The 70,978-nt window shown below is 44.1% G+C and overlaps 3 protein-coding genes and 2 pseudogenes across 6 annotated transcripts in view; 1 reads left to right on the forward strand and 4 right to left on the reverse strand.

The window, feature by feature from the left end:
* nebl (nebulette) overlaps positions 1-14,691 on the reverse strand; it is a 112,936-nt gene extending 98,245 nt beyond the window's left edge. Inside the window, exons 1-2 of the mRNA XM_030756249.1 lie at positions 14,435-14,691; positions 10,887-10,981 (exon numbers count right to left, since the gene is read on the reverse strand). Of these exons, the coding sequence (XP_030612109.1) occupies positions 10,887-10,981; positions 14,435-14,503 (164 nt within the window). The 5' untranslated portion in view covers positions 14,504-14,691. The remainder of the gene's footprint in view (positions 1-10,886; positions 10,982-14,434) is intronic.
* Positions 14,692-33,085: 18,394 nt separating this feature from the next.
* On the reverse strand, positions 33,086-35,118 carry LOC115799199 (uncharacterized; annotated as a pseudogene).
* A 3,052-nt stretch (positions 35,119-38,170) lies between these two features.
* Positions 38,171-40,295, reverse strand: LOC115799200 (NACHT, LRR and PYD domains-containing protein 1b allele 3-like; annotated as a pseudogene).
* A 2,714-nt stretch (positions 40,296-43,009) lies between these two features.
* Positions 43,010-57,031, reverse strand: LOC115799068 (uncharacterized). Of its 4 annotated transcripts, XM_030756013.1 has the most exons (4): positions 56,830-57,031; positions 56,531-56,592; positions 54,208-54,536; positions 43,010-46,063 (listed from the first exon to the last, which is right to left on the reverse strand). In XM_030756013.1, the coding sequence occupies exon 4, from the start codon at positions 46,021-46,023 to the stop codon at positions 43,429-43,431; it is 2,595 nt and encodes an 864-aa protein (XP_030611873.1). In that variant the 5' UTR covers positions 46,024-46,063; positions 54,208-54,536; positions 56,531-56,592; positions 56,830-57,031; the 3' UTR covers positions 43,010-43,428. The 4 variants fall into 4 exon arrangements, 3 of the variants coding, with proteins under 3 accessions (XP_030611873.1, XP_030611874.1, XP_030611875.1); XM_030756014.1 differs by lacking the exon at positions 56,531-56,592 and having other exon boundaries at positions 56,830-56,845; XR_004021524.1 differs by lacking the exons at positions 43,010-46,063; positions 56,830-57,031 and adding an exon at positions 49,804-52,235.
* An 11,728-nt stretch (positions 57,032-68,759) lies between these two features.
* LOC115799201 (NACHT, LRR and PYD domains-containing protein 1b allele 3-like) overlaps positions 68,760-70,978 on the forward strand; it is a 2,918-nt gene continuing 699 nt past the window's right edge. Inside the window, exons 1-3 of the mRNA XM_030756222.1 lie at positions 68,760-68,835; positions 68,951-68,993; positions 70,516-70,978. The exon at positions 70,516-70,978 is cut by the window's right edge and continues 699 nt beyond it. Of these exons, the coding sequence (XP_030612082.1) occupies positions 68,760-68,835; positions 68,951-68,993; positions 70,516-70,978 (582 nt within the window). The remainder of the gene's footprint in view (positions 68,836-68,950; positions 68,994-70,515) is intronic.

Below are 70,978 nucleotides of genomic sequence, written 5' to 3' on the forward strand. Positions count from 1 at the left end.
CTATGTGCATCTTTTATTTACAGTCTGTGAGACTGACATTAGAAGGACTGCAGTATTTGTTCCTCTGCTGCTGTTTTATGATAAAGTATTCTGCTCATGTAAAAACTAAACTGGTGAGTTCTTTAATGAATTATCGTTTGCTAATACCTTCTTATATCTGAAGCCAAAGCTGCAGTTTGAGAGAGAGCACCAAGTTTGATTTCCATGCACATAAAACTCAGAATCTGTCATATGGTGTGTGTGAGAATTAAAGTGACACATTTAATCTGACAACGATGATTCTCCGTCACCGCCGAGCACGGGCAGGGTCCAACGCAGCAGAGCCCTGCTAATGAAACAGGTCAGAGGTCACACGGCATCCTGGTTCAGACACTACACATTAAAACTCAACCCATGACCTGCTGTGTGTGTGTGCGTGTGAGTCTGTGTGTGTGTTTCTGCTTGCATTAGTAACGTCAGCAGGCGTTGTGTGTTAGATTGTTGGCTCTCATGTGCCTCTGTAATCCTTGTCACTACCTGCCCCCCTTTTCCTCTCTGCCTCCCTTTGGGAGCTGCAGACCGGATTTTAGGAGCACGGGACCGAGCTCATTAGATCCAGAGACCTTTAAGTTCACTCTGAACTGAAAAAGAAGTCAATCAAGTCTGAAATAAAGACCAGAGATCATTAAGAAAGTCTCTTTATTTACACTGAGGATGAAAACTGTCTGTCACCACTTTAAAGTTAAGTCAACTTTACTCCGTCTCCTCCATTTAAATGACTTCAGTGCAGGATTGACTCACAATAATAATCAAAGCTGCTGGTTTACAAAGCACACCAAGAATAAAATAAAGGCCGTGTTGACTTCAGCCCAACAATGCTGAGGGAGCAGGAGTGTGACACATGCAGCCAAGACAAACATAGCTGCTGGGCTTTTGATAGCGGTTACATGCAGCGGCAGTGAAAACAGGCCGCGTCAGAGGGGGCGGAGCCTCACTCTGTAATTACAGGATGCTGGTTTGTACACTGAGCGCTACATGTAACAGGGAGCTACAAAAGCCAACCTCTCAGTGATGAGTAAGAAATCCCTGCAGGACGTCTGCAGCACAGAAACAGAGCTGACACAGTGACACAGGAGGCAGCAGGGCAGCAACTACACACCGAGGCAAAACCAGAAACACGGTTCCTTCATCGGCTTCACCAGCAACACTTTCTATTTTAGACCAAAGTTTATCAACGTTTGATTTTTACTGCATTCAAAAAACACAATTAATACAAAAGTTTGAGTTAGCAGATTTTAGAATGACGCATCGCGCTGAGACAGAAACTCTGCTTTATTACTCTGTAACAACAACCCTGAACACACACGCGCACGCGCACACACACACACACACGCACACACACACACACACAGACACACACACGCACACACACACACACATCTGGCTTTATCTTCTGAGTGCTCGCCTCCCCATCAACACACGTTACTTACACGAGTCAGTTTATGATTATTAGATCTGACAGCATCAAATGACACAGTTATAAAAATATTCTTTATCAACAGTTCCCAGATCGATTGATCCATCCATCCATCCATCCATCCATCCATCCATCCATCCATCCATCCATCCATCCATCCATCCATCCATTCACTTCAACTTATCCTGTTCATAGTCACGGGGGGGCTGGAGCCTATCCCAGCTGACACAGGGTGAGAGGCAGGGTACACCTGTACAGGTCACCAGCCTGTCGCAGGGCCAACACAGAGAGACAGACAATCATTCACACTTACATTTGCGGTCTCATTCACACCTATGGGTAATTTAGAGTGGCCACTTAACCCCAGTAACTGCATGTCTTTGGACAACATGCAAACTCCACAGAAAGAGAGAGAGGCCCGGGCCAAGGTGGTATCAGTTCCCAGATTATTTCTTCCAACATTATTGACCTTAAATAATATTTATTCAAAAAGAAAATACTGTTTGTGGTTCTACATGAAAATAAAATCCTCTTTTCTTTATAATAAACTTTCTGTCACTGCACAAAATCTGCCTTTGATCTCCATCTGTTCATGTGGATCTCATTTTTAATAAAAAACAGGATCATAGTTTACACTGTGTGATCTTGAGGTGAGGAGTGAGCCCTTCTAGCTTACTTTGGTCCCTCAGACAGGTCCATGTTTGAAAATGATGCCTTCAGTACTCCAAGCAGAGGTTCTTCCTTCTACTGCACATGGATTTTAACATGTCAGCAACAATGACGCAGCGATTTTTAAAACTTTGGAAAAGTTTTGGTGACCTTGACCCTTGACCTTGAACATGAAATCATTTGTTCTCGGGCCCTTGAGGAATATTTCCACAAAGTTTCATGAAATTTGGTTCAAAACTTTTCAAGATAGGAACAATAATCACACATCTGCAGCCTTTTAAAAATTCCTGGATCCAGATGGTGATCCGGATCATCAACCACCCCCCAAACAACTCCAGAAATTTTCATCAAAATCCGGTCGTAATTTTCCGAGTTATCCTGCTGACGGTCAGACTCCACCCATCAGTGGGCGAGGGTGAGCACCGCGGCCCTGTGACGGACTGGAAACCTGTGTGGGTGTAACACCCTGATGGATGGAAATAACAGCTCCACAGCAACAATTTCAATCGTGCCCTTTGAACTTCATCAAGTAAAAATAATGTAATTATACAGAGATCCAACCCTCAGTCCTACAGGCTGATCTATCCAATCAGAGCCACCATCAGAGACCACTAAACCCCAAAATATACTGTTCTAAATAAAGAAAATCAGTGTATTTGTTCAGTGATGAGACTCGGGCCCATGTAAAGTCTTCCCAGCCCCTGAGAGGTTGGAGGAGACCACACGGCTGTGAGTTCAGCTCCTTCTAATTAAGAAGCCAAATGTGGAACGCTAACGTGAAACCTCAGATTGTCATGTCCTGGGCCGTTGGCCCAGCGTTTTGTGTTAATAAGTTTATTTCCTGAGTTTGTCCTCCCTGTATGTTTGTCATGTTCCCAGTGTTGTGACTTGTCTGCGTGTTCCTTGGTTTATCACTTCCTGTTTTATTTTGCCAATGTGATTTCCTTGTGCTTTGTGTTTAGCTTTGCTTCCCCTGTGTATTAGTTTCATTTGCCTCACCTGTTGTTCCCTGCTGTTTCCTCTTGCCCTGATTACCCAGTGTGTATTTAAGCCCTCAGTTTTCATTTTTTCTCTGTCGCGTCGTTGATGTTTTGTGCCCGCATGTTCCTGTGTTCCCTGTGCCTGCCCTTCGTCTCCCTGTGCCTCCCTTCCAAGGTTTTTGTATTTGTGTCTCCCCGTTGAAATAAATCCCCTTTTTAGTTATGTTTGCTTCTGGAGTCCTTCATGTGAGTCCTTCCTCGTCCGTTTCCTCCCCGGCCATGACAGAACGACGCGACCATTACAAAACCCCTCCGGCTCCAATTTTTTCGACGGCACTCGTCTAGCGCTGGGGGGCCCGGCGTCTTTGAACAGTCCCCGTCATCGTCACTCACCTGCCTCCCCTTTCGCTGATCCCTCCCTTCCTCGGCAGCCGCGGAGGAGAGGGAGTTCCCGGCAGCAACGGCGGAAGGCACCCCGAGACCCGAGCGGTATAACGCCGCGGACCGCTTCACCACTTCACACCCAATCCTCCGTTTCCGTGAGTAACACTGGCTTCAACGCTACTATGCCTGCGGACAATTATTCCCGTCACCCCCCCTGCCTTTCCCCTCCCTGAGGTGGCAAAGCAGACCATTATCCGTTGGGTGGATTCACTGGTTATGGACCTTCTGGCTGACCCATGTGAGCAGGAACAGCAACAGCTCACGGCCCAGCTGCAAGGGCTAGTCGATGATTACCCTTGGTTATTTGGCTCTCTGCATGGGTTAGTGCAGGATTTCTTAACCTCCACCCTTCACCTACAGCAGTCCCCAGTGTCAGCTCATTCTCAGTCCCCAGTGTCAGCGCATTCTCAGTGCCCGGTGTCAGCTGTGTCTCAGTCTCCCCAGTCAGCTGTGCCTCAGGCTGCTTCCACGCAGTCAGCTCCTCTCCCTAGCTCGCAGTCAGTCTCCTCGCAGTCAGTCTCCTCGCAGTCAGTCTCCTCGCAGTCAGTCTCCTCGCAGTCAGTCTCCTCGCAGTCAGTCTCCTCGCAGTCAGTCTCCTCGCAGTCAGTCTCCTCGCAGTCAGCTCTAACGCCCTTAGCTCCTGCTCTCTCTAGCTCGCAGTCTGCTCTTTCTGTCTCCCGGCCTGCTTCCACGCGGCCAGTTTTGACGTACTCAGGCCCCTCTAGCCTTCAGTCGGTTTCCCTAATGTCTGTTCACCCTAGCACTCTGTCAGTTCCTCCAGTGTCAGTTCCTCCAGTGTCAGCTCCTCCTCAGTCGCAGTGTTCCCAGTCAGCTGTAGCTCCAGCTCCTCCTCAGTCGCAGTGTTCCCAGTCAGCTGTAGCTCCAGCTCCTCCTCAGTCGCAGTGTTCCCAGTCAGCTGTAGCTCCAGCTCCTCCTCAGTCGCAGTGTTCCCAGTCAGCTGTAGCTCCAGCTCCTCCTCAGTCGCAGTGTTCCCAGTCAGCTGTAGCTCCAGCTCCTCCTCAGTCGCAGTCTCAGACCCCTCAGTTAGCTCCAGCTCCTCCTCAGTCGCAGTCTCAGACCCCTCAGTTAGCTCCAGCTCCTCCTCAGTCGCAGTCTCAGACCCCTCAGTTAGCTCCAGCTCCCTCTGCTCACCCTGCTCCCGCTCCCTTGGCTCCAGCTCCCCCTGCACCCGTACCTGTTCCGCGGGTGGGGGCAGCCACGGACGGGCTGACCTCTGCACCCGTACCTGTTCCGCGGGTGGGGGCAGCCACGGACGGGCTGACCTCTGCACCCGTACCTGTTCCGCGGGTGGGGGCAGCCACGGACGGGCTGACCTCTGCACCCGTTCCTGTTCCGCGGGTGGGGGCAGCCACGGACGGGCTGACCTCTGCACCCGTTCCTGTTCCGCGGGTGGGGGCAACCAGGTCCAAGCCTTCGCATCGGTTTTCTGTGTTAGCTGCAGCAGCAGGGTCTCAGTCAGCTCTAGCTCCAGTCGCTCTCCCTCGCCTTCAGTCAGCTCCAGTAACTCTTCCTCGGTCCCCAGTGTCAGCTGTTTCAGTGCCCTCTCAGTCAGTTCCCTCAGCCCCTGTCTTAGTTCCTTCGGTTTTGGTCCCAGTTCCCTCAGCTCCTGCTCCTTCTGTAGCTCCAGTAGTGTCAGCTCCCTCTCAGGCCCCAGTGTCAGCGAGCTCTCGGTCTGTCTCCACGCAGCCAGATCTCCCTAGCTCTCGGTCTGTCTCCACGCAGCCAGATCTCCCTAGCTCTCGGTCTGTTTCCACGCAGCCAGATCTCCCTAGCTCTCGGTCTGTTTCCACGCAGCCAGATCTCCCTAGCTCTCGGTCTGTTTCCACGCAGCCAGATCTCCCTAGCTCTCGGTCTGTTTCCACGCAGCCAGATCTCCCTAGCTCTCGGTCTGTTTCCACGCAGCCAGATCTCTCTCGCTCTCGGTCTGTTTCCACGCAGCCAGATCTCTCTCGCTCTCGGTCTGTTTCCACGCAGCCAGATCTCTCTCGCTCGCGGTCTGTTTCCACGCAGCCAGATCTCCCTAGCTCACAGCCCGCTCTCTCTGGCTCCCGGCCTGCTTCCACGCAGCCAGTCGTCTCCCGGCCTGCTTCCACGCAGCCAGTCGTCTCCCGGCCTGCTTCCACGCAGCCAGTCGTCTCCCGGCCTGCTTCCACGCAGCCAGTCGTCTCCCGGCCTGCTTCCACGCAGCCAGTCGTCTCCCGGCCTGCTTCCACGCAGCCAGTCGTCTCCCGGCCTGCTTCCACGCAGCCAGTCGTCTCCCGGCCTGCTTCCACGCAGCCAGTCGTCTCCCGGCCTGCTTCCACGCAGCCCCCTGCACCTCGGCTATTACTCGAGCAGCCCCTGCTGCTCAATAAAGCAGCAGTGTGCCCTGTTCCGCGGTCCCAGCCTACGCATCCGGTGCCTCACTATGTAGGCCCCGTTCAGCCCATGGGCTCAGCTCACTCCAAGCCGATGGGGGTCTCCGCTCAGTCCGAGCCGATGGGGGTCTCCGCTCAGTCCGAGCCAGGGGGTCCCGCTCAGTCCGAGCCGATGGGGGTCTCCGCTCAGTCCGAGCGCTCCGCGCCAGAGGGTCCCGCTCAGTCCGAGCCGATGGGGGTCTCCGCTCAGTCCGAGAGCTCCGCGCCAGAGGGTCCCGCTCAGTCCGAGCGCTCCGCGCCAGAGGGTCCCGCTCAGTCCGAGCCGATGGGGGTCTCCGCTCAGTCCGAGCGCTCCGCGCCAGAGGGTCCCGCTCAGTCCGAGCCGATGGGGGTCTCCGCTCAGTCCGAGCGCTCCGCGCCAGAGGGTCCCGCTCAGTCCGAGCCGATGGGGGTCTCCGCTCAGTCCGAGCCAGGGGGTCCCGCTCAGTCCGAGCACTCCGCGCCAGAGGGTCCCGCTCAGTCCGAGCCGATGGGGGTCTCCGCTCAGTCCGAGCGCTCCGCGCACGAGGGTCCCGCTCAGTCCGAGCCGATGGGGATCTCCGCTCAGTCCGAGCGCTCCGAGCCAGGGGGTCCCGCTCAGTCCGAGCCGGTGGGGGTCTCTGCTCAGTCCGAGCGCTCCACGTCACCCGAGGGTTCCCACCAGAGCCCGGGTCGCCCTTCTCCGCCGCCGCATGCCCCGCGGTCGGCCTCCAGTGTCTGCTCCCCGTCGCCGCCGCCGCACGCCCCGCGGTCGGCCTCCAGTGACCCCTCCTCGTCGCCGCCACCGCTGGGAGCGCGGTCGGCCTCCAGTGACCCCTCGTCGTTGCCGCCGCCGCTGGGAGCGCGGTCGGCCTCCAGTGACTCCTCCTCGTCGTCGCCGCCGCCGCTGGGAGCGCGGTCGGCCTCCAGTGACTCCTCCTCGTCGTCGCCGCCGCCGCTGGGAGCGCGGTCGGCCTCCAGTGACTCCTCCTCGTCGTCGCCGCCGCCGCTGGAGCGCGGTCGGCCTCCAGTGACTCCTCCTCGTCGTCGCCGCCGCCGCTGGAGCGCGGTCGGCCTCCAGTGACTCCTCCTCGTCCTCGTCGCCGCCGCTGGGAGCGCGGTCGGCCTCCAGTGACTCCTCCTCGTCCTCGTCGCCGCCGCTGGGAGCGCGGTCGCCTCCAGTGACTCCTCCTCGTCCTCGTCGCCGCCGCTGGGAGCGCGGTCGGCCTCCAGTGACTCCTTCTCGTCCTCGTCGCCGCCGCCCGCTGGGAGCGCGGTCGGCCTCCAGTGATTCCTTCTCGTCCTCGTCGCCGCCGCCGCTGGGAGCGCGGTCGGCCTCCTGAACTGTGTGTTTTTTTTTTTGGATTTCCCACTGACTCCCCTGAACTGTGGACTGTTTTTTCCCCTGCTGTTTTTTGTTTTGTCATAGCTCCTGGACTGTTCCTTGTTTCGACCCCCTGTTTTGGACATTGGAGCTCTCCGGCCTTGTGCCGTCGCTTTTTGTTTCATCCGGTTGTTTTTTTTTTTTTGTTTTCTCATCCCCGTGTTTTTGCTCTGGTTTTTTGGACTGTATTCAGCTTGTGCCATTGCTTTTCTTTGTTCTGTTCCTTTGCTTATTGTTTTTTGCCCCTGTGCTCTACCCTTGCTCCAGTGCTTCCTTGTGTTTTTGGGTTTGTTCCTGACTTTGTTTGCTCCCTGTCTGTTTTTTGTTTCGGGCCCTCCTCCTGGTCCCCCGCCTCCCGCCCTTGTCTGGTTTTGTTTCTGGTTTTGGCCGTCGGGAGCCGGCCTTTGAGGGGGGGGTACTGTCATGTCCTGGGCCGTTGGCCCAGCGTTTTGTGTTAATAAGTTTATTTCCTGAGTTTGTCCTCCCTGTATGTTTGTCATGTTCCCAGTGTTGTGACTTGTCTGCGTGTTCCTTGGTTTATCACTTCCTGTTTTATTTTGCCAATGTGATTTCCTTGTGCTTTGTGTTTAGCTTTGCTTCCCCTGTGTATTAGTTTCATTTGCCTCACCTGTTGTTCCCTGCTGTTTCCTCTTGCCCTGATTACCCAGTGTGTATTTAAGCCCTCAGTTTTCATTTTTTCTCTGTTGCGTCGTTGATGTTTTGTGCCCGCATGTTCCTGTGTTCCCTGTGCCTGCCCTTCGTCTCCCCGTGCCTCCCTTCCAAGGTTTTTGTATTTGTGTCTCCCCGTTGAAATAAATCCCCTTTTTAGTTATGTTTGCTTCTGGAGTCCTTCATGTGAGTCCTTCCTCGTCCGTTTCCTCCCCGGCCATGACACAGATATCGGTTTAAAGCAGCCCTGGTAATGACTGACCTGCTGTCACATTCTTCAGCACAGAGCAAACACACTCTAATGGAGTTTCTGGGAAAAGTACACACTCCATTACTGAGCGTGTGAAAGTGAAGGCAGGGCTGACCTACATGGACCCACCGTGTTGTGTGTGCCGTTACTTATTTTCTATGTTCCATGACAGAAACTAAAACATGCTTCGAGGAAACAAGTGTGAGGAGTCCTCATTTAGCAGGTGACACAACATTAGTAACAGACGTGAGGTATCATGGTATTATAGTATATCAGGGTATTAAGGAAGGCTGTAATTTTCAGTGCTGTAATAAAATAAAGACGATGCCCGTCAGTGACACAGAGAACCTGAGCTGAAACCATTCACAGGTTCTGACTGTTAGAGGGCAACAACATTTCCTGACTCAAAGTGTGGCTGCAGCCCAGCAGCTGCCCAGGTGTGGACACCTGTCAATCAGACCAGTCATGCCCATAATTCAGTAAAACATCGGCCCAACTTAGAGTTGTTATGAGGGGGGGAAACGAGTCACAGAGGGCAAAGCCAGGCTGGAGGTAAGCATGCTGTTTTATAGTGCTGTAAAGTTTGGCTCTAACACAGGAGTCTGTGGGAACTGACTCCTTTCAGGAGCCTCAGGTGGCACCTGCAGAAACTGCAGCTTTCACACTTCTGCTTTGGCTCTGGACGTTTCCCGGATGAGTTTTTTATTTGACATCTGCATGTATGATACAGCTTTTCAGCAGCTGCAGCATCATCACAGTGAGGGGCCCCCTCAGGCTTTAAGTGCTGCTTCATCGCAGGAGGACAGGAGGTCTGTGAGAGGAAGCAAAGATGGCCGACACCAGGAAACACCTTTACAACCTCACACAGGTAACTCTTTTCTGTTACTCAGTGACCACATGGATGCAAAAAGTATCATTTCATAAATATTCAGGGAAAACTGTGGAGATTGAAACACACTGATTTACAGGAAAGTTTACGACAAGTTTGATGTGGACAGACGTCCAGTTTTTAATCATTCATTTGCACTTTCTGCTTCACTGCCTGCTGTTTTCTGCTGCGTGTAACCTGTTAACTGTGCAGCCACTCTATTTCAGTGATTCCCTCACACACCCAAAATGAATAAATGGTATATCTAAAACAATGTAAACACTACATATACACATAGACTAAAACACACAATCCTCCCAGTAGTCTGATACACAACTTACATTCAGAAGCACTACATACATCCTGCAGACGGGGCGTGGCCAGTCAAAAGGTTAATAGAAACAATAAAATTGCAGATATGTCCAGTCAGACTGGACGGCAACACCAGCAGTAATAGAGCCCAGAGAGCGAGATCATGTGATGTCACTGCCACGACCCGCTGAATCCATCAAACCTACAGTGGCGAGCAGAAGGAATCTCAGGTGTGGATACACTTTTCCAAACTAGACGCAGACACACACTCTGCAACATTTGTAATGCAAATTGCAAATCTGCTCATGGTAACATGTGAGGAAAGGCAGGAAATGCTTCTGAAGGCTGCAGAGTATCAAGTCTCATTCCTGCAGCTGACTTCCTGTTGCCAGCGTAAAAGAAGTTACAGACATGGATGATGATGATGAAGCTTTTAGTGAGACATCCAACAGCTCCACCCACATTGTTTTCAGGTTAATTAGGCAGCTGGGTAAGGTGTCAGAGAGACCAGGCTTTAACCTGAGTGTGTACGAACGGATTTAAGAGAAAACTTTGAATTTATTATTTCATAAGAGTGAAGTACTGGGAAAAGTACTGCTGGTTACATAAACTGGTATCAGCTCAAACATGAAGGTACCCAACCTGAGTGTGGACAGTTTTGTGGGTCCAGTTTGACACTATTAAACAAATCCAGGTACAATGACATTTGCACCACAATCATGACATATATTTAATAACAAATATTTAATAACAGCACCAAGCTCAGCACTGGTCTCATCACTTTAAGCTGCTCTGCAGTGTGTTCAGTGGGGAGCAGGAGGACAACAGAAAGGTGAATGAATGGAGCCTTTTTACAGTCCTGTTTTCTACAGCAGGGTCAGACCCTGAGCTCAGACACTGTCACATCAGCTGCATTATAACCAGCTAACAGCAACACGCTCAAAGGTCAAAGCCTCAACCGCCCAATAAGACACTGCAACAAGGTCTGCAGCACAGCTGTGATTGACTCCCACCATCCATCAGACAGATCCAAGTCTTGGATCCTTGAAGGGTTTTTTTAATCTCGTCTGTGAAGGTGATGCATGCTAAATATTCTCCACTATAAATGGCATCAAGCTGCATGAATAATAAGAAGCAGAGCATGCTAACAGAGCAGGAGGAGCAGCAGGGAATGAAGCTGGGCTGGGCTCGCAACCAAAACCACTGAAACCAACCAAAACCAAAACCAGCGCCGCTATAAAAACCCAGATATGCACACAGATATGAACCGCCCGCAGATAATAACACAGCAGCTACAGCCGGGCGATGCTGTTTATACTCTGAGACATCCCAGCAAGGTTCAATAAGCACTCTGCAAACAGCCATCATGCAGCACAAAATGTGGAGAGCATGTGGTGTTATTTATAAAGGACACAGGGAGAGAGAGACCAAAGAGATGTATCAAAGAGGAGGACTCACGCGTTGCAGTAGGGTTTCTTATCATAGCCTTTGTAGTTCTTCATGTTCAGCGTCATCTTGCAAACTTCACAGTGGAAACATCCTTTATGCCAGTTCTGAAAACACACACAGATTCACACACACATCAACAGGACTCTGAAACCAAAGTACACCTATAGTTCCTGTGCAGTGATACTGAACAGATCTCATCTTTAAAGATGCAAACTCATTTCCTGTGCATCCTTCACAGGAGCTGAGTGAACTGGAAGTTTATCAGCAGCTTTATGTTTTATGAAGTCCTGTTATGAGCTCAGCATTTTCCCTCTCTTGGTATGTTGAAACTGGATGTGAGGAGCTGGGAGTGGATCTGACTGAAACTGCATGTCTGAGCACGTTTGACCAAATGTATTAAATCTTAACATTTTATTCTCGAGGATGTGAAATGAGCGACTGAACCTGCTACAAAGGTCAGGGCAGAGGGCCATTTTCCCAGGAAGTCTTTTTGAAACCACAGCTATCAGCCCCCTGGTGGTCATTAAAAAGAATGCAGGTTTAAGGCATCGTCTACACCTCTAATAATTAGAGCCTGACCGATATATGATTTATGAAGACCAAGACGCATTTCCAACAGGAAAATTGAATTTATCTGCTGATATAAATATATTACTATCAAATAATATCGGACAATATATCAGCACTGCTATATCGGTTGGGCTCTACTAATATCTGTGAAGAAGCACATGGTGACCTCACCGGCTGCATTTGCTTACGTATATTTGCTTATTTAAATGAGGAAATGCAGCTTCAGCTTTCTGAAATCATTTCACCTGAGCCACCTCGTTAGGAGATTTATTATGTTTTTATATTTGCAAACTTTCTTTAAATAAACAGGTTTGAACTGAGCTGCCTGCACTGCTCCCTGATTATGGTTCGATAGTGAGAGAGCAGCTAGTGACCACAGATCTTTATAAAAGATAGATGCAGCTACTGTAATATCACCCAAACATGTGCAAAGTCCAGTTTTTAAAGCCTTAAGTTGAGCAGCAGCTCAGATTTGGACTTTAATACATAAAATAATACTATTATTTAATATACTATATTAAATAAACTTAAACCTGTCACCTGTCATAAAGTGTTGGAAAGTGTTGCTTTCTCAGTCACGTCTATACAACCAGACTTACAGCCCACTATGAAGAATGCAGGATTAAAGCACTGACATCACAGAATGATTATCTTTTACTTTGCTGAAATTTTGTCAAACAATGTTGCAAGTTTTGAAACAATGAAGCGCCTCCAGCCTGCTCAGTCCTTCAGCTTTCCCTGTTAATTCCAGATTAAGACCCTGAGCCTAAATGTTCAGGACAGCCTCATACTCAGGCACGAGAAGCATTAGATATGATGTAAACATATCCACTCACTCCAGGTCACGGACATCTGACCCCTGACAGGTGACCAGCTCAGACTTGTTGTTTCTGTGTCTGTTTCACCCGTGAAGCTCTCCCTGCAGCTCTTACACCACGTCTGAGCTGAGCCCTTTAAACCACCTGTTATCACCATCAATGCTTAGATCACAACCACAAACTGAGACGCTCCACCTTCTGTGGGTGCAAGGCTCAGATAAAAAAGATATTTCCCATCGACTTTAGACCATTTTAGACTCTCAGGAACTAAATATGCATGAAGTCTGAAGCTGACACGACTTCAGTGGCTCATTTAATATCCAGCACACATCATCCTCCATCTGTCCTGCTCTGAGATTATTCAGATCCTTAGAAAGTGACTAAAGTCTGTGTTGGACATGTCAGCATGGTCATATGACTTCTATATTAATCCTCATATTAATATCAGGCTGCTGATGCAGGTTGATATCAGACTGTATCATCAGACTGATATCAGACTGATATCAGACTGTATCCACCAATGCAGCATTTTACACATCAAAGAGTTGTTTTCAATTCAAAACTGTCCAACTGCAGGTCACTGCTGACAGGCATAAATATATTTTAGACTCTAAAATGATAAAATCATTTGATTATGACCTGTGTGTTTACATAAAGTGCACTAAAGTACCTGACAGCACTGACAGCCCCGCCTCTCTGTGACCTCAGTGAACACCTCCCTGATGGTTTCATGGTCTCAGTCTGCAGTTTTGAGTCCCAGAGAATAAAAAGGGTCATTATCAGAGCCACCATCACACTGTTTACTTTAACCTCTCATTGCATCATCATCTTCATTAATGTTGACTTCAGCAGTCTGAGAGCAGGGAAAGGAGGAGCTACAGGAAAGACTCCCACACTGAGCTTAAATGAGACTTTAAAATGCTTTGAAAATGTGAATTTTCTCTTTGTTTTGGTCCAACTGTCATTTATTATTTTCATCATTACTTGGACACATTTATTTGCTTTTATGTAACAAACTTATAAAGCAGAGTTTAACTGAGGCCTGCTGTTGCCTCACACTTAATGAGTGCTTCCAGTCTCTTCCTCACAGCTTATTCATTTAACGCTGGTCCTGGATCAGTGTTTGTGTTAGAAAATAGGCAAAGACGAAGTATCAGAGTCACACTGTAAAAACTGTGACAGCCTCTTCAGGCAGGAGCAGGGCCTGCTGCTCTGATCAAACAGCACACAGGCTTTATTTAAAACTTTTAAACATCTGCAGAAACAGGAAAATTTCCACTTCTTCAGTTTTTCTCAGACTTTGTAGCTAAAACATAAAGTGAGTGAAGGCTGCCTGTTGTAACCTCAGCCTGTGAGGCAGCATCTGTTTCTAAGCCTCCTCTCTAACTCTCCTCATTTCTGAGGTAAAAACATTTCTGCTTCCTCCACAATCAAAAACTGTTTCTTTGCTGCAGGTTTGTAAAACAACAGTTTGTTGTTAATGAGCTGATCTTACGAGCAGTGCTGCCTACGTGCTGTTGTGTCATCTGATGCCTCACAGCACAGACAGCAGCAGCATGCAGGCTGCTGAAGATATTTTAATAATTTATCACCATTATGCAAGCGACTATATTACAGAGGTGTTACCAGCAAACATGGAAATCAACACTGAGGCAACGATGGTCCAAAACATTCCTGTTACAGCCGTTATTCCAGACAGAATTCACTGGAATGCTGTTTGTCACAACATTCCTGGATCTGTAATGAGAGGTTTACATAAAGTATATTTTATAGGGCCACAAACACAGCTGAGGACTGAGGGAGACGTTAACGAATCAGTCAAATATATCAAATTAATATTTATATATCATTTTAATTAGCAGATGAAAGCAGATACATCTGTGGTAAATTAAGCATACTGTAACCCACAGCTTTGTCTCCAGAGTCAAATATTACATGATTTATAATATGAGCAAACACCGTCTCAGTGAGAAATCAAACTGGAATAAGTCGCAGCACTCGCTCTAAGGCAGATCCTCCTCTGAGGAGCTGAGAACCGTGTGAAAGGTGAGCTTTGCTCCCCTCACAGCCTCCTACAACCTGTGACCTCCTCCAGTTATTATGTTTTTGTTACCATAAATTTAACTGCGCTGCTTCCTGTCTGCTTTATCCCCAAAGCAAAGTTCCCACCTTGTCCAGGCAGCTGACTTTCTCCGTCGGGTACACGATCTTGCCACAGCGGGCACACGGCGGGTTCATCTCTGCTGCCTCTCCTCCGACGCTTCAGCTCCGCTTGTTTACGGTGTGAACGGAGCTCCCGAGGGCGGAACTTCTCCCTGCGAGGCTGAGGGCTCGGTACAGAGGCTGACGGAGGGACACGGCGGCTCCGCGCTTCCTCTCACAGGCGCACCGTCCGGACTGAGGCTGGATGCTGCGCCGGGACCGATCACTCCATCTGAGAGCGCAAGTCAGCCGCAGTTAGAGCGCAAACAGGAAGCGGCTCTGCGGCCCTTTCAAAGTCAAAGACTCCAAACATAGATGAAGGCGGAAGTGATCATCACGGTCCCTAAACCCAAAGCTCGGAGTAACCTCACAGTAAGCAGCGCTGCCTCGGTTCAACAAACTTTTAATTAAACAAAAACAATTATTTATTAAAACCTAATAATATTTAATGAGATCAAACAAACTGGGAGACTTGTGAAAACTAAAGAGGAAGAAGAGCATGAAGGACCCACACAGCAGGTTCAGGCTTCTCCCCCAAAACAGATATTATTAAACTTCATTAAACTTTGCACAAAAAGTTGGAGATTTGTGTTTGGTGGATTATTTCTGTGTTACTTCCTGGGAATAAATCTGATACTGTTTATCTCACTTACATGGAGCCACGTTTCTGTGCTAACAGTGACTGAGTGAAGCTGAAGGAGTGCTCTTTAAGACATTTGCTCTGTAATATTTTCTTTCATTAAACTATTTTCTACAGTCTGCTTTATCTCAGTGATTTTATTAGAGGTTGTGTTTCATCTGTTGGCTGCTGTCCAACTTTCATGATCAATAGTTTGATCATATATTAATAAAACAAGATAAAAAAAATATGTAAAGACACAAATGACTGATTTGGAAATTATAAGAACCTCTTTTTTGCACTTCCTCTCACATTTGTTGCCAGCTCACACACACTGACACTATTTTATGGAGAAACTCAGCCGTCCTCTTTGAACCCTCAAACTTTCATAAAAACATGAATGTAAATGTAAACACAGATTTAGTGGTTGTTCCTCTTTCGGTCTCCTGTGTTTGTGCACTGTTACACTGTTACACCACCTTTCACCTGCAGTCACACCAAAGAGTTCAACAACAGGAGCCCAATAACTCTGATCAAGCACATGGCTCCCCCTGCTGGCTGATGAAGGCATAGACTCAGTCTCAGAGTAAATGAATGTCATTTAAGGTGCAATAAAATTAATCCTGTCATTGCCAGGGAGGAATATTTGATACCTTTAAAGTTTAATTTAATTTAAAGCTGAAAATACCATTTCATTTTACATGCCAACTAATACATGGAAGACTATTATATCCACTCAGCCAAACTAGAAACTGAAAGAAAGAATCTCAGCAGAAATAACAGAAATAAAAAATAGAAACTAGAATTAAAAAGTAACTCATGATATTTGCATACTTACAAAACAAACCTGTCTTTAATGGATTGGTTTTATTAAAAGGCTTTTGTATTTATTATAGCTGATAGTGGGAAACTAATTAATTAATTACATTTGAATTTAATATAGCCTTTTCAGAATAATTATGTTTTATTCCACACAGTCACAGGACAATAAGAACACTCAAGTCAAAATTTCAGAGCAAAAAGTGAACGAAAAGCCTGAAATCATCGATTTAACTGTGAGCAGCATAAAAATACTGGAAACGTTACAGTATGACATCATAAGCTAGTAAGAGGTGGTCATGTGACGTCATGCTGTAGTAGCGCGAGACTTCAACGTGAATCTCAGCGGTACAAACGTTTGCTAGTTTTTTCCCACCTCTTTACTCAGAGAAAGCCTTAAAGGTAATAATAACACCTTTATTTTAACCTCGGCTCTCTGGAGGACGGTGACGGAGACCCGGACAGGTTACAGCTTCATACTGACGAGTGTTTGAACGAGTTTTCATGGACGAACCGGAGCTCCGTCCACCAGGAGGAGGAGGAGCCACCCCGAGGACTCCCCGGAGCCGGCGTCTCCGCCACAGTCACGCGGTGGACATTTTGGAGTCCGTGAATAAGAAACTGTTACCGAGCTCCAGGTCCGCGACATGAGGGAAAACCTGGTGTTTTCAGGAATACGGAGAAAACAGAAGACCCGGAAACCACGATGAGAGTTTTCACAGCCTCACCCGAAGCTCCTGGAGGACCATCACCGTCTGGGAGGGCCGCGACCGGAAACACGCAGACTCGGACCAGTTTGAACACTTTGGAGAAAAAGAGCTGGAGAAGAGGCGCGGAGGGCTGAGAGAGGCGGACTTCAACAAGTTTCCCAAAGAGGTCCTGGAGCCACGGAAGGTAGTGATGAGAAAATGAAGCTTTTGTGAACCAATTGTTTGGAAAATGGGTTCATTACTCGAAGCTCCAATTATAGCGCCCTCTCCTGGAGAAGTGCAACGCTTTTGATTACACACACACACACACACACACACACACACACACACGCACAAAACTGGGTGATCTTTGTATCTTTGCAGTGTTTGAGGCGCACACGTTATGACTGAATATCATGGCATCTGTGTTTACAAATAAAGATGGATGCATGTGTGTTATTGAGCAGAGTGCTGGGAAAACATGGCATTAACTGGCTGTGCTTGTGTAACTGTAGTGTCTGATCGATCTGTGTGTTAAATTGTGTGTTAAACTGCATTTATGTATAGGTTTTCTTCTTTAGGATTAAGGCCTTGAGTCAGGGCTGCTTTGATTAATGAATGGTATGAGAGTGTAACCTTTTGTTGCTTTCTCTCCAAAAAAGAGAATGACCTCACATACATGCAGGAAATAAGCTGTACCTGGTTATTCAGAAAATACTTTATGTAGTGTCTGTATTGTTCTGTTAAACTTTCTATGTGTATGCATATATGGTCTCTCTCCTTAAAGCCTTTATTGATTGTGCAGAAGGGTAACTTGAGATGCAGCACAAAGGAATGCACGAAGAGGCCCCCTCTTCTACCGCTCTGGCATGCCATATAAGGAATGACCATATGTTTAGCTGTAGGTTAGGAGGCTGAAGTTTGTTTTCTTAACCATGTATGGAAGGCAGGATGTGGGGGTTGCCAACACTACACTATATAACCTTTGTCTCTTCTTATGTTCTGGGAGCTAGGGCGATTAGAGACATACCCTCTCCCAGGTCGCAAAGGAAAGCGCCTGTTTTGACATTGTCTTTTTGTAAATAAACTCTATGTTATACATTAAGACTGTCGGCGAAGGATTTCTTCAACCACATCATGAAACTACAATTTTCACCACCATAAACTACATAACCACAGGAGGCATTTTCAGTGAAGTGCAGTGTTTGATCAGCTGTTTCACAGAGACCTGTAAGGGACGGAGGAGGATCAGGGCCACACTGAGGAAAAAAAAGTGTGCATTTGGAGAATAAAGTAAAAATTTAGAGAAAACAGTTGAAACGTGGAGGTTAAAGTTCAAAGTTTAAAGATTCAAGTCAAACAGCTACCACGTCTGCTGTACCCTCCAGGATGTCTTGTGTAGTTAGTGAAACTATACTTTAGGATCAGTTTTAGTAACAAGGTAATCATTTGTCCTTTAGTACATAAACACGATGCAGTGATGAGTATGAGGACGTTAAAGAGATGCTGCATCAGAAGGAAAAACAAACGCACAGACAGATGAAGGATGTCAGTGATTGCACCTCCGTGCAGCACAGAGGGGACATGTTGACTCACAAGCCAGCTGATCAAGCTGTTTCATCTACCTGAGGGTTACAGGGTTATGTTACCTGACGTCATCAGTGAATCTCTCCCACAGGTGGCTGTCCTCCATCACTGGGGTTACGCTGTTAGGAGAAGGGCGACGGGACAGCTGTGCGTGTGATCTCGGAAATCTTTTTGGATTGTATTTTGTATTTTTTAACGAGATGAAGCGTTACGGCCACAGAGGATCCCGGCTGCCATCGCAGTGGATAAACATCAGCGGATCGGAGCATCGCTGCATGGCTGTATCGATCCTCCAGCAGGTGATCGGCTCTGATTCTGTGCTTTTCCTCCTGGTTTAACAGGCAGTCTGCACAGAGCAGTTACTGCAGGTTTAACCAGTGCTGTGTGTTTCAGGTCACTTTAAAATGTTTTTTGGTGTTTTCACTGTTTTATTTCACTCCTGTCACTTTTCACAGCCTCTCTCTTTCAGCTCACCAACATGTTTGCTTCACCTTTAATGCTGCATTAGCTACACAAACAATACAAACCCACCAAAACTAAATGATGAGCCGGCTGCAGGCTTTTAAAGATAGGAAGCAGGTCGAGGGGAGCTGACTGGGAAGGATCATATAATTATAGATTTATTATCTGCCTTTGATAGGAAAGCTGCTAATGTAAGGACCTCAGCCTCAGAGAGCTTCACTGTCTTTATAAAATGAGTCTCCCAGAAAGTATCAAACTGTACTGGAGTTTCCTGGAAGTCTATAATCATCCTCTGACGTGGTTTCAGACTCCACGTTATTGTGTTTCATGATTTGTTCTCTGAGAAATTACAGTTTGTTGCCTCCCTGAGTCTGCTGTCAGAGGGGAAACTGGCTTCCTGTGGTGCTGTGCTAAAGAATACAAACACTGAGCTAACGTTAGCTTCACCACAGGAAGGCTTATTCTTCCTCTGTGCTCCAAAATCCTGCTGTATGACTGAACCAATACACACACAACTAAAAAACATACCCTGTTAAACAGTCAGCTGATTTCAACTCCTGTTGACTTTCCTGTTAAACAGAGATGGCCCAGCTCACCTTCCTTTTCCCTGGAGAGGATTTGTTCACCTGTGCCTGCCTTTGGAGCGCACACCTGTGCACCGTGAGCCTGCATCGAGTGCACGGAGTCTGTCGGTGAGACTGACTGAGGCATGGATGTCCGTCAGCGCTTCCCTGCTTCCTGTCACTGGTGAAGATGATTGATGACCAAACCCGACACGTCAAACCGTCCCTCAGATGTCCCGGGCTCCTGACGAGACCTCCGTCAGCCTGATTTTGTTGTTTTAACTAAACTGAAATCTAAAATGACATAAAAGGAAAAAAAGCCTTAAAGGCAGTTGTAGCACAGCGGGGAGAGCCGAGTGTCAGAGGAGGAAATCTTTACATGTATAAGCTGAACGATGCTGCTGTAGAAGACTCAGCTAACATCAGACCAGAGTTCAGGTTACAGCTGCTCCCTGCAGCCATGGATCTGCCATGTCAGGTTCATCAGTGTTGGAAATACATTTACAAAAGTGTGGCGCTGACGGGACAACTGAAGTTAAAAATATTTAATCAAGATGACGTTAGCACATTATCATAAATTGAATATGGTACTTTTTGTGGGGGCTTTTGTGTGAAGCTGTGTGTGCAGGAAGATGCTTTATGAGTTGTATTGAATTTGAACTGTGGGGGGCTCGGTTTATACACCTGTGGACGTGGAAGGGATTCAGGTTCACTTTATTGTCATTCAGACCCACATCAGGATGCAGTGCACAACAAAATTATGATGGATCAGGTTCACAGTGAAAACAAAAACACCAAATAAATAACAACATCGCGATCTATGGCATTACACTATATTGTAGTGTATTAAACTATAGGCTGCACTGTAGTTGTATACAAATATTGTACAGTAAGTAGTAGATGTTGTATATTCATGATTTTGCAGTGTTCAGCAGTCTGATGGTGGTTGGATAAAAGCTGTCAGGTCAGGCTGAGGTATGTCCTACCTGAGGGCAGGAGAGAGAAGAGTCTGTGAGACGGGTGGGGTCAGGGTGGGTGGGGTCCTTGGTGATTCTGGTTGCTCTTGTCTCAGTCTGACCCTCTGAAGTTGGTCACTGTGGGCTGTGCAAACACAAAGAGTTTCTGGTCTTTGCTGTTAAATTTAGAACATTCAACATCTTGGGTGCAAAATAGGGACAGGAAGTTTTCCCTCTTAGAGAAAAGTCTTCTCCACTTCAGAAAGTTGGTGTCTTCCTGTGTGGTGGAGAGATCTTTGGGAGAAAGGATGAAAGTGTCATTTTTGAAGCTTCACCCTCTCTTCTGTTGAATGTCATTTCAGTCAGTGCTACTCTTGTTAGTGCAGACCAGCTCTCCTCTGAAGGTTCTGCTAATGATCGTTTGTTCGGACATGTGTGGAGCTTCTGGACATCTTTGGTGAAAGGAAGCACTGTTGGGAAGTTCCCTTTTCCTTCTGAAGTATCCGTACTGCTGTAGCGGGCACCAACTCCTCCATCTCTGAGTGCGGACGCCTTCAAAATCTTTTGCCCTTTTTTCCAGTTGTGATGAGGATTTTTGTACTCATCAGTACTTTGATCATATCCACGTGTAATTTTTACAGCTTGTATAACCTCCGTATATTGTCTTGGATTCAGAGCCGTTGTTGAGGGCGGTTCTCCGTCATGCAGTGATCAGTAGTCTTACCAGTTCTCAAAGATTCTGTCTGGTGTGAGATTGCGATGATCCGATGTGTTCTCCGATTTTATTTATGTAACTGTCATTTTTTACAGCAGCTGTATTTGATGAGGGTGTGTAGCATGTAGCACAGCTGCTGAGTGACAGCTGGAGGTTCTGCAGATGCACAGCGAGCTCGGACCCTGTTTTTGCCACGTTTTGACTGACGTTCTTCAGCATGAAAATTTTAATGTGTCGTCACAGAAGCCTTCACATGAAAAGCACACTGCATGCATTAACTACATGTTTGGGCTGTCCCCCCTCTTTTCTTTTTTATGATGGCTGCATTATGTGAAAATTTCCCTGGTTCCTTAGATAATCCAGGTGAAGTTTCCTTTTCTTGGATCCTTTTGGAAACCTAAAGGCTTTGATGCACTTCCTTCTTAATGTTTTAATTGCAAATGTATTATTTTTACTGTACCAACAGGAGTGTCCTTTGTTGTACTCTTCTCATTACTCTTTCTGACAGTAGACACTTGAATTGAAGGCTTCACAGATGCTTGAGTTCTCAAAGACATCATCCTTGGTGCCTTCAGAGTGTCCTTCACTTTCTTTACTGATTGCTGTGCTTTTATTTCGGATGTAGTTCTGTTAAGTCACCAGAACCAGCCTCTGAATCCTCTTCACTCTCCTCTGAGGCTGGAACATAAACCTCTCCTCTGTCTGAGGAATCAGAAAGCTCCTCTGAATCATCAGGAATATTATCCTTCATCTGCAAAACAAATAAAGGAAACTTAAATAACATCTAAGGTGAACATTACTTTAAAGAGAGAATGTGTACAATCAGGGATAAAAATGTATTCTTAGACCCCTGAGCAACTGCTGACGCAAAAATCAATTCTGGAATTTCTGGCACTAAAAAAAAACTTCATACCTCTCCATCGTTTGGTAAAGTGTTCCCCAGTGGCCCAAAGTTTTCTTCAGCAGATGGTGTCTGGTGGCTGTTGGGTCATCTGGTTAGTGCGTGGACATGGTTAGTCTCCCCGCCTATGAACAGGGAAAAACAAAACACCTGTTCTGAAAAATACTGTCACTTATCTTCATCCTAAATGTTTGATTAAAGTCCTGCTAGCAGCTACTGTCAAAAAGAACATAATGAGAAAAATACAAAACAATAAAAAAATCAGATATCTGCAGGTTTTTTCTTCAGTCCAAACGCCTTCATCCAGTGAAGGAGGTCCTGTTTTCAGACCGAGGTATTGGCTTTACCCTTTGGTCCTTTCAGACAGTTGGTCAATCATCATTTCCTACAGTTGGAGCAGGGTTCTCGCCTGCAGCCCAACCCGACGTTCCTGTTCACGGTTGCTACAGAAAGCAAAATGGTGACAAGTATGAAAGAGAGCGGGAAGAAGAGGAAAAGGGGAACTCTGGGATAATTTCAGGCTTCTTATTAAACATAAAATCCCAGGAGCTGTGAGAGGCCTTTTCAGCATGACAAGGCGTCTATGAATGATACCGATAAACATTTTGTTGTCTTGTCTTTTTCTTCAGACCCATTAGTGGAAGGAAACGGTGCTCTGAGAAACACAAAGTATGAGTTTATATACAAAATGAATTATCACTCTTTTCGATATAATAAGGCCTGAATTAGAGTTCTGCATCAGTCCTACATACATAACTGAAAATCCCCTCTGAACTCTATGCTGTAACATACTAGGGCGGCAACGATTTGTCGACATAGTTGATGACGTCAACTACCAAAATTCGCTGACATGGAATTTTAATGTTTTAAAAACCACGTACATGATTTTGTAACTGCAATACACCACAGAAAGATATGGGGGCAGTCGTGCCTCCATTGTCTGCCAATAACAAAAACACTAATGAAGAAGAAGAAAGTAGCAGAACAACATAACGATGGTGGAGCAGAGAGGAGGGTGGAGAAAATAAACGAAAATGGAGACGGACTGTCGAAGGTGTGGGAGCGTTTGACAGAATAAAATAAAGCTGAATGCAGACGGAGCAGAGCAGCATCGCAGCTGTGACGTCAGCTCTACATGGGTACATTTTAGAGCACACGGGTCAAACTCGAGGCCTGCGAGATAATTTCATATGGCTGTAAATATCACAATGTTCATCTGGACTTTTTGTTTATTTGTACCAAAAAAAGGCCTGAAAATTTCCTCTAAGTGCTTTTGTCCCTTTTTCCAGAACACTTTGAATTTCCAATATCTGGTAGTTATTTACAATTTACTGCATGTTAAAAGAGTACGATAATTTTAAATGAAGAAAAATCAAAAAACGTAAATTGATTTTAGAGATTTCTTGAGGAAAACACACTGCAATTGAACAGAAACAGCTCGTAGAGATCTTGTGGTGAAGGCATTGTCATGGGTGGTGGGGACACTGACTGTCCCCTCCCTGTATGTTCCACACGCACCGTGTTGCTGTTTTAGATAGTGGAAGAGGAACGGGCTGGTGTAGAAACTGTCCACGGAGATGATATCCAGACCCCAGGTAGTCTTTCCGCACCAAACCAGTCAGGACATCAAAGGACAGCCCATGTCCTGAAGCCATTTTTGCCTTGCCCATGTAGAGCTTGAAGTCAGTTGTGTAACCATTTATGTCAGCAAGCACAAAAAAACTTCACGTTGTCGGCTTGGCCTTCATATATTGTTTGATGCTGAGCCTGGCCTCGGTCGCTACCATCCTCTCATCCACTGAAAGGTGCTGCCTTGGGTGGAAAATGGCTTCGCACCTCATGCAGATCATGTCCATGAGAGGTTTGACCTGGTGAAGAAGGTCATAGTCCTCAGTGCCCTTTTTCGCCTCATTTAGTTTGTCCTCCTCTGGGTCACTTGTGGATATTTGACAGTACTGCCATAAACCGATCACGGGGCATGATGGCAGCAGGGAATGGCACATGAAACGCAGTGCCTCTGGCCACTAGCGGAACAAATCAGAGCCGGGCCGGGGGCGGGGCAAATGACCGGGCCCTTTATACCGAAATAATAAAGCTCAAAAAACATAATTTTACAACGTATACATGCCCGCAACAGCGGGTCTTACAAGCTTAACAACTTAAACAACCATGTCATTTTGAAGTCCATCAAATGGACATGACATATAACACACCAAGAGAACAACAAAAACATTAGGCTACATGGTAACTAATGATAACACAAATTCAAAGCAGTTCAGCACCATGGATAGCGATGGGATTATTTTGACACCCACTTTATCTATTTCAACTCAGCCTGCATCAGCAGCTTTTAAGTTTGGTAAAACTGGCACAGTGGCCCACATGTTCACAAACACAGTTTCAATATAAAGTACATTAGGCCTACTCACTTCTATTTGAAAGGCATACGACGAGCCTTGCGCTCCGCGAACTCGTCCATGATGCTCTGTATGTCCATTTCCTTTGCTCTCTCATTCTCTATGGACAACATGGCAAGTCCACTCAGTCTCTCCTGTCCCACTGTGCTCCTCAAGTGGTTTTTAATGAGTTTTAACTTGGAGAATGAGCGCTCAGATGTTGCAACGGTGACGGGAAGAGTCAAAAATAAAAGGAGGGCGGTGCAAACCTCACTGAATGTAGAAGTTACTGCTGGGTGGTTGACAAGGAGCATTTTTGCCAGATCAGCAACAGATTTTTGCTTTGTTATCTGGGTCTGAAAAGAGGTTCTAAAACAAAGCAGCTGGCCAGGGAAGCTGGGGGCGATGTCCCGACTGTAGTGCTCACTAAGCCGCCGGGCAGCTTGGTGTAACTCCTCATCTCCTGCTTGCAGCAGTGTGTTGGTTTGAATTGCCTCAAACATTTTCACAGTTCTGTTTAAGCTGGTGAATCTTTGGGACAGTTGCTGGATGATAATATCAAGACAGGCATTGAAAACGTGAAAGTGGCTCTCTGCGTCAGTGAGGCGGCTGTCTTCAGAAAGTTCATCAAAGTGACGCTTAATTTTTCTGGCCCTGGTTGCTTCAAACTGCGTTTGACTTCGCCATTTTGTAGCTAGAGCAAGAGTGGCAGACTTAGCCTCAGCAAATTGCTACCTAAACTCCATCAAAACGCTGATGGCGTTTTGCAGAAGAGTAGATGCTTTCAGAATATCCGTGTCCTTAGCTTGCAGTAACTGTGAGGCAGCGTTTAGACACTCAAGAATCTTTGTTTGCATGTTGACCAAAAATATGAAAGAAAATTTGCTCATGGCATTCTTGAGCGCACTTGCTTCACCACGCTCCTCTTTTCTGTCACTGGTCAGGGATATTTTGATGAGGGCTTTTATAACGTCTCCATATCTGTGCCTTAACGCAAAAAGCGCATCGTGTCGAGATGACCAGCGAGTGGGACCGAGGCGTTTTATTGTGACAGTTCTGCTCTCTGGCATCATTAATTCACTGAGGAGCGCCCATCGTTTGATACTGTGACCAAAAAAGTTGTACAGGTTCTCTACAGTGTCATAGAACTGCTTCACTCCAGGGACATTTTTAACAGAGTCATTGAGAGCAAGGTTGAGGTTATGAGCAGCGCAATGAACATAACTGTCAAGGGGCTCCCTCTCCGTTATTCTTGCCTGTACGCCTGAATAGGCACCACTCATGTTCGCGGCCCCATCGTAGCCCTGTCCACGGCATTTTGACAGATCTATTCCATTTTTCTCTATAGAGCCCAGGATTTGGTTTTCAAGCTCTGACGCTGATGAGCCCACAGTCGCTTCAAAACCCAAAAACACTTCATTGATCTCTACATCTGTTGCAATATCCATGTCATTCTTAACAACAGTCACATAACGGTACACCTGGCTCAGCTGGTCTATCTTTGACACATCTTGCGTTGTGTCCATGATAATGGAATAAAACGGGGCTTGGTTTATTTCTCAACACACAGCTTTCACATGTTGAGACAGGATGTAAATAATCTCATCTTGAATCTGGTGACTTCGGTATTTCACTGACCCTTCTGGTCGGTTAATTAGCTCTTTCAAAACAGGGTCATAGCGAGCTAATAACTCGATTATTGACAAAAAGTTGACAGCATTTCCCTGACCTAGAACTTCCCTGTGCCCCCTGAATGCCAGGTTGCATGAAGCCAGAGTAAGAGTGACATTTACAATGCGCTCTAGGACCTTTCTCCAAAACAAGGCTGCATTGCGCACATTCCTCTCCATTTCAGCGTCTATTGTGCTGTTGAGTTTCCACTGCTCATAGACTATGAATGCACCAAGATGTATTTGCGTGGATTCATGCTTCTCAACTTTGGTAGAAAGATGTTTCCAGTCTCGTATTCCGTTTACCCATGCTGTAATACGCAACATTTCGGTTGGCAAAAAGCCAGCAAGGCTCACAGTAACAGCAGTCTAATTTGGGGGAATAGCACATCCAGCTGCGGGTAAGTTTCATCCCAACTTTAGTGGTAGAGGTGTAATAACTTTCCGAAAAACACCGATTGTCTTTATCAGTGGGAAATGGGCCTTTGGGTCTGCAGGGGCCCATCTTAAGGATATATCTTTTAATGTTGTCGTCATGGATGTTTTCAGCAAAATTGGCCCGATCAGTCGGAAAACATTCCATATGAGGGTTTTCATCATCCGTGGTCTGCGTGTCACCTGTAGCGGGAGGAGACCTGCTGCTGCTTTCATTTTCAGTGTCCAGCGCGTGTGAGGAGGAGGACTGCTGGTCAGGCACCAGGTCTGGCTCTACACTGGAGCAGCTAGCAACTGCTGAATCCCTGACATCAAAGCTATACCGCCGAGAGAGAAAAAAGTGGATTTACAGTCACTAACAGTCTACAACTAACTCACACATTGTGAATAGTGATTGTTAGAATGGTTACCTGTAATTAACCTGGCTCCCTGGCTGTGCTGGCAGTTTTGGCAGGCCTGAATCGCTGCCAACAAAAAAGTCGGGTTCATGTCCAGGACGATGAACAAGATATAAGTCCAGTTTTTGTAACTTGGCTTTTCCTTGCTCTCTTTTTTCCTTTTCTTTTCTCTTTGCTGCTCCACTTTTATGTTTATATGAAGTGCCACTCATGTTTTCTTAGTCCATAAAAATTCTCTGCTTAGTTTACAATCTGTTGCCAAGTGACTGATGATGACGTTGGTCGAGTTGGACGAGTTTTACCCACAATGCACTTGGAGAAAATATCGATACACTTGAAAATTTGTGTGTCATAAAGTTAAATGTGAGAGTGAAAATAAAGCCAGCACAACATTTTATTCAATATTTTACACCAACTACATCACTAAAGTCAGTTGGTCTTGTAAAGTTTTTAGCAACCATGACTCAGTCCTGACTGTGGCAACCTTTAAAAGCCCCATGTAAGACATGACTGATAGGTCATGTAAAATATACTGTCCCTGTGGCCACACACCATGCTCATTTGGATACAATCAGGAGAGGGCCCGCCTTCTCCAGCTCTCCTCGGACGTGATAGAGGCCTGGCTATCTGAACGCTGATTCTCTCTCCCATCCGGGCCCCCTATAGGCCCGGGCCGGGGGCGTGCCGCCCCCCCAGCCCCCCCAGTAGCTCCGCCCCTGCCTCTGGCCAAAAGTCACTCATTCTGGGGAGCTGGATGTCTGACATATATAATAGCATGCCAATGAATGTTTTTATGGAGGGTTCCCCATATTGAGGGGGTGTTGGACACCAGGCACCCTTTTGGGGATGAACCTCAGTGGTTGCTGACGTTGCAGGTAAACCCGTGTGTCTCTTCCCCATCTGTGATGTGTGGGGAAAAGAGCAGATTTGTGGGACGGATACGCAAGAAGATGCAGAGGGGGACCTGCACAGGTGAGCTGACAGTGCATCACTGAATCACACAGCAGGAAACGTTGCACAGCAAAGTCCTGAAGATTGAAGAAGACTGAAATAATCGTTGATTAATCAACTGATAAAATAATCAACAGATTAGTCGACTACCAGAATAATCTTTAGTTGCAGCCCTAAAACACATGATGTAACCTGACGTTCACCTTCTCGAGAAATGTAACTACATGTCCATGATGACTGTGATTACTGTGTTGGCTTCAGAGGTGATCTCTGGTTATGTACGTTGGCCCCGCAAAGACCCGAGGCAGAAGTCTGATTCAGGCCTAACTGTTCACCATCACTCAATTAGCATGCAGGCGCGACACTTAGCATTTGCTCAATGATTTCTCACTTATATAAATAAAATTTGTCTTCAGCAAAAATAAATACAGAATAAAGAAAGAAAGGGAAATAATAATGGAACTTTTTCATACCTGTTGTCACTGAGGGATGCAGGTTGGTCTTGCTCCTCACTTTCTTCAGCGTTTGGGTCTTTTTCAGCCACATTTACAGAGAGAAGGGGACACATGCTGAGCTGCTCTTCACAACAGGAAGGTTTATTCTTCCTCTGTGTCCCCAAAACTCCTCTATATCAACCAGCCTGATAAGCGCCCTCTAGTGTCTTTATATGGAATAATACTGTAATACTCAAAACTGCAAATGGCCCACAAAAATGCTTAAATAACAAACAAATTAACCAATACAAATAAAAAAATATATCTATCTATTTTGAGACCCTACTTCAATAGCTGATTTCAACTATCAATGCTGTTACCTGGACACAAATCTGCAACAAACAAGGTTATTTAGTGGAAGCAGGAAGGAGGCTAACCAGAGGCTATCCGGAGTCAGGCACTTCAGGCCCTGGTACTGTGCTCATATATGAACGTAATGTTATTGTATGTCTCGATGTATAATGACAATAAATTCTTCTTGATTGTGTTCTTATACTCCTCTGTTGTGAGTCAGTTCAAGCCCATCATCTGTAGATTGAACATTTACTGTTGTTTTGGCCCTTGCTCTTATATTCTTAGAAGGCTTGTGTGAATTGTAAGGGTTAGTGTTAAGCTCCCAAAGTGCACAAGGGTAGGAAAGCTGATGTTCAGGATAATGATGCAGATAATGTTGATGAAATATTGACTCTTTCCTTGGTTTAGTTCTTGCTGTTCCCAGTGGGATTGTATATACTGTAGTGGTCAGTGTTATGTGTGATGTAGGAACCTCCCAATGAGTAAGAACTGCAAGAAGTAAAACAAGTTTCCTGTTTTTTTCTGTTTCTTCTTGCTTGTATGTAACAGGAGGAAATAACTTAAAACCTTTCAATAGTTCATTTCTGCCTTCTCTTTGTTTTGTATTGTTTTAGAGCATCTCGTCTTAGCCAACAACCCCATGGTCTTAATCTTAGTTCAGTTCTTGCTGTTTCTTGTGGGTTTGTATGTTTTGTACTGCTCGGTGTGCATTGAGGTAGGAACATCCTAAGGTGCAGGTGTATTGAAGCACAAGCTCGCTGTCTTTGCTTTTTTGCTCATGTTGTTTATTACAGTAATCGTTATCTAAATGAGAATTGAACATTTGCCACTGCGCAATAATACAGTGAAGTTTTGTTGGAGGACATCCTCCAGGTGCCTAAATAATACAAGATAGAAAATAAGAAATATAAATAAAGACTGGGACGTGTGCTGTCCCTGATCATGACTGTGACCCACCTGATGCATCAGGTCCTGTATTTATCCTCTAGTCTGGGGAGCTGGGTGCAGATGATCCTCTCAGCAGTGTTGATGATGCACTGCAGAGCTTTCCTGTTGTCAGCAGTGCAGCCAGAGTCCCACACTGAGATACAGTAAATGAGGATGGACTCAATGGCTGACCTGTGGAAGCTCACCAGCAGAGAGAAGAAGAGGAAGGGGCTCAATACACAGCCCTGTGGTGCACCGGTGTTGAGGGTGATGCTGGAGGAGACCCCTCCCCAAAAAAAACAAATGTGGACAGTCTGTGGTCTTTGTCTTTAATGGAATATCAATTTGTCCTGTAAGGTTTGTCTTTTTCTCCTCTGTGTCCCTGAATGAAACATTTTGAATTATTCCTTCATTATAACCTTTTTGGCTCTTGGAGTTTTCCCTCCTGGAAAACAGAATTTAAAAAAAAATTCAACTCTGCTCAAAAAAGTCTGACAACTGAGTAATGCTTCAGTCTTATATGTGATCAGTCTGACTTTATGGCTTACTGGCTTTCAGTTAAAGTCAAAATTTCAAACTCCTCCTGTACGCATTCAAGGCCATCCACAGCCTCACCCCTCCTTATCTAGCCAAACGTCTTCACATCACCTCCTCCTCCCACACCCTCCATTCTTCCTCGTCCATCCTCCTTACTGTTCCCTCTGCCCGCCTCAGCACCACAGGAACAGAGATTTCTCCCACTCAGCTCCCCAGCTGTGGAACCCTCTCCTACCAGTATTGGTTCTCTTCATGTCTTCAAATCATGACTCAAAACTAACCTGTTCAAGATTTCATATTCACTTTAGTTCATTTGGTCATTTAGTATTCTATGATTTGTTTTGTTTTTACCACTGTAAAGTGTCCTTGGGTGTCACGAAAGGCGCTTACAAATTAAAAATTTATTATTATTTATTTATTTATTTGTTAGCTATGTACCAGAGGCTTTTAGGGTGACAGTAATTAAACCGCTACTTAAAAAGTCATCACCTGTCTTGGCTAATTATATAATTTTCTCTCAAAGACTCTTGAAAGAGTAGTTGTAAAACAGCTAACTGATCATCTGCAGAGGAACGGTTTATTTGAAGAGTTTCAGTCAGGTTTCAGAATTCATCACAGTACAGAAACAGCATTAGTGAAGGTTACAAATGATCTTCTTACAGCCTCTGACAGTGGACTCATCTCTGTTCTTGTCCTGTTGGACCTCAGTGCAGCTTTTGATACTGTTGACCATAACATTTTATTACAGAGATTAGAGCTTGCTATAGGTATTAAAGGTACTGCACTGCAGTGGTTTGAATCATATTTATCTCATAGACTCCAGTTTGTTCATGTAAATGGGGAGTCTTCTTCACACACTAAGGTTAATTATGGAGTTCCACAGGGTTCTGTGCTAGGACCAATTTTATTTACATTATACATGCTTCCCTTAGGCAGTATTATTAGAAAGCACTGCATCAATTTTCATTGTTATGCAGATGATACTCAGCTTTACCTATCAATGAAGCCAGATGACACACATCAATTAGTTAAACTGCAGGAATGTCTTAAAGACATTAAGGCCTGGATGACCTCTAATTTCCTGCTTCTAAATTCAGAAAACTGAAATTCTTGTTCTCGGCCCCACAAATCTTAGAAACATGGTGTCTAACCAGATACTTACTCTGGATGGCATTACTTTGGCCTCCAGTAACACTGAGAAATCTTGGAGTCATTTTTGACCAGGATATGTCCTTCAATGCACATATTAAACACATATGTAGGACCGCTTTTTTGCATTTGTGCAATATTTCTAAAATTAGAAACATCCTTTCTCAGAGTGATGCTGAAAAGCTAATTCATGCATTTATTACTTCTAGGCTGGATTATTGTAATTCATTATTATCAGGCTGTCCTAAAAGCTTTCTGAAAAGCCTTCAGCTGATCCAAAATGCTGCAGGTAGAGTACTGACAGGGACTAGAAAGAGAGAGCAGATTTCTCCCATATTGGCTTCTCTTCATTGGCTCCCTGTTAAATCTAGAATAGAATTTAAAATCCTTCTCCTCACCTACAAGGTCTTGAATAATCAGGCACCATCTTATCTCAAAGACCTCATAGTACCATATCACCCCAACAGAGCACTTCTCTCTCAGACTGCTGGCTTACTTTTGGTTCCTAGGATACTTAAGAGTAGAATGGGAGGCAGAGCCTTCAGCTTTCAGGCCCCTCTTCTGTGGAACCAGCTTCCAGCTTGGATTCAGGAGACAGACACCCTCTCTATTTTTAAGATTAGGCTTAAAACTTTCATTTATGATCAAGCTTATAGTTAGGGCTGGATCAGGTGACCCTGAACCCTCCCTTAGTTATGCTGCTATAGGCCTAGTCTGCTGGGGGGTTCCCATAATGCACTGTTTCTTTTCTTTCACCTGTTCTTACTGTTTATACCCCACTGCATTTAATCATTAGTTCTCTGGCTCTCTTCCACAGTTTGGTGTTTTATAAATAAAAATGAATTGATCTTTGTGACTCATACTTGCTCCTGTTTTCTGTTCTTCACTGATGTTTCAGGAACGTCTGCCTATAAACCCATTCATTGTTTTTCTGATGTGATTTGGTAAAGGTGAGAGAGAGAGAGAGAAAATTGTGTTACAGCACCCAGAAAAAATACAATCCACAGTAACTAAGCATCAAAGTGAGAGTGCCAATGATGAGTGCTAAACTACACATATAGAAACAAAAATATAAAGCTGGTGAGATGATGCCATGCAATAAGGAAATAAATATGAATACAAATGGAGGCTAAATCTCCTTTTGTTTAATAAATGAACATTGAAATAGAAGCATCAGAGAAAGCTGTAAAATCTGAGGATCACACTGAGAGCTGGATGCTTCTCCATCCTGAAGGTGACTGAATACCCAATTCTGGTAAAACAGCAACAAAAACATTGGAATACAGCAGGGTTCTAGCCAGAACAAATTTCAGCCCGGTAAGCTAACAAGCATTAGCTTGTTAATGCTAACAATAAATGCCATTCCAGCTTGCTAATTCAGTGACAGTGAACAGTTGGATAATATGTATGTGATATTCTGTGATAATGGTTGGTCCTACGGGTCAGTGAAGGCACCTGAATCTGATTGGACCATGTGACTAGATTTGTTATGACACTCTGAAAATAAGATGCATGTTTACCTGTAGCTATTGTTAATAAATAGCAACAATAAGTAATATGTCAGTATGTTATCCTTGCGAGTCTATGAAGACAAGAAACAAGACGAGCTCCTGAGATTTTATGTTTAATAGGAAGCCCAATATTTTCCTTTGAGCTCCTGTTTCCTCTCCGTCCCCCTCAGTTTCACGCTGGTCACTATTTTGCCCACAAAATCAAGTGTGAACAGGACCGTTGTGAGACTGTGTGTGCACATTGTAAACAAAAATGTTCGTGCCTGCAAATTGCAGTGAAATAATATTATAGTGCAGCGATATAGGAGGAGAAAAAATAAATCATTCTGGTATGGGCGACGGGGTGGCATGCGCGGGGTGCGTCCTCGCCTGCTAATTGCAGTGATGGAGCAGCTCTGATAGAGAACCAGTGAAATTCTCAGCCCGGCGCAAGATGACCTCAGCACGGGCGATCAGCCGCTGGCTAGATCCCTGGTATCTACTGATGTTTATTGATAATCTAACATCTGACTGTCTGCTCAGATTCAGCAACACTGACTGATGCTTCAGATCAGCCCAAGACGTTTGCAGAAGAAGGGGTCGAGCTCACTGAGACGCTCGATCATCTCTGAACTGGCAGCTTCACCTTTCCTCCTCACTGTGTCAATAACAAGACGAGCTCTGTCCCTCCTGTTTTGGGTCTCATCAGCTTCCTCCTTCTCAGCATCAGTTATCACTGTTTTCTCCAGCAGTTTGTCCATCAGGCTGCAGAGAACAGGTCCTGAAATCCCATCAATGAAGCAGATCCGTACATTTAACAGCCTCTCGTTTGGAGGGAGAGTCACAGTTCTCAGTCTGTTGGCAAACAGGCAAACCTCACTTTCCCAAACACAGCTGGAGCTGCTCTTGAGTCTCAGACTCAGGTGAATCTCTCCAATCAGTCTTTTTAAAACCACCTGGAATGATGTAACAGAGGTGTTGAGGTACTCATTATCAAACTCTGTTTCATTTGGCTGAATTTTGATCAGGTCGTCTTCAGGAGACGAGGACAGAGTGTAAACCTGGTTGGGATGCAGGTTGCATTTAGAGGGTACATCTAAGTACCTCTCCTCTCCGATTAATTTCCTCCTGGTGCGCTGTACATCACGGATAACAGCGTTCCTCGGCAGCAACAACACATTGAGGAAGGATGTGAGATCAGGATATTCTGGGGGTTTGTAGAAGAGCAGAACCAGAGCTTGGACCGGGTCAGGGGGAGAGTCTTCATCCTTGACGTTACCATAAGCAGAAAACCCTGAGATGTTTACAACAACATGAGTCTCTGTTACCTGGTGAGGGCTGATGAACTCGATGCCCTCATCACTGACATGAGCGACCTGCAAGGACCGACCTCCACCTGTGGAGATGATCTCACAGTGTGGGAGATGGAGCTGACACACAGACTGCTGCAGACACTTGATGTCAAACAGGGGTCCTGCAGGCTTCTTGTGGTGCTGGGCCAGCAGCCTCCTGTTCCAAGGGACGGTCCTGTAGGCCACGCCCCCTTCTCCCTTCATGTTAAACACCAGGCTGCTCACACTGCACTGGTACAGGCCCGGGCAGGAGCACTGGAAGCTGTAGGTTTCATCATCACAGTCATCAGCGCTGATGGCAGGTGTAAACTCCTTCAGCTTCATGTCAGGTAAACTTGCTGCTCGTCTGAAGTTGTTCTTTGGGATTTTGCTCAGTGACGGCGCGCTGTGAGAACGAGTCAAGCAGCAGAGGAGGAGACCTGGAGATGGGAGCTGGGTGGCAGGGTGTTGGTAGCTGACACATACTCAGCTCTGACAGGTGAGGCTGCTGCTACTGAGACATTCTGGTCTGCAGTGCTTTCTGCCTGCAACAAGAACACTCTGCTCTCTGCTTCTTCTACTCTTTCTTCATTGCTACATTCAGGAGGACCACTAACAGTTGGGATGCTGGACTGAGAGCAGGAAGGAAGTGCTGTAACAGAGGGTCTGCTATGGGATAGATTTGGCTCTGGGTCTGACTCCTCATTACTTCCTGGTGCCTTTATTTTTTCTTTTGTATTTGTTTTAAGTTAGATGCTGAAAAGGGTCATTAACATTTAAATGAGAAGACTCAGAAAGGAAACATGATGGAGATCCCAAACATGATTGAATGGAGGTCTGGGAAGTGACTCCTCGCCCAGCGGCTGACTGGTGACCTGTCCAGGATGTACCCTACCTCTCAGGCTGGGATCCACTTCAAGCCCCCCCATGACCCTGAAGTTGAAGACCACAAGAAAGGAAAGGGTTTTAAAACTGTGGGTGATGAGGGGTCATGTTTTCTTCTCCTTCCTTCAAGTTTACAGGCTGATAACTTTGCAGGCTCATCAAACACAACAACATGTCTGTGCTGTTGGTGGGAGTCAGTCATGGGAGGCAGTGGTAACAGTGTCATTTTGGGTAGAAGATACCAATATTTTCCTCTGGAGAAAAGTTCTGAGACCTTTGTTCATCTTGAATATCTTCAGTCCCCAGAGAACTCTGCACTGGTCTCCGGTCCTCTTCAGCGTCTGCTGTCTCTGCTGCTTCAGTTTGCTTTGTTTCTTTACCATGAAAACGGTCGTATGCTGAGGGAAGGTTTTGGTATATATACCTCGAGCCCGATGAGATCAGTGACCGATTCAGAACATCTGACAAAGACAATAACTCTGGTCTCGACTGTACTCGATGTGAAAGTGTGCTGTCACTGGTGGATGAAGCTGAGCTCTGTGAGTGACTGAGACTGTATTTTCTTTCCCTTATTACAGGTTTGTAGGCTGATAATTCAGCATCCTGTTGTGGGTTGGAGAAAGTCACAGTGGAAGGGGGCAGTGGTGAAGCAGCTGGGACACGGTTCCCCAAACTGTGAAGAGGAGAACAGCGAGCAAAGGAAGCCGAGGTGGAGACTGGAGTTTGTGGATGTAGACAAGTCCCGGTGCAACATGTGTTCCTGCTGCTGTTAAGACTAATACGTGGAAAGCCTGCAAAGGTAGTGTAGGTGGAGCTGAAGGCAAAAACCTTGCTGAAACATGTTGGTCTGTAAGGGCCGCACTGATAACAGGAAGATGGTGTGTAAAGGTGGCAGAGGTGGAGGCTGGAGTTTGGTCCCTATGTGGTGTGTTATCCGGTTGTGGCTCATCAACGCTTTGACCAAGATGGATTCGACTGCCTGACTCTCTCTTGCGAGATCGCATATATTGAATAACTTTAGCTCTGAAACTCTCCTGAATCCAATATAGGACGTGTCGGATGTCTCGTTTGTTCCTTCGTCTGTTTCTTGTTGTCTTTTCTGATCAGCTGATTCCTCTCCACCTTTCTCTTGTGGCTCTGCTGTTTTCTGGGGGCTGGTCTTTCTCTCCCCTCCAGGCTCCATCTTCTCCTTCCTGTTAATCCTGTTTAAAGTTGTTTCTTCAGCTTCTTCTCCTGGGTCTCCATGGTCTCCATCACTCAGTTGAAACTGGAATCAATGATAGGATGTAATCAATAAATAGATTATGGCTCCATTTCTGATTTGAAATGAAAGTTTTAATGAAAAAAAAAAACTCTCACATTTGACCTCGAAGGCTTTTTGTGCTTTTATTTATTCATGTATGTTAACCTGATAAAATAATGTTGTCACACAGTTTTCATTGTTTGTCTTTAAAAAGTAAAAAGACCTGCCTGGTGATTTTCACAATAAAAGTTTCAAGTAACACCACTTTTTATCCTAATACTGTATATACTGTAAATCAATCATTCCTTCCACTTGTTCTTTTCAGATAATGATGTAAGCATAGCTACAAGTATTCAGCATAAATGAGACATATTTACTTTGTTCAGCACTTGATATCATTGAAAAGTGTTTATAATAAATTGGCCACATAGGCTCTTCTCTTATTGTGTTACCTGCTGCTGAAGCTCTGCATGTCTGCGTTTTTCACATCATAAACTTGAACATAATTTAGAAGATGTGTAAGTTTGTGTTTCCTTATTAGAAAAGCAGCTCCTGATTTCATAAAGGATGGGATTCCTCAGAAAGTCAGTCAGGATCATTATTTGAATTGAAACAGAATTTAAGCCAAACTGAACTAACATGAATATCTTTATAGTATTTCTTCATGCAGAAATACTAAAGATGGAGGAACTTTCAACCTGATGAATACTACACTTACATGAAGATGAATCTGCTCTGTAGCCTTTTCACACTAAAGGAGAAATAAATAAATATGTGTAGAAGCTGTGGCTGAGCTCTGTGTGTCATATATAATCAGTGTTTGGATACTTTGGTTATTCAGCAAAGTGAGTCTGATTATTCTCAGCATCAGTCTGTGTGTTTTCTGTACATCCAGTCTGCCAATAATAAGGATTTCTATGGAAACATTTTGGATCTCATTAGAGCCACAAATTCAGTTTATCTGTGTGGTCTATATGTCCACTAGAGGGCAGTCATATATAAGGAAATACTGTAACTTGTAAAAGAGGAAATACAGCTTTATTGGCCATAAACTGCAGCAAACACTATCGTATAGATGTGTTAATACAAAACTCAATTAATTTAAAAGTTAGATTTAATGTAAAAGCAGAAATAGATCTTAGTGTGACTCCATAATAAACTGAAACCATCATAAAACACTCATCCAGGCTGTCCTCTTCTTTACTTACTGACTGCTGAAAGTCTGTGTGGCACATTCAGTCAGACGCTTCCTCTCTTGTGTGTGATCTCCGAGCTGCACCCGTCACCTTCACATCCTGCTGTAAAGGGAATAATTGGCTGCCATTAATTTACTACAACTTTGCTAATGACCCAAATACTATTTACTACTTGGAACATCCTTTATTAAGGCTTCTTGATTTATTGCCAACTCCAGTATGAAGTGAACTCAGCCACCACATCACTGCACTGCATCCTGTTTACAGTTTCACCTTCACCTCAATAACTTCCTCAGACATCATTCAAAGCCAGCTGAAAAAGCATTTTCAATGTGCTGTCTTCAATATTTTGTCTGCTTTAACACAGAAGTTTCCAAACAAGCTACAAGTACATGCAGATGAAGTGCTGACAGGCTAACTGTGTGAGTCCTGGTCCTGTCCTACAGCATCTCTGTGATCACATGACCCTGAGTAACATCCACTCTTAATCCAGAGTTTTAACATGATGTGGCCCCCAATCTGTAGCTATAACAGCTTCAGCTCTTTTGGGAAGTCTTTCCACAGGTTTAGGAGTGTTTATGGGAATTTCTGACCATTCTTCCAGAAGCACATCTGTGAGGTCAGACACTGATGTTGGAGAGAAGGCAGGTTCAAACTCCTTTAATGGTATTTTTCTGGTGCCCAGAATAATTCAGTTACTTACAGGTTTAACAGCGTATGCCATAAAAAGAGAACGATACAGAACCATCATATTACAGCATTTCAGTAAAAACTAAAATACAGATAATAACATCAGAAATGTGCAGTACAGTCATTAAAAAAAAAATCAACTTATAAAGTTATAAAAGTGTATTAAAAAGTAGAGCAATCTAAAATCACAATATCTGATAAACACTTTAAAGGAAAATGTTTAAATTTAGCATTTAAATGTATCTCCATGGTTACTGAGTATCAGATTCATCCAGACCTAAAGCATCCTTCAGATTACAGGAACATCTTCAGAGAGATGAACAGCTGAGTACAAATCTGAGGATGCTGTCTGCAGTGAGTGAGGACAGCGGCTGTTAGGAAGCCTTCTCTCCATTTTGCTTCAGCCCGAGGTGTTCACAGAGGAAGGGGTCCTCCTCACAGAGGAACTCCATCATCTCTGAACTGGCAGCTTCACCTTTATTGCTCACAGTGTCAAAAACAAAGCGAGCTCTGTCACTCCTGCTTTGCTTTGTGTCTGCTGCCTCCCTCTCAGCATCAGTTATCACCCTTTTCTCCAGCAGTTGGTCCAGCAGGCTGCTGAGAACAGGTCCTGATATTCTTCTGATGAAGCAGCTCCGCAGATCTGACGGTCTCTTTTTAGGACCAGTTTCCAAAGTTTTCACTCCGGAGGGTTAAAAGACAAACCTCTCTTTCCCAAACACAGCTGGAGCTGCTGCTGTCTCTCAGAGTGAGGTTAACATCTGTAAGGATTCTTTTTAAGACCACCTGGAAGGATGGGAAGTAGCTTTCATGGTACTCGTCATCAAACTCTGCTTCTTTTGGCTGAACTTTGATCAGGTCGTCTTCAGGAGACGTGGACAGAGCGTAAACCTGCTTTGGATGCAGTTTACAGTGAGGGGACGTCTCTAAGTACCTCTCATTTTTGTCTAACTTCCTCCGGTCACGCTGAATTTTGTGAAACACAATGTTCCTGGGTAACAACAGTACACTGAGGACAGATCTGAGATCAGGATCTTCAGGGGTTTGTAGAAGAGCAGAACCAGAGCTTGGACCGGGTCAGGGGGAGAGTCTTCATCCTTGACGTTACCATAAGCAGAAAACCCTGAGATGTTTACAACAACATGAGTCTCTGTTACCTGGTGAGGGCTGATGAACTCGATGCCCTCATCACTGACATGAGCGCCCTGCAAGGACCGACCTCCACCTGTGGAGATGATCTCACAGTGTGGGAGATGGAGCTGACACACAGACTGCTGCAGACACTTGATGTCAAACAGGGGTCCTGCAGGCTTCTTGTGGTGCTGGGCCAGCAGCCTCCTGTTCCAAGGGACGGTCCTGTAGGCCACGCCCCCTTCTCCCTTCATGTTAAACACCAGGCTGCTCACACTGCACTGGTACAGGCCCGGGCAGGAGCACTGGAAGCTGTAGGTTTCATCATCACAGTCATCAGCGCTGATGGCAGGTGTAAACTCCTTCAGCTTCATGTCAGGTAAACTTGCTGCTCGTCTGAAGTTGTTCTTTGGGATTTTGCTCAGTGACGGCGCGCTGTGAGAACGAGTCAAGCAGCAGGAGGAGGAGACCTGGAGATGGGAGCTGGGTGGCAGGGTGTTGGTAGCTGACACATACTCAGCTCTGACAGGTGAGGCTGCTGCTACTGAGACATTCTGGTCTGCAGTGCTTTCTGCCTGCAACAAGAACACTCTGCTCTCTGCTTCTTCTACTCTTTCTTCATTGCTACATTCAGGAGGACCACTAACAGTTGGGATGCTGGACTGAGAGCAGGAAGGAAGTGCTGTAACAGAGGGTCTGCTATGGGATAGATTTGGCTCTGGGTCTGACTCCTCATTACTTCCTGGTGCCTTTATTTTTTCTTTTGTAATTTGTTTTAAGTTTAGATGCTGAAAAGGGTCATTAACATTTAAATGAGAAGACTCAGAAAGGAAACATGATGGAGATCCCAACACATGATTGAATGGAGGTCTGGGAAGTGACTCCTCGCCCAGCGGCTGACTGGTGACCTGTCCAGGATGTACCCTACCTCTCAGGCTGGGATCCACTTCAAGCCCCCCATGACCCTGAAGTTGAAGACCACAAGAAAGGAAAGGGTTTAAAACTGTGGGTGATGAGGGGTCATGTTTTCTTCTCCTTCCTTCAAGTTTACAGGCTGATAACTTTGCAGGCTCATCAAACACAACAACATGTCTGTGCTGTTGGTGGGAGTCAGTCATGGGAGGCAGTGGTAACAGTGTCATTTTTGGGTAGAAGATACCAATATTTTCCTCTGGAGAAAAGTTCTGAGACCTTTGTTCATCTTGAATATCTTCAGTCCCCAGAGAACTCTGCACTGGTCTCCGGTCCTCTTCAGCGTCTGCTGTCTCTGCTGCTTCAGTTTGCTTTGTTTCTTTACCATGAAAACGGTCGTATGCTGAGGGAAGGTTTTGGTATATATACCTCGAGCCCGATGAGATCAGTGACCGATTCAGAACATCTGACAAAGACAATAACTCTGGTCTCGACTGTACTCGATGTGAAAGTGTGCTGTCACTGGTGGATGAAGCTGAGCTCTGTGAGTGACTGAGACTGTATTTTCTTTCCCTTATTACAGGTTTGTAGGCTGATAATTCAGCATCCTGTTGTGGGTTGGAGAAAGTCACAGTGGAAGGGGGCAGTGGTGAAGCAGCTGGGACACGGTTCCCCAAACTGTGAAGAGGAGAACAGCGAGCAAAGGAAGCCGAGGTGGAGACTGGAGTTTGTGATGTAGACAAAGTCCCCGGTGCAACATGTGTTCCTGCGCTGTTAAGACTAATACGTGGAAAGCCTGCAAAGGTAGTGTAGGTGGAGGCTGAAGGCAAAAACCTTGCTGAAACATGTTGGTCTGTAAGGGCCGCACTGATAACAGGAAGATGGTGTGTAAAGGTGGCAGAGGTGGAGGCTGGAGTTTGGTCCCTATGTGGTGTGTTATCCGGTTGTGGCTCATCAACGCTTTGACCAAGATGGATTCGACTGCCTGACTCTCTCTTGCGAGATCGCATATATTGAATAACTTTAGCTCTGAAACTCTCCTGAAATCCAATATAGGACGTGTCGGATGTCTCGTTTGTTCCTTCGTCTGTTTCTTGTTGTCTTTTCTGATCAGCTGATTCCTCTCCACCTTTCTCTTGTGGCTCTGCTGTTTTCTGGGGGCTGGTCTTTCTCTCCCCTCCAGGCTCCATCTTCTCCTTCCTGTTAAATCCTGTTTAAAGTTGTTTCTTCAGCTTCTTCTCCTGGTCTCCATGGTCTCCATCACTCAGTTGAAACTGGAAATCAATGATAGGATGTAATCAATAAATAGATTATGGCTCCATTTCTGATTTGAAATGAAAGTTTTAATGAAAAAAAAAAACTCTCACATTTGACCTCGAAGGCTTTTTTGTGCTTTTATTTATTCATGTATGTTAACCTGATAAAATAATGTTGTCACACAGTTTTCATTGTTTGTCTTTAAAAAGTAAAAGACCTGCCTGGTGATTTTCACAATAAAAGTTTCAAGTAACACCACTTTTTATCCTAATACTGTATATACTGTAAATCAATCATTCCTTCCACTTGTTCTTTTCAGATAATGATGTAAGCATAGCTACAAGTATTCAGCATAAATGAGACATATTTACTTTGTTCAGCACTTTGATATCATTGAAAAGTGTTTATAATAAATTGGCCACATAGGCTCTTCTCTTATTTGTGTTACCTGCTGCTGAAGCTCTGCATGTCTGCGTTTTTCACATCATAAACTTGAACATAATTTAGAAGATGTGTAAGTTTGTGTTTCCTTATTAGAAAGCAGCTCCTGATTTCATAAAGGATGGGATTCCTCAGAAAGTCAGTCAGGATCATTATTTGAATTGAAACAGAATTTAAGCCAAACTGAACTAACATGAATATCTTTATAGTATTTCTTCATGCAGAAATACTAAAGATGGAGGAACTTTCAAACCTGATGAATACTACACTTACATGAAGATGAATCTGCTCTGTAGCCTTTTCACACTAAAGGAGAAATAAATAAATATGTGTATGAAGCTGTGGCTGAGCTCTGTGTGTGTCATATATAATCAGTGTTTGGATACTTTGGTTATTCAGCAAAGTGAAGTCTGATTATTCTCAGCATCAGTCTGTGTGTTTCTGTACATCCAGTCTGCCAATAATAAGGATTTCTATGGAAAACATTTTGGATCTCATTAGAGCCACAAATTCAGTTTATCTGTGTGGTCTATATGTCCACTAGAGGGCAGTCATATATAAGGAAATACTGTAACTTGTAAAAGAGGAAATACAGCTTTATTGGCCATAAACTGCAGCAAACACTATCGTATAGATGTGTTAATACAAAACTCAATTAATTTAAAAAGTTAGATTTAATGTAAAAGCAGAAATAGATCTTAGTGTGACTCCATAATAAACTGAAACCATCATAAAACACTCATCCAGGCTGTCCTCTTCTTTTACTTACTGACTGCTGAAAGTCTGTGTGGCACATTCAGTCAGACGCTTCCTCTTTGTGTGTGATCTCCGAGCTGCACCCGTCACCTTCACATCCTGCTGTAAAGGGAATAATTGGCTGCCATTAATTTACTACAACTTTGCTAATGACCCAAATACTATTTACTACTTGGAACATCCTTTATTAAGGCTTCTTGATTTATTGCCAACTCCAGTATGAAGTGAACTCAGCCACCACATCACTGCACTGCATCCTGTTTACAGTTTCACCTTCACCTCAATAACTTCCTCAGACATCATTCAAAGCCAGCTGAAAAAGCATTTTCAATGTGCTGTCTTCAATATTTTGTCTGCTTTAACACAGAAGTTTCCAAACAAGCTACAAGTACATGCAGATGAAGTGCTGACAGGCTAACTGTGTGAGTCCTGGTCCTGTCCTACAGCATCTCTGTGATCACATGACCCTGAGTAACATCCACTCTTAATCCAGAGGTTTTAACATGATGTGGGCCCCCCAATCTGTAGCTATAACAGCTTCAGCTCTTTTGGGAAGTCTTTCCACAGGTTTAGGAGTGTTTATGGGAATTTCTGACCATTCTTCCAGAAGCACATCTGTGAGGTCAGACACTGATGTTGGAGAGAAGGCAGGTTCAAACTCCTTTAATGGTATTTTTCTGGTGCCCAGAATAATTCAGTTACTTACAGGTTTAACAGCGTATGCCATAAAAAGAGAACGATACAGAACCATCATATTACAGCATTTCAGTAAAAACTAAAATACAGATAATAACATCAGAAATGTGCAGTACAGTCATTAAAAAAAAAAATCAACTTATAAAGTTATAAAAGTGTATTAAAAAGTAGAGCAATCTAAAATCACAATATCTGATAAACACTTTAAAGGAAAATGTTTAAATTTAGCATTTAAATGTATCTCCATGGTTACTGAGTATCAGATCATCCAGACCTAAAGCATCCTTCAGATTACAGGAACATCTTCAGAGAGATGAACAGCTGAGTACAAATCTGAGGATGCTGTCTGCAGTGAGTGAGGACAGCGGCTGTTAGGAAGCCTTCTCTCCATTTTGCTTCAGCCCGAGGTGTTCACAGAGGAAGGGGTCCTCCTCACAGAGGAACTCCATCATCTCTGAACTGGCAGCTTCACCTTTATTGCTCACAGTGTCAAAAACAAAGCGAGCTCTGTCACTCCTGCTTTGCTTTGTGTCTGCTGCCTCCCTCTCAGCATCAGTTATCACCCTTTTCTCCAGCAGTTGGTCCAGCAGGCTGCTGAGAACAGGTCCTGATATTCTTCTGATGAAGCAGCTCCGCAGATCTGACGGTCTCTTTTTAGGACCAGTTTCCAAAGTTTTCACTCCGGAGGGTAAAAGACAAACCTCTCTTTCCCAAACACAGCTGGAGCTGCTGCTGTCTCTCAGAGTGAGGTTAACATCTGTAAGGATTCTTTTTAAGACCACCTGGAAGGATGGGAAGTAGCTTTCATGGTACTCGTCATCAAACTCTGCTTCTTTTGGCTGAACTTTGATCAGGTCGTCTTCAGGAGACGTGGACAGAGCGTAAACCTGCTTTGGATGCAGTTTACAGTGAGGGGACGTCTCTAAGTACCTCTCATTTTTGTCTAACTTCCTCCGGTCACGCTGAATTTTGTGAAACACAATGTTCCTGGGTAACAACAGTACACTGAGGACAGATCTGAGATCAGGATCTTCAGGGGGTTTGTAGAAGAGCAGAACCAGAGCTTGGACCGGGTCAGGGGGAGAGTCTTCATCCTTGACGTTACCATAAGCAGAAAACCCTGAGATGTTTACAACAACATGAGTCTCTGTTACCTGGTGAGGGCTGATGAACTCGATGCCCTCATCACTGACATGAGCGACCTGCAAGGACCGACCTCCACCTGTGGAGATGATCTCACAGTGTGGGAGATGGAGCTGACACACAGACTGCTGCAGACACTTGATGTCAAACAGGGGTCCTGCAGGCTTCTTGTGGTGCTGGGCCAGCAGCCTCCTGTTCCAAGGGACGGTCCTGTAGGCCACGCCCCCTTCTCCCTTCATGTTAAACACCAGGCTGCTCACACTGCACTGGTACAGGCCCGGGCAGGAGCACTGGAAGCTGTAGGTTTCATCATCACAGTCATCAGCGCTGATGGCAGGTGTAAACTCCTTCAGCTTCATGTCAGGTAAACTTGCTGCTCGTCTGAAGTTGTTCTTTGGGATTTTGCTCAGTGACGGCGCGCTGTGAGAACGAGTCAAGCAGCAGGAGGAGGAGACCTGGAGATGGGAGCTGGGTGGCAGGGTGTTGGTAGCTGACACATACTCAGCTCTCACAGGTGAGGCTGCTGCTCCGTCTATATTGTCAGCAGCTGGACTGCATTCTGCTCCCCAAAGGAAACCTCCAGCAGCTTCTTCTTCTAGCTTTTCTTCATCGCTGCATTCAGGAGAATAAACAAGAGGTGGGACGCTGGACTGAGGGCAGGGATCAGGGATGGGAATGAGTGGATTACTGTGGGATCTCCTGCCATAGTATACTGTTTTAGGTTCAGAGGCTGGAAAATGTAAAACCTCTGTAACCTCTGGCATATAATAATCCAGCTGTTCTGATCTCTCATTAGTTTCTGCTGATGAGTCGCTGCTTTGTTCCTCTTTAGTCTGAGAGACTTCAGAGTTTAATGGAGGAGAAAAGCCTGGTTGATATGAAAACATACTCTGAGGTAAAGTTCTGAGGAATGACCCCTCTGGTTGTCCCACATGTACATGTTCATTTGACCATGTGGGTAAGAGGTCTAACAATGACGTACTTCTCTTTCTTAATAGTTCACACGCATTAACATCCTCAGGTTGTGGGGGTGATGAACCTCTGCCAGAACTGAAGGTAGGTCCACGTGAACTGAAGGAGGCTGAATTAGACTGATACCTGACTTGAACACGATACGGAGAAACAGGCAGTAGATCTGATATTTCAGTTGGTTTTAACATTATTGATCTTTGATCAGTTTGCTTTGATTGTTGATCTTGAAAAACATAAGAACCAAAACAAGTAGCACAATTAAATGATGGCTGATCTTGATGATCCAATTTGTTTACATCGACATCGGATAGTGGCTCATGTTCAGCAAGAGATTCAAATTGCCTCGTCCCGGATATGAGTTGTGAACCTGAAGCAGACGAGTGAAAGGCGGAAGAAGCAGAGTCCACTAAGTCATAGAGACTGTCACACAGTGATGAAGGTTTGATTCCCTGCTCCTTGGTTACACTGCTTGGTTTTTCTAAATTGAACTGTGGGGAAGTCTCCTGAAAGCTATGATGAACAAAGGGTGGAGCGACAGCAGAGGATGGTGGAGTATGTTCTGTTATACTTGATAAAGGTGTCATGGGTAGAGGTGGCATCACACCCAATTTCTCTGATCTCTGGTATTTCCTGTACTTCGGGATCCGCCGTAATCTTAATCTAATATTACGTCTTTCAGGTGTGTCATTTGTGTCTCCTTCTTCTTCTGCTACTACCATGTATTCTTCTTTTGGGTCTTCTTGACTTTTGGGATCAGATGGTTCTTGTCTGTCCTTAAGCAACTCTTCCTCGTCCTCCTGTGACTCTGCTTTTTCTTTGAAGGTGTTCTTTGTTTTGTGTCGATGCTTCATCTTCTCTGTAGGGTCCACTGCTGTCTATCAGTCACTGAACCTGGAAGAAGAGAATGTGATCAGAGATTATTCCAGATTTGATATGGTTCACTCACCCTAACACTGCTGATCAGGATAAACAGACACATGAAGCTGGTTATGAGGTCGAATTAAACAAAGGGTTTCCCCCACGCATGAACCTGGCTGACTGTTTCACTACTTCAATCGTAACAAGATGAGGCGGGAATGAAGCGGTTGCTGCTTCAGATGTCACATGTCACGTGATTCTTTTTCATCCCGAAGCTTTGAAGCAGTGGTTCTATGGACTCATGAGCCCAGGGTTCGAAGCACCTTCAGTTTCACACTCTCATCACTACCTTATGCCACCTGCACCAGAGACATTACCAAATGGTGATTAACTCTGATGAACAAATGAAACATTTTTTCCTCAGATAAAATAAACAGCATCAGTCATGAGACATACAATCATTTCTATATGTAACAAAGAACTGTTTCCTTCCTTCTTCAGAGTAATTTGTATTCTTATTTGGGTATTAAACGTCTGAGCACATTAAGAAACAGACTCACATGAGAACTCTTATATATTTATTGATTATTTATTGAGTATTTGAATGATTTGTGTGGTTCTGTCTTCCAGGTACTTGAGCAGCTACTCAGTCTAAAGAGCCAGTGTTAGCCACAAATGTAACTGATTAGCACGTAGCTAAGAAAAGTGTGGTGTGACGCCAAGATGACCATGAGCGGCAGGGCTTTAAATCATTGCAGGCAGACTTTGTTTTCTATACCACATTTTTCCATTTTATCTCTCAAAGCTCAATATAAACAATTAACTCAGTTGCCTTGTGAAGCAGGTGTGACCTTTTCATAAGGATGGGAAGCTCGACACAGAAGTTTCGACACTGTTTCGAGCTTCCGAAGCGCAGGTGTTTCGAAACACTGCTCCGAAACCTGGTTCAAAACACCTACGTCACGTGACCGTGGCTAAGCGGGGCTTCGGTGCGTTTCACTCCTGCTGTTTCCAGGCGGCTGAGGCGCCAGGATTCATTTGTTTTTCTTCTTCTTCTTTTTTTTTTTTTGAGCTAGGCCTTGTAATTGCCGAATTATTATTATGTTTTAACCTATGCTTCTATTTTATAAAAGCAGACACACGCACGTGTAACTCATTATTGTTTCTGTGGACTGTGAAGAACGATATAGGAGATCCTTTTTCAAACCGCAGAAACATTTCTTTCGGTGTAAAAATGGATCAACGAACTCGTGCTGGAACAGCTGGCTGTGAGCGCTGAAAATCCTCCATTTGTTTCTGTATGTGCTGAATGACCTCTATTTATTTTCAGACATTAGAGGAAGTTCCCCCAGTCTGACCTGCATCCACCCTCTGCTCAGTGTCCTCCTCAGTCATGTTGGTCACCACGATCGCTGCAGAAGCGACGAGCCAGATAATTAAACTGAGATCGCACTGCAATAATTTACTGGTGACTATTGTGTATGAGATTGGATCCCATAAAACACTTTTCAAGCAGACAACTGGAAGTATCACACGGCAACCATTTTTATTGTTTCTCTACCCCGCAGTTCTCCACACAAGCGCCCCCCAGTGGCGACTGGTTATTTTTCTTTCATCTACAACTTAATAATACAACCAACCTCCACCACACAGGAGCACCGTCACTACAACATTAACTCTAAACCCCCTTTACTCTATGGGTTCAATGCTTCTGTGTCTGGAACACCACAGTGACATCGGTATTTAAATTTCTCATTACCATATTGTATGAACTTGTATAAATTATTTATAGTTGAAATGTATCAGTAGAATTCAGCTGAGGGGTCTCAGTGACTTGACTGGACGGGCCTGGACCTCTGAAACCGCCCATAACGCTGATGCTGCGACCTGCGACCCGCACACTGCACAGCAGGAGGTTCCTGCTGAAAATTTTTTTAAATTTGTGTCCAATTTAAATTTGCTTTTAAATTTTTTTAAAATCAAGAAAAACTATGTCCAGGCGATCTATTTATTAACAATTCTCATGACAAATGAGTTTTTTTCTTTTTGATCCCCACTGCGGCTTCTGGTATAAATATCTCACAGGACAGTGTTTGTATTGGTCAGCGTGAAGATGTGAAAAGGACTGTTGAGACTGGCCAGAATGAGCCCATGAAAACTTAATTTTAACTTTTATTTTAAAGAAGGAAAAGATTTTGTTTTTCTTTAGCATTTATTTTTGAATGAATATAAAATAAAGCCAAAAGCTGCACCAGCTTCTAGCTTTTTTTTTTTTAAGAGGGTGAAAACCTGATGACACAAACTCCCAGAAAGCTTAAAAGTCAACCAAAAACATCCAAACTTTTATTTATTTATTTTTTCCAGCACTAATAAGAAACAAAGCTGACTGAGGCTAAAGACAGCTGTGTGGTTACCACAATAAACACAGCATCTTTTCTCAGTATTTTATAAATTGGTTTATTGTGTGTTCCACTGAATTACTGAGCAGCTGAAACAGCCTCACGAATGTTAACAGAGAGAAAACAGTGTTTGACACTTTGGAAGCGCTCTGTTCACTGCAGCTCAATGTCTTTAACAGTCTCCTTGTTCCTCCAAAACATGTGCTGATCATAATTATTGATACTCAGGTATAATCAGGAGCTTTGTTTGGACTTGTGCAGGGCGCGTCTGTGTTGTTGTTTCATTGAACAGCAGATGTGGCGATAACAAAATTGTCCAGCAGGTGTCACTGTGCAGATGGTTTCAGATTGTTTCGAAGCTTCGATACAATTCCAGCACAAATGCTTCAAACGCTTCAGTGTTTCACAAAGCCTCGCTTTGCCCATCACTACTGACTGGGCAATTAGCAGCCCCTTTTATACCCCGCTGCTGATGAGCCACACCTTGCTACACAGTTTGCAGGAGTATCACACATTTTACCAACAACAATAAAAATATACAAACAAACAACAACATTTACAATTAAAACCATCACCATAACCCAATATCTACAATAAAACCAAGTACCCCTACAAAACACCTAAAAAATCCCAAGCAACTCCCCAACCCAATTTCCTCCTTGGTCTCTCCCGGAACCTTTAAATAGTGTTCAGACCCTCTGGGACACATATGCCTGAACACACCCTGGAAGGACCAAAGAAGAAACAGGTGAGTGATTGCTACACCACAAACCCACTTGCACTATATCTGCACCTATATTGGCAGCCACTGCATAAGTTAAATACCAACACTTGTCTTAACCACAGGTCAATTACATTTGTGGCTAACACTAGTTCTTTATTTTACAGCATCTGCCTGCCACACACCGAGTAACTGCTCACATGCCTGGAAGACAGAACTATACTAATTAAAATACTCAATAAAGAATCAATAAATATTTAAGAGTCCTCATTTTTGAGTGTATGTCAAAAAGTGCTGAGTGCTAATAAAGTGCAAATGTGTCCCAACATTTAATACCCAAACATACAAATGAATATAAACAAGTAATGAAAAACCTCTTCGTTACATGTGCTTAATGAACTTATGTAGTTATTGTGAATATGGAAGCTGATGTAGTGGGTTTGTAGTGTAGCGATCAGCAGTGATGGCAGTGCGACTGAAGCTTCAATCCCAGGATTACAGCCCCGAAGAACCTTTGAAGCTTTGGGGTGAAAACAATCATATGACATCCGAACCAGCAACTACTTCATTCCTGAAATGAATCACCTGACCTGTTCACAGTCCAGTCAGGTGATTCGCTGACACCTCAGTACGAGGGAAAAAGAAACCGATTCAATCCAAAAATTACAGAGACCTACAAACGTTTTTAATTCAAGGCTGCGCTTCAGCGTCCATCCTGATACAGTGGAGTCTGTCAGCATGATGAAAGCATGGGCAAGAGAGAAGCAGCAAAAATGTCTTTGATTCATAATTCAGTGGTTACTGAATTATGACACACACACACACACAGAGTGAGATGATGCCAAACGATATGGAAATAAATCTGAATACAAATGTCGGCCAATAGAAGCATGAAAGAAAGCTGTAAAATCTGAGGATCCCACAGGGAGCTGGATGCTTCTCCATCCTGAAGGTGACTTAACAACAAATTTTGGTAAAAGAACAAAATCACTGGAATACAGAGAACAGTAGAATATCGACACAGATGTAGAGAACACAAAATAAGAACCCCAAACCACAAAAAACATGAATTACATTGTTCAAGTAAAGTGATGTCATAATTTTAAATGTAAGAAATATATCATAAGTTATACTTGTGGATATTTCAGAGGCAACAGCAACACATAGTTTGATCCCCACGGGATCCTTTTTATGGAAAACAAAAACATCGACATCCAGCCCGATCAGTCTGTAACACAATGATGAAGAAAGTACAGAGAAGGCTCAGAACAACCCACTGCTGTTTATTGATGATCTAACATAAGACTGTCTGCTCAGATTCAGCAGCACTGACTGATGCTTCAGATCAGCCCAAGATGTTTGCAGAAGAAGCGGTCGAGCTCACTGAGACGCTCGATCATCTCTGAACTGGCAGCTTCACCTTTCCTTCTCACTGTGTCAATAAGATGAGCTTTTTCCCTTCCCTTCTTTCCATCAGCTTCCTCCCTCTCAGCATCAGTTATCACTGTTTTCTCCAGCAGTTTGTCCATCAGGCTGCTGAGAACAGGTCCTGAAATCCCATCAATGAAGGAACACTGTACATTTAACAGCCTATCCTTTGGAGGGAGAGTCACAGTTCTCATTCTGTTGGCAAAAAGGCAGGAGGAGGAGACCTGGAGATGGGAGCTGGGTGGCAGGGTGTTGGTAGCTGACACATACTCAGCTCTCACAGGTGAGGCTGCTGCTCTGTCTATATTGTCAGCAGCTGGACTGCATTCTGCTCCCCAAAGGAAACCTCCAGCAGCTTCTTCTTCTAGCTTTTCTTCATCGCTGCATTCAGGAGAATAAACAAGAGGGGGGCTGTTGGACTGAGGGCAGGGATCAGGGATGGGAATAAATGGATTACTTTGGCATCTCCAGCCATAGTATACTGTTTTAGGTTTAGAGGCTGATAAATATAAAGTCTTTGACCTCTTGAAAATGATCAGTCAGCTGTTCTGATCTCTCATTAGTTTCTGCTGATGAATCCCTGCTTTGATCCATTTCATACTGAGAAACTTCAAACAACGTTGGAGTAAGAGGACAAGAGTCAGAATGAAATGATGGTGGACTTGGATTAAAGATTCCTGGGAGTGATCCCTCTGGTTGTCCCACCACTACATGTTTATTTGACCATGTAGGCCAGAGCTCTAAGTCACTGTGCTTGGACAATGACGTACTTCTTTTTCTTAAAGGTTCACACAGATTAGCATCCTCGTGTTGTGGGGGTGCTGAAATCACAGCAGAACTGAAGGTAGAAGGTCCATCCCAGCAGGAGAGATAACTGCCTTCAGCACACTGTAGAGAAACAGGCAGTAGATCTGACATTTTAGTTGTTTTTGACGCCATTGATCTTTGATCAGTTTGCTTTGATTGTTGACCTTGAAAATCATCAACACTAAAACATCCACTGTAATTAAATGATGGCTGACCTCGATGACACAATATGTTTGGTGGAAAATAGGAGAATGGCTCATATTCAGCATTAGAATATCTGGTCACAGATCTGGGATGTGAACTCTCTGGTGACCATCGTTTATCTAAAACAGTCGTGTGCCTGGAGTCCACTGAGGACAAGAGACTGCTGTCCAGTGATAAAGGTTTGATTCCCTGCTCCTTGGTTAGACTGTCTGGTTTTGTTACGTTGAATTGTGGGGACATCTCATAAAAGCTATGATGAACAAAGGGTGGAGCGACAGCAGAAGATGGTGGAGTACGTTCTGTTAAACTTGATACAAGTTTCAGGGGTAGAGGTCGCATCAGACCCATTTGCTGTTGAGAAAATGGTACATGGTTTTTCTTGTATGTTGGGATCAGCTGAAATCCTGATCTAATATCACCTGTTTCAGGTGTGTCATTTGTGTCTTCCTCTTCTTCTTCTTCTGCTATGACTGCGTCTTCTTCTGCTGGGTCTTCTTGACTTTTGGGATCAGATGGTTCTCATCTGTCTTTAAGCAGCTCTTGCTCGTCCTCCTGTGACTCTGCTGTTTCTTTGACGGTGTTTTTTGTTTTATATCGATGCTTCATCTTCTCTGTAGGGTCCACTGCTATGGGTCAGTCACTGAAACTGGAAGCCAAGAAGAGAATGTGCTCAGAGATTATATTATTCTGCTCCCAGTGAAGTCGATTATCTCGTCAATAGTTTTACATCCTCACTGCGTACGACTTTGGATACTGTGTATCCTCTTAAAAGGAAAGCTTCAAATCAGAAGTGCCTGACTCCGTGGTATAATTCACAAACGCACAGCTTAAAGCAGATAACCTGTAAGCTGGAGAGGGAATGGCGTCTCACTAAATTAGAAGATGCTCATTTAGCCTGGAAAAAGAGTTTGTTGCTCTATAAAAAAAGCCCTCCGTAAAGCTAGGACATCTTACTACTCATCATTAATTGAAGAAAATAAGAACAACTGAATCTCAACCAGGGCAGCATGGTGGCGCAGTGGTTAGCACTGCTGCCTCACACTTAGAATAACATCGGGGGGGGGCACGATTCTACAAGGACCAGAGAAAAACTGAGGGCTTAAATACTGATTGAACTAACTCTGATCAACTGTTCTGGAACAGGAAACTCAGAGTTTGCTGAACATGCTTCTTGGAATATGGCCCAGGGCAAGTGGAAACCACAGCTGAAACAAATGAAACTAATAACAGGGGAAGCAAAAGTAAACACAAAGGGAACACAAGACTGTCAAAATAAAACAGGAAGTGACCCAACACAGTACAGACAGACTGGACACCACAGAGGACTGGCACACAGGGAACTAAACGGGTCAAGACACGAGAAGACCTGAACACAGAGAAATCAGAACAACAAAAAAATAACTTTAACCAAAAAGACACAAAACTACAACAAACTGAGAAGATAAACCATAAGAAAAAGTAACAAACACAACCAGAAAATACAACAAAAACAGAACTTCACAACAAGAAGTCAAAACACTGCTCCACCGACCCAGGACCGTGACAAATACTGGGTTACATCTTGATGAAGTGAATTGTGTAACTCCACAGAGAGCAGTAAACCTCAGAGCAGCTGCAGCACACGCCACAGCCTGTACACAAAGAAAATCTAATGGCGCTCACAATAAAAAGTTGTGATCCTTCTCCCCACACAGTCACTACAGCTAAACTTAGGGTTCCTCCACCTGCTGAATCCCACTGTAAGCCCTGATTACATTAATTTGTGTGTTTAGGTGTGGAGTCAGAGTCACCCTCCACAATGTAGGCAACAGAAAATAGAGCTTGTGTCCAACATAACAGGTTCATACAGTTTGTATTCTCGTGTAATAATACTGCTTTATTATTTTGTGTGACCCACGGAACGTGATGGACACCGAGCCGGAGGAGCGGGGGCACACACATGCCCACCTTACCATCATTCACACAAAAATAGCTGGTAAAGTCCTCCAGAGAGCTACTTTTACTTTCTTACTGAGTACATTTCAGAGCCTGTACTTTTGTACTTTTACTTGAATAAAGAAGTTGAACCATCTTTTATTACAGTATTTTTTAACACAAGTATCTGTACTTCTACTTCAGTACAGAATGTCGGTACTTTTGCCACCTCTGGTGTTTCCAGCAGCGTCACAGAGACTCAGTAGCAATCATCACCGAATCAAAACGCGCGCATTCCTGTGACGCACAGTTTGCGCTTCATTCTGAGGTTTTAGTCAACAAGCTGCACATATAAACATATTCTCCCCGCAGAGGATCTCCATCACTCTGACAACACGCTGAAAGTGAAAGTGAACAGAAGCTGCTGCCGATAGTTTCCCTTTTTATCCTCTCAGCTGCTGTTTGAGGTTTCAGATCTGACCTGAGATCAGCAGGTACAGTGGAGGTGTCCTGTTTAGGCTCATATTTTAATATTACAGAACAATAAAAGAGGAAAATAAATCAAGAATAAAGTTAAAGTGTCAGAATCTGTATTGATGCTCATCAGACCCTCCTGCTCTCCCCGCGGAGCCCTGACGGACCCTCCGGGGATGGGGACGCTGTTCTCGGGAGAAATGAGCGGTAAGCAGGCGGTGATGTCATACCTGTTGATCAGCATGAGGCGGTGATGGAGCCGGTAAGAAGCGCTCCACCTTCGTAGTACAGAAAACCGAGTGAAGCCCGAAGTGAGCTGATCCAGAATCTGCTCCGTGTTCCGCCCCTGCTCTGCTTTCCCTGATCCGCTGTCACAGATTTCCGGTTCCAGAGAGTGACGTCACTTCAAACAGGTCATCAGGTCAAACCTGAGCTCTTTAGGCTCTCTGATCGAAGCGTGATTGAAGCTCCTTTGGTAACCGGGCTGTTAGCTGCTGCTGAAGCTCCACATTCAGTCCTGCTTCTCCGCCCTTGGCTCCTCTCAGAGCTCCACCTTCAGCTGAACATTAAAAACAATACCTGCACATAAATGTCTCCTCCTCTGTCATGATTACAACTCAGGGAAAAACGTAGGAAAAAAACCTGGTTTACATGATCAAAGCTCAGAAGAACAGCCCCGCCCCCTCCTTGGGTTTCCACTTTCTTCATCAGAAACTTTAAAGATCATTTAGAAGATGTGTGAGACTCCATTTCCTTATTACAGTAACTCCAGACCTCATAAAGAACTGAAGAAAGTTAATGAGGATAATGTTTGATTTAAATCACGCAGTTTTTTATTTCTGTGTTTGCAGATTTGGACATTTTGAGCTTTTCTCTCTGAGGAGGATTAAATGTGCTGATGCAGCAGTTTGTGTTTGTGTGCTTCTTTCAGCTGACTCAGCAAAAAAACGCTGCTGAAAAAGGAAGCATCAGGAAGCATTGGTCATTTTAAGATGTTTGAACATATGGGAGAATGATGAAGGGCTGTCACGTGACTTACGGTTAAAGAACGCTTCGCAAATGTAACAACAGGGGGCGCTGTTAAGTCTAATCACGGTGATAATGGCGAAAAGACAAACTATGATTTATTTCAGTTTGACGAGGTTTCATTGAGTTTATTAAATTCAGTCATAAATCAAAGCTGTAGGAACCGACACAGCCTGATGGATGTTACTGATGATGGGACTGCTGTGCAGACAAATCCAGGAAGTCTGGATTCATCTTCTGTATATTCTATAGTATATTCAATTCATACCAGCAATAATACACTGTGTGTGTGTGTGTGTGTGTGTGTGTGTGTGTGTGTGTGTGTATATTAGGGGTGGGACTCGATTAAAAAAATTAATCTATGGATCCAGTTTGAAGTGTCGGCGTTCTGATGTGCTCCAGCAACAGGAAGTAGGCGCACTCACGGATATGTTCCTGTGGAAGGAAAGGTGTACGCGTATGCTCGCCGCTCCGCCCCGTTCACGTGAACGCACACGGGAAACTTTGCGAATTAATAACCAGCTTCGTGCCCGTTTTTCCCGATCACCCGGTAACGGAACAATGTTCTGGGTATGTTAAACTGGAAATCTGAGCCTCGGGATGCGCCGCTGGAAGACCGAGCTGAGGGAGGAAATGCAGGATGGAATTTAAAATGGGAACTTCAGCAGCGGGTAAAGGAAGAGAACGGCGCCTCTGTTCATCGATACACTTTGAAATGACATCACAGGTTTGAAGAAAGTGTCTAAATCGGTCCTTTTACACTGACTGCAGATACGCTGACCTCATGATTTCAAGCTCCACCACTGCAGTGGGAGACATGAGAAATGGGGGTAGTGTGTGATGGGGGGGGGGTCTGAGATTTCTGTGTCACTAAAGCGGCTCTCTTTTACCTGCTACATCACCATGGTAACTGATGCTGCTCACATCACCTGATCGGGAGGAGGTGATGTTCAGAGTTTCATGTTTGACTCTTTATTCACAGCAGGTTTTATAATATAGAATCTAGAGGAATGTGTTTTATATGCGTATGTAACCGGCGCCACACTGCCTCTGCACTCCAGGCTGCGGCAACCCCTCTGCGTTGTGTTGGCAATAAAGAATTAAAGGAGTCGTCTGTTTCTTTGCCGACTGAGGCAGGTTTATTCTCCCACATCTGTGTGAATATAAACGCAATTTTAGTACAGCGACCTCATGGAGCTTCTGCATGCACGCCCTCTCCTCTCATCAGCGCCTCTTGCCGACTGACGAGGTGTGCGCTATGATAGCACATCTTATAAAACACATAAAAACTTGGAAATACATAAACAAAAATACACAGTTTTGTGATCATATAGTAATAATTTAACAAAACAATTCTTAGGGACAACCTATACCTGACACAACAGTGGCAACTGTTTATATGAACTTTTTCCAGAACAATGAATAAACAGCAAACAAGAACATAAATAATTATACAGTAAGTTCAAAAGAGTAAAAAGATGAACAAAAACAAATATACATGTTATAAATAAAAGGGAGCTCACATACCTGTGTGAATATAAACGCAATTTTAGTACAGCGACCTCATGGAGCTTCTGCATGCACGCCCTCTAGAGAACAAACCGGCAAACACATGAGAAGCTGCCTGTATGCTCTTGCAGCCTAGCTTAATACTAGCTTGTTGCAATCGAGTGCTGTACTCACAAAAAAAAGGGGATTCACACTAAAAACAATCAACAATGTCTCAACACTTAATTTATGAGCACAACAAGCAAGGTTTGAGCCGTATTTTAACACTTCTAACACATTAAATCACTCCATAACCAGAAGGACGAACGTAACCTCACCTCCTCTCATCAGCGCCTCTTGCCGACTGAGGAGAGGGAGGCCCGAAACCACCGGAAGTGACATGGAAGGGAAGTCGAAGTGACATAACAAAATAAAAGCTCCCAAAACATAACATAGAAAACAAATACATACATATATATGAAAAATAACAACAAAACCAAATAACAGGGGATGGATTCTTGGTGGAATATAAAAAAATATCTTAACATTTTAAATACACCCGCTACACGTATGTATTGTTCAGCCGCACATTACAAACACAATGAAGCACAAACTGTGTCGCATCGTCACGGGAATATCTAAGTACTGCTGACTTTAAGAGCTTTCTGTGAGCTAACCTTTGCTTCCAGTTTACACTAATATTCAGTCAAAACTTTCAGAGTTCGGTTTTTCCCCAAAAGTTGCTGTGATGCAGAATAATCTCAGATCAGAGGTGGCAAAAGTACTGACATTCTGTACTTAAGTAGAAGTACAAGTACTTGTGTTAAAAACTACTCTGGTAACAGTTGAAGTACTGGTTCAACTTCTTTACTCAAGTAAAAGTAAAAAAGTACAGGCTCTGAAATGTATTCAAAGTAAGAAAGTAAATGTAGTTCTTTGGAGGACGTTTCTACCTGCTATTGTTCTGTAAAGCTAACTGAACCTCATTATATATTATTGTAATCAGATAAAATAATACAGGAGAACACAAATGTTATTAAAATCTAAATTTTAATTCTAATGAATGCACTCAGCTTGAATCTGTTATGTAGGACACAAACTGTTAAAGGGAATTTAAACACAGCTCTGTTCTCTGTGTCCTCCATAGTAGAGGGTGACTGTGCCTCCACCTAAACACAAAGAACAGACCATTACAGCCATGAGTAATGGCACAAAAATCACTGAACAATGATAACAGCACATAACGGAAACTGAAGCTTGTGATTGAGGATGTTCATACAGGGTGTGTGTGTGTGTGTGTGTGTGTGTGTGTGTGTGTGTGTGTGTGTGTGTGTGTGTGTGTGTGTAAGTGAGTGTGTGAGTAAGTGTAGTTTTTAACCATCTCAAAGATTATTCTTCATGTTCGGCTGCTTTCAGCACTGCTGGTATTTGTTTAGACTCTTTGGCTACAGTTGATCTTTCAGAGTTAACTTCAATAGTTACTTCCTCCAAACCAGCAACATGTTTATTAGATCCCATTCCTACTAGACTGTTCAAAGAAGTCTTTCCATTTATTGATGCTTCTATCTTAAAAATGATCAATCAGTCTTTATTAGTTGGCTATGTTGTTGAAGAGCATCTGTTTACAAACATCTCCAGGAGGCGATTTAGACAGACAGCATCCAAGGCCATCTGGGAGCCAAACTCCAAATAGTGCAATTGTTTAGGTTCAGGCCGTCATAACTATTTGCTGACAGACTTACAGTTTTCTGGTTACCTCTCAGAAGTCCAATAATCCGAATTTGGTTCTACTCCACCATTCAGAACAGAGACTCCAACACTCCTCCAGATGTAATCAACTTCAATTCAGCTCTACTGAGTCTGATTGAGTTCGTACTGTTTCTGCATCCCTCATAGGCAGCCTTACTAGGGCCTGAACAGCTGCTCGGATACCAGGTATCCCCAGGTCCAATTTGGGAAAAAAAAATCCTGGTATCAATATATATGCCACGTCCACACAGTGCAGCCAGGAACGTTATCTTCTATCCCCACGGGAATCCATAACATAGCCAGCCGGGTGTGTAGTGGGACCAGAGGAAAGAGGGTTCCCCTGCTTCCAATCTCCTCGTGATGAGAATTTGGCCATCAATAGTGTTGAGAGACCAGCTGACCAGATCCATAGTTTAAATTCCAGTTCGGGGATGTGTGAAGAGACGCTCTAAGCAGCGAAGCAGAAAAAGCAGGGGTAGATAGGGAAGGCTGGGGAGAAGAGAAAAATGCATCCGTCTCCACCGAGAGCAGGAAGGAAAAATGGGAACTTCAGCAGTGGGTAAAGGAAGAGAACGGTCTCTCTGTTTATGATGACTTTAAAATGACTTCAAAATGACATCACAGGTTTGAAGAATGTGTCTAAATCGGTCCTTTTACACTGACTGCAGATATGCTGACCTCATGATTTAAAGCTGTGGTCATGTTTATTCTGAGCATCCAGAAAGATGCTTTTTAATGCTGTAACCTGTCGTGACTGTAATAATATATCATAGAAGCAACACCGATCTCATTGGAGCCACAGACTCAGTTTGTCTGTATGTGGTGTTTATGTCCTCTAGGGGGCAGTCATGCATAAGGAAATACTGCAGACTGTGTAAAAGAAAATACAACTTTACAGTCCACAGAAGAAGATCACAGAGCCTCTGTGATCTTCTTCTTCTGTGATTTTGGTCTCTGACTAAACGTCACAGAATCTGAAATCCTTTTACTGTATTTGAGTCTCTGACTGCTGAATTCAGGTGGAATTTATAAAGGTAATACTGCAAGTGTGAATACACGTTTAATTAAATCTTTTCAGCTTTAGGGTCAACTTTACTGAGCAGAGCAAATTAGAGTGAATCACAAAAATGAAATGAGGTTAAAAATCATGCAGATCTACAAACAAAGATCTCACTGTTAAACAAAGCAGCCAGGTCCTTTTAATTTACACACAGTGGCACAAATTAGCAGATGAATGATGAGCAGGTTTTACTCACATTTCATATATATATATATAAATAAAATTAATGGTTCAGTGTTCCAACATAGGAAGCAACTACTATCGCAACTACAAATTGATGAGGTACAACATAAGTGCTACGGCAAGGGGGAGCTAGGATGACACATCAGGGGGGAGATTTCATCATCCCCACACTCTGAGATTGTGTACCAAGCCCCAAGAATAACAACCAGTACACTGAATACCAGAGCAGCTGATCTGAAATGTAAGCTCATGGCTAATAAGGAGAACTGGACCCCTCGACGCCGACTACCAAGACTACGTGAAGTACTCTCTGAAGATCTATTAGAACAGAGGTCCCCAACCAGTCCGTGGGTCGTTTGGTACCAGGCCACACTTAAAGAATAAATAACTTACATTATTTCCATTTTACTTATTATCTGAGTATGAACAATGTTTTATTTTGAAAAATGGGCAGATTCTCTCCGTTACTTCTCTCTCTCTTGACGTGTCAAGACACTTCTGGTCACGTGATACGTCACCGCTAAAATTAAACCCAGAAGCTTCGTGCTTGTTTAATGAAATCGGTTGGTTGACCTACACAATACTTGTTTAAATATTTCAGTCCTCAACAAGAGTAGAAAAGCGCCATATAAGAACGAGTCCATTTACCATTTTCATTTAGCAAACCAGGGATATCATTGAGGTGGATCCAGCCAACAAGCTGGCTCTCTCCGGCGCTCTACACCGCGGCTCTGCAGCCTCTCTCCTGTGAAATCAAAGCTTGTATAGGTATGTGCTGGCCAAACCCAGCCAACCCACAGGGTAGCAAAAACTAAGTCACAGAGAAAAGCTCAGCGCTCACACTGATTCAGCGTTATGGTGAGTTGTATTTTTCATCCACTTTAAACAGTAAAAATCGCCTAAGTCAAAGTCGCACAAATTGGATTTTCGCTCTAGTCGGATGAAAAATCTGGTCCCATTGTAATACATTTCCAATTAAATGTGATCACATAAGCCAGATGATTCCGCGGTTTAAAAAAGGATGGGGACCACTGTATTAGAAGATTCGAATGCAGCTCTATGGACAATCCCTACCAGTACCATCACTGAAACCAATCAGTTGATGTATAACATGGCAGCAGTGATCCTTGAGATGCTTGGCTATAAGATGAACAGCAATAAGGAGCAGTACCCTCCATGGAAATGACAACCAGAGGCTAAGATCAAGGCAGCACGGAGGGAAGTTAGCCAGCTTCCAGAGTTGCAGAAGCGTGGGATGAAGAAGAAAGCAGTCCCTAAGAAGTACAACGGGCTGTCCATACCTGAGGCCTTAGAGACTGCCAAGCAAAGACTCACAGCCTTGGCTAACCGCCTGAAGAGGTATACCAGAGAGATAGAAGCCAGGAAAATAAACCGGATGTTCTCCACCGAACCATCCAAGGTATACTCAGTGGCAGGGCAACAATATGAGAACAGCACCTCCACCAAGGCTGGAGATGGAGCAATACTGGAGGAGCATATGGGAGAAGGATGCGTCACACAATACCAATGCTCAGTGGCTAGTGGATCTAAGAACAGACCACAGGAACCTCCCTGAACAGGCCGCAGTAACCATCACAACATCACTTTCTTGGCAGACATCCAAGAAAGAGTCTCACACATGAAGAGCTGGACAGCACCAGGCCCTGATATGATTCACACCTACTGGCTAAAGAAGCTAACTGCACTCCACAAGCGCCTGGTAGCACGAATGAACCAGCTGCTAGAGGCTAAGACACACCCAGAATGGCTGACTGAGGGCTGGACGGTCCTGATCCCCAAGGACCCCCAGAAGGGACCAGTTCCATCCAACTACTGATCAATAACCTGCCTCAGCACAACACGGAAACTCCTGTCAGGCATCATAGCGGCTAAGATGAGCAGGCACATGGCAGAATACATGAGCGAGGCCCAGAAAGGAATAGGCAGAGAGACCAGGGGAGCAAAACAACAGCTACTAGTAGATAGAGCAGTCACTCGAGACTGTAAGACCTGACTGACCAACCTGTGCACCGCCTGGATGGACTGTAAGAAAGCCTATGACTCGATGCCGCACACATGGTTCCTGAATTGCCTAGAACTGTATAAGATCAACAGGACCTGAGAGCCTTCAAGAACCAAATGGGAATGTGAAAAACAACACTAGAGGCCACCTCCAAGCCCATTGCTCAAGTCAACATCAGGCACGGGATTTACCAAGGAGATGCTCTGTCCACACTGATGTTCGGCCTGAATCTCCTCAGCCACAGCTTTCCAAGCAGCATTCAGTGTCTTCTGGTAGTGCAATCTGACTACTTTTCCTCTCTTAGTTACCAACCGACTTCACTTCTCCAGTCCGAATGACATTCCGATTGCTGTAGATCCTGGTGGCTTTGATCAGTGAATCAAAATTTCGTTCACTTCTGGCGTACAGCTGGCTCTCATCCATGTGGCTGATGTTTGCTCCATTCCATAGTCTGTATCTGTAGCCAGTCTTGTTGATGATCTGGCTGAGGGGATTCAGGCCTATGCAGAACAGCAGTGGGGACAGAGCATCTCCTTGGTAAATCCCATACTTGCTGGCTCTTAGGGTCCTGATAATCTTGTATATCTCTGCCAATTCCATCAAAAAACATTTAAACGTTTCAAAAAGAAATGACAAAAATATCAGTATCGTTTTCCAACAATTAAAGTTTTGAAAGAAAGTTGTTGTACTGACAGTTTCAGAGGAGTAAAGATGTGGATGAATGAGAACAATGTCCAGCAGAAAGTGAGTTTGACACTTTGACATCATTGTTTAAAAGAATAATTCCTCCAATTTTCTAGACTGAGTTTGGAATGAACTTAATCAGGCCTTGATGAAGGGATGGAGGCAGTTCCTCTTTAACTATTGTTCCTTCAGAGCCTTTAAGAAGTGGATCAGTGAAAACCAATGAAACCATCATCCCAGGAGATTCTTGAACTTCTTTAAAATGAATTCCCTGATTATAAAGTGACATAAAATTATCATCTATACTATTAAAATCCTCTTCCTGTTCTCCAAGAAACTGGTGATGGCATAGTTACCTTGAAAAAGAAAAGAATACAAGTTACTTTATTAGTTGTCTATCCTCTTCCCAGGAAGAGGATAGACAAGCTCATCAGGAAAGCCAGCTCTGTCCTAGGATGTCCTCTCGACTCAGTGCAGGTGGTGGGAGACAGAAGGACTCTGACCAAAATAACATCACTGATGGACAAGGTCTCCCACCCCATGCATGAAACTGTTGCTGAGCTGGAGAGCTCCTTCAGTGACAGACTGCTGCATCCTAAATGCACAAAGGAGCGTTACCGCAGATCCTTCCTCCCAGCAGCTGTAAGACTTTATAACCATCACTGCTCCCAACAAAAACCACAATAACCTACACAATGTAGGATAATATATAATATACTGTAAATAGTCCGGCCTGTTAAGGTTCAACACACAGGCACATCATGTACATTGTATATAGTGTTATTATTAGTAGTATTAAGGTTAATCTTGTTTGTTGATTTTATATATATATATATATTCTTTTCTTAATAGTGTAAATTATTATATTCTTATTTATATTTATAATAGAAGAAGAAGAAGAAGAAGAAGAAACAGCCTTTATTGTCCCACAGAGGGGAAATTTGGGTGTAACAGCAGCCGCAGATATATAATAACTATATATATAATAACTGCGGCTGCTGTTACACCCAAATTTCCCCTCTGTGGGACAATAAAGGCTGTTTCTTCTTCTTCTTCTTCTTCTACATTCATCAACTGCTGGTATTGTGCCAAAAAATGATTGCCTGTATTTAGATGGCTATAAATGACTTGTTGACCTATAACCTGTGAAATGTGTCAAACATATCTCTCATGAATGATATCAGGTCATTTTAAGTGAGAAACAGGATTTCTATCACAAGGTAGAAGCTGCACTCAATTTTGGACTTTTATATATTTGTTTGATATCAAGGTAAAAACTGTCATTGACATTAAAAATGTCTTTTTAAACAGAAATCTGGCTCAGAAGGCTGCAGAAATCACAACAAATATAACATCACAGATCTATAAAGATATTTGAAGTGGCCAAAAAGCTCTGGATTGATTATAATGTAGGCAGTCATGTGTGGCAGGACGTGAGAACAAACTAAACTCAAAACAGCATTTATTTGCTGAAAGCTCAGTTAATACAAAAAAACACAAATTTCAACCAAGCCTAAAACAAAAAGCAAAACACCTGGGGCCTCTTCCAGGAAGCAGGTTCGGCTCCATCTCTGGGTTTGTTAACCCTAAAATCAGGAAACTCGGGTTTTCAGTTCCAGAAAGAGCTAACTCCAACTCTGAGTCAGTTACCATGGTAACTGACTCTGTGACCCTAACCTGGCAGGTTTTACTCTCTGACTCCGCCCCTCCTGCTGCACCTGAACCACCTGTCTGACACTCCCATTCATTTCCTCCTTCATAAAGTGGCGTCAGAGGAGCGAATTCATCTGCAGACGTTCATGTTTCTACGATCACTGAAATCCCAGTTAGTTTGTTATTTTTGTAACATGAAGCTTTTACAGTCGTTCACTCGTCAGGCTGTAAGGACGGAGACGGCGATGATGTCACGCATTTATAATGAGGCAGCTGTCAGACTGTCAGTCACTTCCTCTGAAACATTTACTGTAGTTACTGCAGCATCACTGTTACATCACAGTGATCTGGATGAAGCTGCTGACACACAACACACTGTGGATGGAAACATGTCCAGATCAGATGATGTGAATGTTTGAGTGAAATCAACATTTTGAAGATGTCTGTAATTCAAAGTATGAATCTCGACATATTTTCCATTGAAAATCACCTAAATTTGTGATCATAGGCTCTATAACGGATCTGAAAATCATGTTAGAGTCCACCTGAATTCTCCATTAAAAAAATAAATAACCAAAAGTGAGGGTGCTATTCTACCAATAGATTCCATTTTTATTGTATGAGTATTTAAACAATTAAATGGCCATAAACTGAACTGCAGCAGAAACAGTTTTTATTAAGTAACAAACTGGCCTGAGGTCAGCTGCTGTCTCAGTCTCTAACACACAGGTCACTCAGTAAACTCAGTCTGAGCTGTTTCTCCACAGTTTTATCTTCACTTTCTGTCTCCTGCAGTTTGTCCATCAGGCTCAATAATTAGATTTTATAAATCAAATGTAAAATTAGGATTCAGCTTCATCTGATGGAGATTCAGGTTGTGTAAATGATGACAGCAGATATTATAAAGAAATGATATATTTGATAACAAACTGTTATTCTGTCTATGATGCTGACAGAGTGGGTCAGACTGACATGGATCAGCTGTGTGGCAGGCAGGAAGGAGGACCCCAACGCAGGATACGCCAGACAGAGGTAAGATAAAAACTCAGCTTTATTCGGCAGAGCTAAACAAAAGGCAGGACCGGGCAGGACCAGCGGCAAAACATGCAGAACAAAATTAAACTCCACTTGAGCTCCAGAAAACAGGGGAAACTGACAGTGGCACAAAGCATGGGAAACAAAGAACAGGACAAAGACGAGCCGACAACGCGACAGCAGGCACTGAAAACACTGGACTTAAATACACAGGAGGACTGATGAGGGAAGAGGAAACAGGTGGGAACACAGGTGACGCTGATAACACTGACGAGACCAGGGGAAGCAAAACTGAACACAAGAGACCGGGACTGGACGACTATCAAAATAAAACAGGAAGTAAGACGATGGAACAGAGACGCAGACCTGACACAGAATAGAGAGAGAACACCAGGGACTAGAAACAACAATTAAACCCAAAACAGAACAGACAAAATGAAGCAACACAAAAACACACGGGGTCCAAAGGACTCCGGACCATGACACAGGCTGATTAAAGTGACTCGTCATGCTCCACACTGACACGTGCGATGCTCCATACATGGACTAAAATGGAGGCTCCGCCCTTTATTTACCCGTTACCATGGTGAATCCTGGTATCAGAGCTCCATTGATGATGGCTTTCTTTCCTTACTCACGCGCGCGCTAACTCAGGGTGATCATACTCAGAGTTGATTGAACTGACTCTGATCAGCTGTTCTGGAACAGGAAACTCAGAGTCTGTTTTTAAACTCAGAGTTTGTTGAACCTGCTTCCTGGAACAGGCCCCTGGTCTGAAACAAAGAAGGAAACAAAACACTAAACTGGGGATAAACACTGACGGCAACACAACAAAGAACAGAGAAAACCTGAGGGCTGAAATACACACAAGGACATCAGGGAGAGTGGAAACAACAGGTGAAACAAATGAAAGTGATAACACAGAGGAAGCAAAACTACACACAAAGCACAGAGAACAGGAGACTATCAAAATAAAACAGGAAGTGTCCAATATGAGGGAATAACAGACAAAAGAGACACCCCAACACAAGGGAGGCCAACTGAGGGAAAACACAGTAAACTGTAAAGCTACAGCAGAGGAACCTAAACAGTGAGAAAAACCAAGAAACACAACCAGAAAATACAACAGAACTACACAAAAGGAACATAAAACACTGGCCACGGCCCCAAACTTGCTCTGTAAGAGTGACTGTGCCATGCTGACTCTTTTTGTAGCACTTTGTCACCACCACAGAGCGCACAACGAACCTTGATGTTGTCATCTTTAGCTGACACAAACTCACAATAGTGCCTGTATTTCAGCTAGAACACACACATCTCTGTCCTCCCTCATTGTTTGTACTGAGGAAAATGACAACAACAGTAACTCAGTGACTTGGATAATAACTTTAATCTGATAGATCAGAGTAACACTTTACTGACGTCACTGTAACAAATGTATCCATGTCATCTTCATCTTCTGAGTCAGCCATGTGTAATCTTTGATAAAATTCTGTCACATATTTTGAAATAATGTTTTCATCTTCACATATCACATCATGAATTCTACATTTTCCAATAAAAGATGCTCAAAGTTGCTTTTTTAAAGAAATCCTTTAAAAAACGTTCCCTCCTGGATCTAACAAAGGCACCTTCAGCTTTATCATCTCTGTTTTCCAAACCTAACATGGATATTCTTTAGATTCAGGTTCAAATCTGTTTTCTCAGATAATTTCATTATTTTGAAAATTTCTCTCTTTTTTCTCTGAAGCAACCTTCTTCCCGTTCTTATTGTCAGATTCCTGATTTCGAATGTCATTAATTCCCAGCACTTCCCAAAACTATTAAGAGATTTTGCTTGTGTCCAGTATTTGTTAAGAAGTCTCAGAGTTTCATTTTGAATTCTTCACTTTCTAACAAACTTTTGTGTAATTTTCCAGTAATCTTTATTCTGAATGTGTCTAATAAATTTCATATGAACCTTAATGGGGCCCCTTCAGCTTGCTTCCTGCTGCATTAATAAACTCCTCTGAATAAATGACACTGATGTTCCTGTGCAGGTGTAACCATAACCCAGAAAGGGACGACTGATTGGCCCAAATGTGGCCCACATCTGCAGCTTTCATTGGGCCACATGTGACCTTGACTGAAGACACTGACCCAGGGGGAGTTCACAGGTCAACCCAATATGTGCCGAATGGCAGGTGGGTAAAACCAGGAGCAGCTGGTTTCCCACTTAGGTAACCGTCAGCAAACAGACTGTGGTTTTCTTTAAGGTTTGTAGCTTTGTGAAGATTACAAATATGGAAAATGACATTTTCATTAATTCATTGTGTCCTGCATTATTAATGTGTGGTTGACACAGTCTGATCACAAACCTGAGGAGTGGTCACCCAGAATAGTGTTCCAGCAGCATACTGAAGTATTTAAATCTGATATTAAGTTTAATAATTTTTCATGTCCTGCAGCCTCCTGCTGCTTCCATGTGATTCCACACAGATACTGATGTCACCCCACAGTCCCACTTCCACAGTCTTCACTGATCCTTTTTCCTTCCTCATCCTTATCATTCATTTCTGTGTGCAGATGTCACAGTGCAGTACGTATGTTCAGGGACCAAAGTGGGATTTGGGAGGTCAGTGAGCTCCATTCTCTGTCCTTCCTTTTTGTTCCTCCGGTTAGCCTCAAAGCCCTGCAGTGAAACCCTCAGTTTACAGATGTCCCCTAAACACATCACAGTTGTGCAATCATGAAGTTACAGTTTTGAAAAGAGGACAGTAAATTAGTTACTGAATGCATGTGTGTCTGTGTGTGTGTGTGTGTGTGTGTCTGTGGGGGGGGATTGTGGTCTCCAGTTTTATCAAGGACTGCTCATCTTTGTGTCAGTGAATGAAATATTCATCCATCCATTTTCTTCCACTTTTCCTCTTCAGGGTTTGCAGGTTGTGGGGTGGAGCCTATCCCAGGCGGGGTACACCTGTACAGGTTGCCAGCCCGTCACAACTTCCCAAATCCAGGTGGCCTTTCAAAAGTGTCAAATCCTTTCGATTTATGACCTGCTCACTGATCTGCCAGGCAGTCGACCCCAGAGTGACACACAATAAACACACAATAAACACACAATAAACAGAACTTCTTTCGATAAATGAGATCAAAGAAAGCAACAGAAGTAGGAAGTAAATAAATCAAAACACTTAAATCAACAGTTCTCAGTCAATATAATCAAAATAAGACAAAATAAATCAAACAGTATAATCTAACCCAAATTATATCAGTAATCAATAAGGTCAATAATCAGCAGTCCTTTCACATCAGTAGTGTCTTAATTCGATAATCAAACATTTCAGTAATCCAGAATATGCTTATAATCATTATTACTGAAAACTGCTTAATCCAAAGTAATTAAAATCAGTATAAAAACATACAAAAAATATCCCCCAGGATCCATGCAGCCAACACCAGAACACAGCTGAGCCTGATGGGGACGACAGCACTGACCGGCATCTTTTGCAGCGTCGTTTCGACACACAGAAAAATTGGGCTGGTGACGTATGCGCTGCACTGAGTGCTGCTAGTTACTGTCTGTGTCTGTGCTGCTGTATCTGCCGTCTGTACAGAGAGCGCAGAAATGTTCACTAAAGCTGACTCTGATGGAAAGCGGACCGCGGTGAGTTAGTGGGACGGAGACCTTCCACGCTCAGCTCCACAGACGGAGCAGCGTCCTCACATTTATTCATAAAATTCTGCTTCTACAAAGGGAAGAAGGTTGAACTGAGGTTTGACTGTCAGCTGCTCACAGAAACGGATTTTCTTACTGCTCCACATTTTGAACTGTACATGTTCACGGTGTACTTTAGACTGCAGCGCCGGAAAAGACCGGCGCTGATTGGCTGGAATACGACATGACGCAGTCAGAAATATCCTTCAAATACGTGTCCACAGAACAGGTTTCTCTGCAGAGACACCGCAGCTCATCAGGTAAGCCAAATATAAGAGTAGTAGCAGGATCAGGCTAAATGTAAAAACGATCAGGAGGTAAAATGTTTAAATTCGTAGTCAAATTTGTGTCATTTTTACCTCAATTCCCAAATAGTCAAAAGAGTCAAAGTTGCCCAGGGAAACCTTTTTACAGTTTGGTGAGTCCTGAAAAATTGCAGCAACCCCTCCACCTCTCCTGTTCTTTCTATTTTCATTTAAGAAACTGTAATTAGGGGGTGCTGATTCAATGAGTACAGGTGTTTCATTGTTGTCATGTTTCTGTGAGAAACATAACGTCAATATTATTCGCAGTAATGAAGTCATAACTAAAGGTCCCTTTGCTGATAGTGATCTTATATTTAACAGGGCCAGTTTGAGTGTCATGGGGTGGATAGTTCTACAGCTTGAGGTTGCTTAAGGCAGGGGATTAATCTGAGATTAGATTTTAGGCCGTTGTATTTCCGTGCTGTTTTTCTATTAGTAATTCTGACAGGGATGCTCCTTTATCTTAGGTTACAAACACTTGTTGTAGTGACCTCTGAGGGAGGACTGCAGCCTTCCTCTGAAGTCCTTCACATTTGTTTTTGTTATTATGTTGATCAGAGCCCAGCGCACTATTACGTTTTATATGTGCAGCTTGTTAAGCTGTAAAATCCCTGAATGGAGCACAAACTGTATCATACTGTAACAGAATGTGCATGCATTCATTTGGAGATGTGGAAAATGTATAAATGTTTCAGTGGATCCAGTTTGAAGTGTCGGAGCTCTGATGTGCTTACATCTATGAGTAATGGCACAAAAACCTCTGAACAATGATAACCACACATACTAATGGAAACTGAAGCCTGTGATTGTATATTCATACAGGTGGTGTGTGTGTGTGTGTGTGTGTGTGTGTGTGTGTGTGTGTGTGTGTGTGTGTGTGTGTGCGTGTGCGTGTGCGTGAAAGAAGAAAAACAAGTTCTGCAAAAATTTCTCTCCCTCATGTTTAAAGTTTGACTCGCTTATTTTTGTAAAAATGTGATTATTTTGAAGTGAAACTCTGATGTTGTGTCGGTGCTATTTGGACTGAAATCAGACATAACAGCTCTTTGATTCTGAAAATCTGTGAGACCTGTGATCACACGTTTTATGCTTTTCTTTTAACATTAAAGTAGAAAATGTGGTTCTTTGTTTTCTTAAAGCGTGTCTGTGTTAGTGATCAGTGTTTCTCAGCAGAGCTGCTGTATCTGATTTTTCTTCTTTACTTTTACTAGTGACAAGAAGCTGATGAACAGCAGCCAGAAGGAAGACAGTGAAGAGTCTGTTTTACACAAGTTCTAAGAAGTTTACTTTAAAATGAGAGAAGATGAACTGTATCTGTAAGAGAACACAGTCAGGCGAGATAAAAGAAAGATGCTCTAATAGACTGACCGACCCCTTTGAAGGACAGCTCTCCCTCTGTGGGAGCAGCACGGTGAAAACATGGAAGTTTCGATCAGCATCCGTCTCTCAGTTATCTGATGATCTTAATAACCATCTCGTCTCCTTAAAACACGTGAAAAGCAGTCCAGATATTTACCTTCTGGAAGCAGAGCCATTTATCAAGACTGAGCACATCCCATCTATCAGCATCCTGCCACCCGTTTCTCATCTCCAGCTCTCCAAGGAAAGTTCCTGCTGCTTGGATCATTCCCACAGTCTTCCTGCTCTGAGCAAAATCCTAAAGAACAACTTCAGACGAGCAGCAAGTTTACCTGACATGAAGCTGAAGGAGTTTACACCTGCCATCAGTGCTAATGACTGTGATGATGAAACCTACAGCTTCCAGTGCTCCTGCCCGGGCCTGTACCAGTGCAGTGTGAGCGGCCTGGTGTTTAACATGAAGGGAGAAGGGGGCGTGGCCTACAGGACCGTCCCTTGGAACAGGAGGCTGCTGGCCCAGCACCACAAGAAGCCTGCAGGACCCCTGTTTGACATCAAGTGTCTGCAGCAGTCTGTGTGTCAGCTCCATCTCCCACACTGTGAGATCATCTCCACAGGTGGAGGTCGGTCCTTGCAGGTTGCTCACGTCAGTGATGAGGGCATCGAGTTCATCGGCCCTCACCAGGTAACAGAGACTCATGTTGTTGTAAACATCTCAGGGTTTTCTGCTTATGGTAAC

The sequence above is a fragment of the Archocentrus centrarchus genome, chromosome 20 (assembly GCF_007364275.1).
Source record: "Archocentrus centrarchus isolate MPI-CPG fArcCen1 chromosome 20, fArcCen1, whole genome shotgun sequence".
Classification (NCBI taxonomy): domain Eukaryota; kingdom Metazoa; phylum Chordata; class Actinopteri; order Cichliformes; family Cichlidae; genus Archocentrus; species Archocentrus centrarchus.

Coding starts and splice junctions, on each gene's coding strand:
- LOC115799068 (XM_030756013.1), bottom strand. CDS start 46,023: ATGAAGCATCGACACAAAACAAAGAACACCTTCAAAGAAAAAGCAGAG.